The following is a 70,141-nucleotide window of genomic DNA, read 5'->3' on the forward strand; positions in this document are numbered from 1 at the left end:
AGGTTGACACAGGATGTCCCACTTTGCTAGCTGATACTTTCTTTTATGCTCGTCACTTTGCCAAAAATAAATCTAGAGCGAAAATAATCCAACTTTTTTCGAACTCTTTTTGGAATTTCAAAGAAGGACATCATGTACATGAGCAAGCTGCTAAGAACAGAATTAATGAGTGTTAAACAACCTCCGGTTGAAAGGTTTTTACCTTTCCAACTACTGAGACGTTTTTCAAATCGTTCTTGGATTTCATCCAATCGCTATTAGACAATTTCCTATAGTGAATCGAAATACCTAAGTATCGGATTGGGAAAGATTCTAGTTTACAACCAAACAATTCCGTGTACAGGTTTTCGTAGTTCTTCGCTTCTCCAAAGCAGAAGATTTCACTCTTATAGAAATTAATTTTGAGGCCCGATAGCTGCTCAAAAGCACCAAAAATAGTCTTCATATTATGAGCTTGCTCCAGGTTATGGTCCATAAAAATGATTGTATAATCAGTAGCATATTGTAGTATTGATAGCCCATTATCTACCAAATGGGACACCACACCACTCAACAAATCTTCTGCTTTTGCTCTCTTGAACTCATAGCCCAATCAACGAAGTTGACCTTGCTGGAATCAAGCCAGAGGAGCAAAAGCTTCACCACCATAGCACCATCTTCAAGCACTCTGTTCGCTGCATCCAGCCAACCATATTTTTCTCTCACACCAAACCAACACCAGTCAGCAGCCACCAACCAGACAGCAATACTTTTCTCTCACAAAAAATCAGCACCAGCCACCAGCCACAGCAAAGCGAACAGAGTGAAGGACGACGCCAACGACGATGAAGAGATTTCAATCACCAAGCGGCAGAGCCACCATGGGACAAACTATTCTAACCCAAGACTAGATCCGACCCTAGGACTAGAAACTATACAGGCCACAAGCTGATCTGGCCTCCCCTCCCTCTCCAACGCCTATGAGGCCGCTGGAGCGCTGAAGAGGGAGGGGGAAGCGATCAAATCGACGCCGGAGCCAAGAAATCGCTTCCCGCCTCACTAAGTACTGTAGCAAGGGAAAGAAGAAGAGTCCCTATATGTACTCTTCCTCAAAGAAAAAAAAAAGCAACAGTACTTACAAGTAGTACTCTCTCCGTTCCAAATTATAAGACATTCTAACAATCTTGGAGAGTCAAAGTTTTCTATGTTTGACCAAATTTATATAATAGAATAATAACATTTATTATATAAATTAAGTACCATTAGATTCTTTATTAGTTATATTTTCATAGTACATAAATTTGATATCATAAATTTTTATATTTCTCTCTATAATCTTGGTCAAATTTGAGATTGCTTTGACTCTCCAAGATTCTTGGGATGTCTTATAATTTGAAACGGAGGAAGTAATATTTAGTACTTAACAATATACTCCCTCCGTTCCAAATTATAAGTCATTCCAAGAATTTTGGGGAGTCAAACCATCTCAAAGTTTGACCAAAATTATAGAGAGAAATATAAAGATTTATGACATCAAATAGGTGCACTATGAAAATATAGTTAACAAAGAATCTAATGATACTTAATTGGTATCATAAATGTTATTATCTTGTCATATAAATTTGGTCAAATTTGAAAAATTTTGACTCTCCAAAATTTTTGAAATGACTTATAATTTAGAACGGAGGGAGTCTGTAACATAACGTGTATGTAAGTATGTACTCTCTCCATTCACATATGATAGTCTTATTTTAAAATTCAAAAGTTTTAAGATTAATAGTCTTATTAGAGCTCGCCTCGGGCCCAACATCCATAAATTGCGTAGAAGTAAATTGGTGCCTTGGGAATGACACAATGTTTCAACTTCGTGTGTCTATGGATAAAAACCTGCTGCATGCAGGAGAGGTATTAAAGACCGTTCGTTTTCACAAGGTTTATAAGCATTAAAGATCATTTCTTTTCATTAGGTAAATAATGACGGGATAATAAGTGCGCCTATGCTAGATTTTTTTGGACCGCGGTACATTTGCTATTTGGATTCTCTAGGCCGACAGATATCAAAGATTTGTTTGATTGTTGGTCTAAAAGGGGGAGTACTGAATACAATTCAAGTTTATTGATTGCGGCATCAACATTATGTTGGTCTCTGTGGATAACAAGAAATGAAATAGTGTTTGATAAATGACAGCCTAAATATTTTTTGCAGGTACTATTTCGGAGAACGCCAGTGGGCGCAGCTACAGCAGCTTGAAGAGCGAAGACAAGAGGATGCTTGTCGTCTCCTCAAGATTTCGAGTCTTCAGTTGTTCTCGTCGTCTAGATGGTCTTCCTCTCTTAGAATTTTGTCGGCTTGATTTACTTTCTAAAAAAATGAATTTTAGTGTGTTTGTTTGTTTGATTGGTGCTACGACTTGTGGTCGTGTAGTCTATGGCGCTTGTGCCATGACGAGAACTCGAATCTTGTAATAAGTTGGCCTGATTTCGTCTCTTGAGACGAATGAAGCCGGATACACACTCTATCCTTTATTAAAAAAAAATAGAATTGATAAGCAACATTTTTTTGTCTTAGTCATTGTTCCCATACTAAATACTTCTATCACGCGTGAATGGAGGAAGTAATACCTACGAACACTACAGCGGTTGAACTAACAATTAATTACTACGTACGTACTCGCTGCAATCCACTGCAAGTAGCTAGTTGTTGCCACAAGCATACGCAATATACTAGTAGTACGTTGTTGCTACAATTTCTTGCTAGCAGCAATACTAGTTCGCCCAAGCAGAATGCATGCAGATGCCTTCATCGATTTTCATTGCAACTAACAAAATGGTGGGGATCGAACATATCCTCCTGATTCCAAAGATGTGTTGTTGCCACGAATGCAAAGAACAGGGTGCATGATTGATCATCGATCACTCCACATTAACCCAGCTTGTGTGTTTGCCTGAAAATTCTTGTTCTGACTTCTGAAGATACCAAAGTTGATACACCGCTACTTCTGGCTAGTCCACCAATGCATCAGTCGCTATCATCAGTCGAGGTTCATACAGGACCTATTACTTATCGAAAACCATCCGAAAAATATCCTGTGCAGCGTGCAGAAGACAAAATTCTGAAGATCACTGAGCTATCTGGGCTTGCAACACATTCATACGAGGCTTGGTCAGAACCTGTAGGCACAAACCAGCAGTCAGGAGCAGAGACACTCGCAACAACAAGAAGCAAGGCAAAAATTTGCTCGCGCAGATTCTGACATGGACATGCAAGTCCACGGCAGGCTAACACTAACAGAAAATCAAGCAGAAGATCACGAGGTTTTCTATCGCAAGGGAGCAGAGGTTTCATCTTGTCGCGGCAATACAGTGTCAGATTCGGACGCAAACAAACGCAGAAATGCAGATCAGGCCGATGTGCAGAACTCAGCTTCAGGTGAAGGTGACGAAGATAATATGCACCATGAGAATGAGAATGTTGATGCCCCAATCCAACTGTTTCTGTGGTTTTCCATTTTTCTTTTTGTTGCCTAGTTATAGCCTCTGACACAATAAAAACATACTCGTCGAGTGTTGTTAAAAAAATTTGTATGTGTTCTTGCTGTACATACTCGTCGAGTGTTGTTAAAAAATAACTTGTATGTGTTCTTCTTGCTGTACATAAGAAAGATGCATGGTATCTGCAGCTGATAGGGCATAAAGCGCAAAGGTAATTATGCCTTGTAATGGCCAATGGCAATCCTGTCAGTTTCACAATCTTATTTACTGACAAAGTGTTCTATGCATCTTTCAGTCTGAAATTAACGACAGAGTCTCCTAGATGAAGAACTACTGAGTCCGTGCGACTGACTGTTCATGGCTCTAGTCTAATGTGATTGGAACTTGGCATGCGAACAGCAATAATGTAGGTACTAATTTATCAAGGTGATGCTTGCTAACACAAACCGTTGAGATGGCCGAGTTGGTCTAAGGCGCCAGATTAAGGTTCTGGTCCGAAAGGGCGTGGGTTCAAATCCCACTCTCAACAATATTATTTTTCTTTTTTTGCCTGCTTAAAACTCTAAATAACTTACCTGTCTCATGTCTCTAAACCAGTGGATGATAATGATGTATATAGCCTATTTATTTGCACGGCTCGTTCGCAGATAAGGCATACATATAAATTGTATGCGTGAACTGTAAACAAAACAAATCATCATGACTGGCCTCCGACGTTTTCTTCAAAATTCTATGCGTGAACTGTAAACGAAAACAAATCATCATACTGGCCTCCAGCATTTTCTTCTAAATTGTATGCGTCAACTGTAAACAAAAACAAATCATCATACTGGCCTCCAGCATTTTATGCACGAACTGTAAACAAAAACAAATCATCATGACTGGCCCCCTCCAGCATTTTCTTCTAAGCAAAGCGTATGCCCATCAGGCGATCACACAGCCAATACATCATGGGAAACACGATAGTGAATGTTTCATTGCGACCACGAGAAAATTAATCGTATTTTTTTAGTGCATACCTTGCCTACACAGCGTTCCAGCATCCTCTCAAAGGGAATTTACTTCAAATAAATCAAAAGATAATACATGTTTTCCAAACTGAGTGCGACACCAAGCCAACAAATCTCCCATGCTGAAGAGAGAAGTGCTACTATAATAAAGATAGCTTGTCCTGACAATGAAGGGACCGATTCGTTACATGTAGAGACCATCTGGGACGCCTTCCTTTTTCTTGTACATCACCTTCTCCTTCGCTTTCTTGAAATCCGCATGGGTCACCTAAGTACCAGAAAACAACACATCAGCAATGCCAAATGATACTGCCAGCCAGACACATTACATAAAGCAAACACTAGAATGCAATGAGCATCACACAGCTATCTATGCTCTGAGGGAGGAAGCCAAACAGCAGCTACTGTTAACAGATAACTACTAGTACTTTACAAATTCAGTCAGTTCACAAAGTTACACTAAACAAAGTCAGAAAACAGTATATTGGTTTCAGTACATGTTCAGATATTTCCACCAGCAAGAAGCAACAGCACAACATAAGACTGTCAAATTGAAACCACGTAACAAACAGTATATGCAAAATTTATGATCAGGTTGCACAAGGCAGAAGGCACCTAGCAAAACTAGGAAGATCCAAAATACTCAAGAAGAAAGCCAAAAGGCACTTTACATTCAAATTACAGCCAGCGCACAGTTTGACACAAGAACTGCGTTCCAGACTCAGTATTTGTTCATATATTGCCACTTACAACAGCTCAAATTTTAAGATCTGTTCCAAGCCACATTGATTTGTAGTTGAATGTGTGGATCTATAGGATTTAGGACACTAGATCTTTCCACCATAGGAAATAGATAAAGAGCAGTGCTACCAGTAGTAAGGAAACAGCAGCAACTAAGTTAAATCCACCCAAGTAGCATTAGCAAATGATAGGTTGAATTTTCTGGTAATTCGTATTCATCCAAAATGTTTAATCTGACTAAAGTAGTGATAAATCCTGAGTCTTACCTTCATTCTACGTTCTCGCAATGCTAGCAACCCAGCTTCCGTACAAATAGCCTTGATATCAGCCCCCGAGAACTCATCCTTCGTCATCACAAATTCTTCCAAGTTCACATCATCGGCTAACGTCATTTTTGAGGTGTGTATCTGCACAATTTAGAACCTCCCTAAGCACTAGCTGGATTCTCATTCCAGTAATGTAAAGTTTAACATTTACAAATGGCACAGTACCTGGAAGATGCGACGTCTAGTTTTAATATCTGGCAAAGGAAATTCAATCTTCCGGTCTATGCGACCTGGCCGAAGCAAAGCTGGATCAAGACTTTCAATGCGGTTTGTTGCTAGGATAACTTTAACATCTCCACGCGAGTCAAAACCATCTAGCTGATTCAGCAGCTCCAACATAGTTCTTTGAATCTCACGTTCTCCTCCTGAATGAGCATCATATCTCTTTGTTCCAACTGCATCAATCTCATCAATAAAGACTATTGAGGGAGAAAGCTCATCAGCCACCCTAAAAAGTTCTCTGACTAGCTTGGGACCGTCACCAAGGTACTTTTGGATAAGCTCACTTCCAACGACACGCAAGAAAGTTGCAGATGTTGAGTTAGCGACAGCCTGCAGAGGCGGTTTCAAGTAATCACCACCCGAATATATATGCTTTTGAAAAGTAGAAAGTAGAAAAACAGGGCACAAATTGGAGAATCGGGCAGATATCATGGAGGATTCAAGCCTGCAACTGCTATTGATAACTACTATGCTCGCAAGCCAGAACACTGACCTTGGCAAGTAGAGTTTTTCCGGTTCCAGGCTCTCCATACAATATGACTCCCTTGGGGGGCCTGATCCCAATGTCTTCATACAGCTCAGGATGGGTCAATGGAAGCTCAACTGCCTCTTTAATTTCTTGAATCTGAGCATCTAACCCACCAATGTCGGCATAAGACTCCAGAGGAGCTTTCTCTACTTTCATCACAGATACCATGGGATCAACTTCATCTTGCAATATACCAACCACGGACAGAACCTGAAGAAGCAAATATTTGAGTGAGTGGACTGACTGAACATACTTAGCAGTTGTACAGGATCCACTCCACTAATGCATACACAGCAAAACAATTATTATCTATGGAGGCACCCATTGGGCACAACTGTGTATAAGGAAAGAGTCCAGGACAGGGCAATTGAGTGCCTACAACACGCTACATGTATAATGGTTGAACATGAAGGCAGCGCAGGCTCGACGACATCGCATACAGTATATGAATCCTAAGACAACCGCCACGCAGAAATGCACAATGGAATGGGCAGTGGGATATGTGAATCTGAACAATCAGAAATGGGCCCTTAGTTGGCCATACTCGATTGGAAAAATAACCCTAACCTTTATTCATCAGGTAGGCAGGTATAATAGTACTAGGCAAAACGCTAAAAACAACAAGGTTACAATACATTAGCCACCAATCCACAGTGCTAATAAATGCCAGCTCCATGGTTAGCTTAATCAAATCTATGTGAAAACCTTGATTATAATAAAATCTATGTGAAAACCTTGATTAATTAACTGGCCCATAGAACCTAGCCAGAAATTCCGCAGCAATTGTACAGCAATCCCGAACCCTAACAAGCAACCCTTCATTGAATCGCCTTCAAATAAAATTCCCAGTGACCAGGGAGCAGGTAGTAGTAGATCGGGGCTATACAGATCGAGGTGGAGGAGGAGGAGGAGGTGTTGGTGGTTAGCGGATAGCGAGTGGTGGTAGATCCGGCGGTCCGCCCTAGAAACGAAACGAAACGAACCTTGTTGTGCATGAGTATGGAGCATCCCGGCTCGAGCTGGTCCTTGTCGACGAAGGAGAGGATGCCGACGTAGTACTCGGGTCCGACGGAGGAGGATACGATGGCGTGGCTCTCGTCGATGATTTCCTCGAGGGATCCGACGCTCATGGGCGTGCCGCGGAGGTCGTCGACCTTGGATCGGTCCTCCTCGGCCTTGTCCTCCTGCGGGCGGAGTCGCTCCTGCGCGGCGACGAACTCCTCCTCCATGAGGAGGTAGTCCTTGACCCGCTCGAGCTTGAGGAGGCGGAGGCGGCACTTGGAGAGCGGCGCGACGTTGGGGAGGCGCGCGGCGGCCTCGGCGCCCTTCTGCTTGCGCTGCTTGCGGCCGACGCGGGAGGGGGCGGCGGGCGGCTCGAACTTCTTATCCTTCTTGTCGGCGCCGTCCCCGGGCTTGCGGTCGCCGGCTCCTCCCTGCTTGCCCATGCCTCCAGGAGTGCCCTGCCCCATGGTCGGCGCTTGCTGCTAGGGGATTTGCTTGCTGGGGATGGCTGGCTGGGGATCTCGTGCGCCTGCCTAGGAGAGGAGGGGAGGGGCACCGCGGCCGGCGAGATGGAGACGGAGATGCGATGCCGCTGCGCTGCGGCCCCCTTTTCTTGTTTTCCTCCTCCACCTTCAACTTCCCCTGCAAGATGAAAACAGACACTCAGTTTGTTATGATGGGCCTCAGAAAAATCAGCCCAACTAGTGTACTGTTGCAAAAATGGGCCGTCTACTGGATGTCACGTCACATTTCCGCCCGCCGGCCGTATGGGCTAGAAAAATTATTCTTTTTTGTTTTTTTTTTGAATAAAAGGCGTCATCATCAATTCATCATTTCAGTTCTTCCTCTTTCTTTGAATATTTATCTTCTTTCTTTGAATACACACACTAGTATGATGCATGCGCGTTGCTTTTAATAGATTGTGTTCATACATTTTATGTACAGGTCGTGCCGTGATTGTACGAGATATTGATTGTCTGTGTTTCGATTGGGATTTCAATTAATTTGTCTGGATTCCGATTAGAATCCAGATTGATTTGTCAAAACTCCAATTAAAATTTCAATTGACGGACTAAGGAATGTTGCTTGCTTTATACAAATATATATAAAGTAGAGATATGTATCACGTTTCATCCGTCCTTTTCTTTATGAATGAATGAAAGAAAGTGTTAATAGCTTATAAAAGGCAGCGAGCGATTGCTTCTTGATTTTGTTTGGTTTCTGTTGCTATCACAAAAATTCGCAGAGTCCTTTCCTCTTCTTCTTACGGAAAGAGATTAGACTGTGTACACGTATACAATCATTTTGTTCTGCTAGCTTGTCAATCAACCAGCCTAGCACCAGCCACCGGCCACAGCGAGTCGAACAGTGGAAATATATTTTCTCTGGACTTGGAGATGCATGGACAATGGTCCTGTTTGGTTTGTGCTACGCTAGAAACTGTAGCAACTTTGGCCATTAATTAGAGGTATTAAATAAAGACAGTTTGCAAAACTAATTCCACAACCCCCTGCGCTACTTTGTGAGACAAAACTAATGAGACATTTGACCGCGCGATTAGATGATTACCAATCGTCGATTAATTACTGTCATTAGATTCGTTGCGAAAAGTTACACCCATCTACAAAAAAAAATTTGCAAATAAATTTTGTTTAGTACTCCATACATAGATATTAGCACAAATCACTGTTGATTAGCACAACAAACCAAACAAGGCCAATATTGAGTTGCATGGACTATACAATATATGGTGGCATGCATATCGATCATATATATATCATCAGCATACCAGATCTGGAACAGTCGTCAGTCCAGTACATGCATGCATGATGCAGACGATATAGGTGGCTAGCTAGTATGGTAGTTGCGCGGCGGCGGCGGAGGAGATCCTGAAGCCGGAGATGGTGGCGGAGAAGGCGAGCGCCGCAAAGGCGGCGAAGGCGAGGCTGATGGCGGCTAGCATGGCGTCCGTGAAGATGTTGATGACGGCGGATCTGATGCGGATGGTGATGGGGAGCGCAGCCGACGCCGCTGTGATGAGCAGATACGCCACCGCCTGGTCGCCGGCGAAATGGAGAAGAAGAATACTGCTGCCTCCTCCTGATCCCGCGGTGGCGGCGCGCATCCGGATCCGGCGGAAGCTGCGTATCGCCTGCGCGGCGGAGTAGAGGCAGGCCACGAGGGAGGCCCCCAGAAGGTACCTGTACTCTTGGTAGCGGGCGAACTCCATCCAGTCGCCGTGGCGGCAGGACGCGACGAGCGCCACGGCCACCAACGTCAGCAGCGCGGCAGCCGCGCGCAGCGCCACCACGATGCCGTCCAGCGCCCGGCGTTCCTCCCGCCAGTAACTAGTCGTGGTGCACGACATGTCGTCGTTGTATGATTGTTGTTGGTACCCCGCAGCCGCAGCCGCAGCCGCGGTGGTCTTGCTGTGGTGGTGGATTACCGGCACCGGCGGCGGGGGAGGCTTGCAATTGTTGGCGGCGGCCATGATGCCTTAGCGGAGAAGCAAGCAAGCAAGAAGGGATATGATGCTGGGTGCTGCTCTACTTTGCCCTCCCCTGGGGAAGTGTTGCTTTGCTTTTGTTGCTTTGCACGGAGGTGAAGTGGTGTGCTGCGGGCGGGGTCGGTCAAAAAGCCAGGGTAAGGCACTAAGGCTTGGTGGTGGTGAATGGTGGGTGAGGGCACGAAGCTGGGCTGGGCTGGGCTCCCATGGAATCGAATCGACCAATCCAGTGGGTGGGGTGGGGGGGGGGGTGGCTGAGGGCCAAACCGCGTTCCAAACACACAAGGGGACAGCGGCGCGGCGGTGTTGTCGAAAAAGGGTGGAACAAAGGGGCAGCGGTGTCAGCTAGGGGTGGTAAAGGTCTAATATTTTGAACTAGAAAATCTAAGAATCAGATTTTAAAAGGATCGAGTTTTAAACATATGTATTTTTGAACTAAAAATTTTAAGAGCTTTATTAGACTGTGAAGAGACCATTAGGGCCATGGCCCATTACCACCCCTATGTCAGCCAGGTCAGCCGAGCCGATCCTTCTTCTTCTGCTGCCCCTTTGTATCAGCTGCCTTTTCACACGATGATGACCGTTGAGCCAGTGGCACATATCGTAATACAGAGGAAAACCCAGGGGCAAGGGCTCTTGGCGGCGGCGCATCGTCTCCTTCCCCTTTCCTCTCTGCTTGCCGCCGCCCCCCCCCCCCCCCCCCCAATGGAGGAGGAGATCGAAATCGATTGCCCCCATCCCTCCTACTACTAATCCCCTCCCTCCCCACCTTGTTACGCTCCGCCGCCCTCCCCATCCTCGCCTCCCTCGTCGGCGCCAACCACACCTCCGCCCGCCGCCAGAACCAGATCCAGATCCACCTACATCATCATGCTCATGCGGCCCCTCCTCAAGCGCGCGCTCCTCCTCGCCGTCGCCGCCCTCGCGCTCCGCCTCCTCTACGGAGCCTTCCTCGCCGTCTCCACCGCCACCGATGCCTGGCAGCTCTACCCGGCCGCCGCCGCCACCGCCCGGAGGACCTACGTCCAGGCCGACGTCCCGGCCCCGGAGGCCTGGCGCACCCGCCGCTGGCGCAGGGCCGTCGACTACCACGCAGCCCTGCTCGCCGACCACCTCGCCCAGGGTATCCTCGCGCCGGCTTCCCGCGCCGTCTGCCTCGGCGGCGCGCACCAGGCGCTCGCCATGCGGGAGCTCGGGGTCGCCGCCGCCGTCGCCGTCGCTGTCCACAACAACTCATCTCCGTCGCCGCTCGTCGTCGCCGGCCACCACCGCCGCCTGCCCTTCAACTCAGGCTCCGTCGACTTCCTCTTCGCCGGCCGCGCTCTCGACTCCACCAACCGCCCCGCCGACCTCGCCGCCGAGGCCGCAAGGATCTTAAAGCCCAAGGCCCATCTCGTCCTCCTCACGGCCAGCGCCGCCGACGCATACAGCCTCCACTCGCTCCAGGCGCTCCTGCCGTCCCTCCGCCTGCTCCGATCTCGCGAGATCACCGCCCAGGACGACGCACCTTCCACCCTCCGGGAACTAGTCTTCCAGAAGAAGAAGACTCTTCATCCCGCCTACTACTCTACTGACTCCACACCCACTTCATCATCATCACCTAACAACTGCTCTATTGGGGTTGGGGGTCACAAGCTCCACCTCCTCACGCACGCCGAGCCACTCATCCAGGAGGAGCCCCTCAAGCCATGGATCACGCTCAAGAGAAACATCAACAACATCAAGTACCTCCCGGCGCTCGCCGATATCAGCTTCAAGCGCCGCTACCTGTATATTGATGTCGGCGCCCGCAGCTATGGCTCCAGTATCGGCAGCTGGTTCCGCAAGCACTACCCTAAGCAGAACCACACCTTCCAGGTGTACGCCATTGAGGCCGACCCCGCGTTCCACTCCGAGTATGCCACCAAGAAGGGTGTCACCTTGCTTCCATATGCAGCCTGGGTCAAGAATGAGACGCTCAATTTCGAGATCAATGGTGACCCTGGAAAGGAGGATGAGGCCAAGGCCAATGGCCATGGCATGGGCCGCATCCGCCCTGCAGCTGGGAACAACATGTCTGGTGAGGTCAGGAGTGTCCCAGCGTTTGATTTTGCCCAGTGGCTGAAGCAGACGGTAACGGAGCAGGACTATGTGGTGATGAAGATGGATGTGGAGGGTACAGAGTTCCATCTGATCCCAAGGCTGTTCGATACAGGTGCCATCTGCTTGGTCGACGAACTGTTCCTCGAGTGCCACTACAACCGGTGGCAGAAGTGCTGCCCTGGTGAGCGGTCACCCAAGTATGACAACACGTATGAGGAGTGCCTGGACCTTTTCAGTTCACTGCGGGAGAGCGGTGTTCTTGTGCATCAGTGGTGGTAAAGCCTTGATTGCTGATATGGCATATTGCTTTCCGAACTATTTTGATGCAGATAGATGAGTTACTAAAGTTTTCTTTACTAGGTAATTTATTTCCACACTGTATTCATTCTTCCTGTAAACATGGCAATTCACAAATTGAATTGTTTTATGCTGGTAGGATCTGTAGTTAAGAGGAATCAGGTCAAGGGAAAGAAATGTACTTAGGGGTGGTTGCATTCCCATCGAAAGCTGCTGTTGATTCATAGTATCACCATTGTTGAGCAATGAATTGATTGTTGACATTTTACTCTTGGAGTTCCACTTTGTACTATAATTTTTTTTTGGGACACACTTAGGGGTACTATAATTTCGATAGTATCACCATCGAAATTGAATGTGTGCACCAGTTTGGTTGCCATGACATCGAGTTTGGTTAGGAAAATCAGGTTGTAGTAGGTAATGCATATATTTTCACTGATTCAGTTAGGTTGCGCGCCGCGGGGGGGGGGGGCACTTCGTTCCTTTTGTTCTTCTTTACCTTTTTTTTTTAGCAAGTTTTGTTTTTCTTTACCTGCTTCTGGCTGTAAGAACTCATGGTATTTCCGGTTCATGGAATGGAAATGGGGCTCGCCTCGTTTCGAAAAAAATGGTGTGTTTACATGAGTATTTCCTTGGAAATGGAAGAACTGGTTCTGTGGGCCATGTTTGGTTTCACCCTCAAATTCTTTTTACAAAAAGACAAAAGTATGCATGGAGTACTAAACAGAGTTTATTTGTAAAAATTTTTTATAGATAGGTGTAATTTTTTTAGACGAATCTAATGAGTCAAGTTCTATCATGATTGGCTACAGTAATGCTACAGTAACCATCTCAAATCATCCTCCGATTATGCGGTCAAAGACCTTATTAGCTACAGCTCATGCTACAGTACTGTCGTGGTGCTGCAAACCACAACCGGGTGCGCGGAAGTCACCCGCCTAAGCCCCGAGGGTGTGTACTCGGGGGTTAGCTAGTCCTAGTTCGATCTCGCTCAAGAACACGATAAACACAGCTGGTTTAGAGTGGTTCGGGCCGCCGGAGCGTAATACCCTACGTCCACTGTGTGTTGTATTGCTTGCGCTCTCCAGCTGAGTCTCGAGAGAGTCTGAGGATCTGTGTGTATATGTGTTTTAGCGGGCGTGCTCTCCTTTTTATATGTCCAAGGGGAGCACGTACACTGAGCGGGGCCCCGACATGTGGATCCGGCGATATATTATAAACTACACGTTTGGCCTTCAATGCCTCAGATCCGGAGATCTTGTCGTCGGCTTTCGTGCGTATCTTCTGACCAGGGATGGTCTTGAGCTGTCATGTCGGAGTAGAGTCTAGCCTCTGCAGCCGCGCGTCGAGGTCATGATGAAGCGCCGAACTACTGACTCAGTCACTGTAGCAGCGTGCACTGTTGCTCCAGTCAGTAGCTGGTCATCATGACTCGTCGCCCATGCGCGCGGCGCTGAGTCTTTAATGCTTGCCTTGGTAACTGACGAGCCGTCTCGGTAACTGGCGATCCACAGTGTGGACTGACAAAAGCTGCCCCGTGCCCAGCGGCAGCAGAGCACGCCTCAACCACTCGCACTTAATGCGGGTGGGTGAGGGAGCTTCCAGCGGAAGGCTTGCGTCCGCTGTAACACCTCCGGTGTTTAGCACTGTTTAAACATGCCATTAACATCAAATGACACAGTAAACCCTGTTTTGGTGATCACGTAAAAGCCGAAATTCCGTTAAATAAACCAAAAAGTCAACTCTCACACGTCGCTCAAATGAACTTTTACCCAAAACGAAAGTTTCAGAGTTTGACAAGATAAACAACTTTCGTATTCAAAGTTTTTCAAGTCATAACATGAAAATTGGAGTTAACCCTGAAAGACAAGTGGGATCATTAAGCTTGAATTCGAATTTTTAAACATTCAAACCATCGCTCAAATGAATTTTTGCCTGAAAGGAAAGTTGTAGGAAATTTAATTTTGAACAACTTTTGTGTTCAAAAATTTTCGAGTTTCAATTGCAAATCTTGAGTTTTGACTGAGTCAAACCGCTGACTTTCTTTTCTCTCTCTCCACTCCCTTTCTCTCTCTTTTCTTTCTCTCCCTCGCTGACCCTCCCCTCTCTGCTCTGCGCGCGAGCGCAAGCACTTGAGCGCGCCGCGCGAGCGCTCGCTGCGCCGCTGCCGCGAGCTCGCTGCCCTGCTGCCTCGCTGCTGCCTCGCGGTGCCGCGCCACTGACGCCCCACCCCACTTGAGCGCGCACGCCGTCCTCGCTGCGCCCTGCCCGTTGACGCACACGCCGCGACAAGCGCACGGCGACGCGCCGCCTCGCCGCCATGGCGCCCAAACGGGCCGGCCGTGCCCTGCCGAGCCGCTGACCGCGGCCGGCCATCAATGCCGCGCGCGCACACGCCACCGCTCGCCTCAGCGACCGCCCCGCGCTGCTGCCACGGCCCTGCTCGCGCACGCCACGCGGCCGTCCGCCTCTGCCGTTGCCGCACGACCACGCGCACAGTCGTCGGCGTCTCTTCTCCCTGCGCCCGCCCCTGCTGCTCTCCCTATCCCATTTCACAGGCGCACCCATCCCTGCCCCTCCCCTTTCCTCCCACGCTGCCCCAAGCCCGTGCCCAGAGCAGAGCGCTCCCCTGCGCCCTGCCCAGAAACCGGCCGCGGCCGCCCTTGCCGCCGCGAACACCTCACCGTGGAGCCCCTGCTCCCGGCCCTCCTCCACCCGCGCACACGCTCTAGCTAGCTTCCACACCTTCCCCGGCAGCTCAACGAACCACCCATTGCTGCCCGGCGCCCCCCCTCGGCACAGAACACGGCCGTCGCCGCTCGACGCGCCATGGCCGCCGCCCCTCCGCGGAGGCCTATGCTCCGGCCGCTCCCTCCCCAATAGAAAGGCTCCATCCGCTTCCACATGTCCCAGTGAACCTCCCCGGCCGGACCTCGCCGCCCCTCCCTCGCCGGAGCGCCGCCGCCGCCACAGCCGCCCGCCGCCTGCCCCTGCTCACCGTGGCCGGTGCGCCACGGACCGCCCCAGCGCACACCGAGACCACCTACGTGTTCCTCTTGAACCCCTGGTTCTAATCCCCCACTTCCCCTTCGCCGCCGGCGAGCGACCTCGCCGGATTTCGGCCCCCAAGGTCCGCCCCTCCCCTGTTAACTCCGGCAGGGACCTATTTGCAATTCCCCAAAACCTCCCAGGGGCATATATGCGAGAGTTGGTTTGGTTTTTCTTTTTTTTTCAAAACAGCGAACTTGTAATATATATATAAATTCGTAGAAAAATCTGAAAAATGTAAACTCAACTCTTCTGAGTTCCTTGTGGCTAGATCTACAACTTTCGTTTCATTCACTTTTTCATTTGCTCAGTAGTTTTTACTTCATTTAAAATACAAAGAAAATGTGCTTTATATTAGATCTCAAGTTACAAGCATGAGATATTAGCCATTTTTGGTCAGTGGGTTACATGTTAGATGTTTGGCCTTGTGTAAAAGTTTCATGAACAGTTGACTTTCCTAGCTGTCATTTTAATTAAATCTTGATGTATGCCTAAGATAGATAGTTTTATTTATTCAAGTTGTAATGATGTGTTTCATGGGTTAAAACTTTTACAGTACTTGTATGTTAGTTCCCAGAGTCTAAATAAAAAGTTTGAGAAATTTTAGTTAAGTCAATCTGAAACAAATGATTTTTGGTAAGGATAGATACTTTAAATCATTAAAAATAGTTCTGTACATGAAAAATTCTAATAATTTTTCTAGGGGTTAACTTTGAGTATATAACTATGCTGGTAAAAGATGAGGCTCTGGAACTTGCAATAACAGTATGTAGATTTTAATTTTGATCCATGTAGTTACGCATTGTACTATTTTTCATGCCCTGTACAAAGCTTGTTTAATTGTGAAAAATTTATGGCAAGCTCATCTTTAGGTAAACAACACTCAGTTAAAATTTCATTACCAGTACTTGCATAGTTTAATCTGTAAAATTCATTTTTGTTTCTAGTAGTAGCTGTTTATTTTATTTTTCATGGTTAATAGGCTGCATGAAATGGGCTGAAACTTTCACAGTAGGCAAGTTACTCAGATATGTACCTTGCATAAAAATTTCAAACCCAGAATCTTTGTGTAACTTTAATTATGATAAGGACATGCTTAACCTAGTAATAAATGAGAAAAATCATTCTTTTGCTGCATAGGGAGAAAAGGTAAAATCCACCCTAGTTACTTTGTGACGCCAGTTATAACGATTATTACTCTATAAATGATTGCCCAAAATGATGTAATAGAATATTTGCAAATCATCTTAAGTTGTGTTGGATTACAACTCTTTAGTGAAGAATTGAATAAATCGTATCACTAAAGTAACTCACGCATATGCATTTCATATAGATTCGACTACTCTCCCAGACGGTACGTACGAGCTGGTGCCAGAGTCCGAGAGTGAGCAGCGTGAAGCTCAAGTGAATCTAACTGAAGCCACTGAAGACCTGAACCAAGGTTCAGAAGAGCCCAAGGCTAGCTCCGCTCAGGAAGGCAAGCCCCCGGAGCATGTCCTACCTATTCTAAATTTATGCAACTATTCATATTCCTGTTTATTTGTGCATTTAAGTTGCAGGAATTGTTTGGAACCTTAGTTGCATGATCCTAGATACCTATGTTTGAACACTAGTATGTGTAGATCGCTAGTTGGCTATGCTAATGGTTCGGTAGAAGTCGAGTGATTTCCTGTCACTCGCGAGCTCATAGGAGTTGAATGACTGCTACACACTGCAATATAAGGTTTACGGGCGGGGTTGTTGTACTCGTGATACCCCGTCTGTTTAGCAAAAATGGATAAGGCCGCGGTGTGTGGTAGTGGTGGTTAAGCGTTTGAACGTACTAACCACATGCCGAGAATATGGTAATCGGTAAGCTTAAGTACCTGATGGAACCGGCCGTGGAACATACTCCCCACTGTCTGGTCTATGGTCACGCACAGGTGCAGGGCACCCTAGGGTGGTGGGCCTGTTCCATGCCCGGGGAAAAAGGGGAAAAGTAGCGTGGGTGATTGCATTCCCCATGCGTGTGTTTAGGTCTGCCTGGCCAGGTTAACAAATTCGATTCGAATCGTCCGTCTCTCACGGATATTGAGACTGCTTAACCCTTTTGCCACATAGAGTAAGAAGTGGAACAATGATGCTGAGAAATATGATTGAATGATGAAAAATAATTGTTTTTCACCATGTATGCTTTAGGGTAGATGCTAATGTAGAATGGTTAATCAAACTAGAACTTGAAGGCTAAAATCGGAAAATAAGGACTTACTCTTAATTGCTTTTCGGCAAAGACAAACCCCTCAAGCCAAAAGCCTTGCATGTCTAGTTAGAGGGCTATTTATATCCTAGTCGGGTAAGCCTCGCTGAGTATTAGCATACTCAGCCTTGCTTGTGGCTCAATTTTGTTTCAGGTGATACTTTTGAGGACATGATTGCTAGTTTGACTTGGCCGTGTACTCTGCCTCCTGGTTGGTCGGTAGAGTGGGATACGACTCCGGCCAACGATGGCAATGCCGAGTGATGTCATGTACGGGCTTCATCATGACATCATGTATCGTCGTTTAGAACTCGTTTTATTTTCGCTGCAGTGAACTCTAAACTACTTTCATCTCGAACTTTAGTTACATTTCGGAGTTCGAACTGGTTTGTAATAATTAAGTTAAGACTCGGTAATGTAATGTATTTGTGAATTATTGTACTCTCTGGACTCACCTTCGTGTGGGTTACATGTAAGCTTTGGGTTCGATTGACGCTCAGGTGGATTCTTCGGGACTTTACCCGACAGCACTGCCGAATTACTCCGTTTGAAGTGCAGGTTAGCCGGGGTTATCTTTAAGATGATGGTTAGCGCACTTGAGCCGGATTAATTAGGGCGGTACTGCCACAGCTGGTATCAGAGCCGAACAAAGCACACACCCGAGAGTGCGACTAGATTTTAAAAGTTTTACTTAAAACTTAGCCACATAATCGCGTTTGGTAAATACATTGGTTCGTTAAGGATTGTGTATAGTACGTAAAGCCCTAGGGAATATTATGGGAGTTTTTAGGTGGCTATCTAACTTATGGTTTATTTATAACTGACTTCCAGCACATTTCTTCTGTACTTTAAATTTAGTATTTTACATTATGTAACGACGCACCTACGCTAAGGTAAGACGGTAAGAATCCTCAGTCAACTGAGAGAGTTTGACCTTCTCGTCGGTGATACGAGCCGAACGCTACCCTCAAGCAGTGACTTACTTGAGGTGCTGCCAATATACCAACTATTAGTTGGCTATATTGGGAGTAAAGTATACTCAGTCAGCTGTGGGAGTCTGACCTTCCCGTCGGTGATGCGAACCGAACGCTGTGCTCAAGCAGTGGCCTACTTGAGCTGCTGCCAATATACCGACCATCGGTCGATTATATTGGGAGTAAAAAGAAACCGTGAATACGTCACCTCGGTAGCGTATGAGCGCTGTCCATGCAGTGTTGGACGCATGGATGCCGCTTCTATAGTGAGCGGTAATGTATGGGGACGCTTTCATGTGTGCTGGCATGAAAGGTTCAATGAATATATCTGTCAATTTTCTGCAGGTACACTAACCGCGATTACGTAAGTTAAGCACGGTTAGAACTCGGCTAGAAATATAGATATAGGGAGAGACGTAAATTGTGTCATGCCACCAGTGCTAACCCCGTAAGTCCAAAATTATTTGGCAATTGTTTTTCTTGGGAGGACGAATAGGTCGTGCATGCATCATACTCTTATAATTGAAAGCCACTGAAAATAGATGTGGGTTAGTCAGCAAGGTTAAGATTTGCACGTGAGCACGGTTCATCTTCTCTAAATTAAGGTCTATCTAGAAATCGGTCATTTCTGCTATACCCTGGAAGATGGATTTAATTGACATGGTTGATGACTCCATATGTAGAAGTGCCAGTGGATGATTTTGCCCCAAAACTTGTCTACTATCTTCTGTGTAAAATTGAGAATTTTTCGACTTGTATACATTGGGGTACACTAGAAACTTTGACACCCTGTTTTGCTGTCAGCTTTGAACACCTGTGTTGCACGAATTTTTAGGTCTTCCTAGAGATGTTTTCTGTAGATGTGTTCAACACAAAACTTGTGCCCAATTTACTCACCAAGCTTTTGTAAAAATTTGGTGATTTTAGGCTTAGTGGTTTGTTCTCAGCACTCAGTTTACTAGCTCTCTGGTCACTGAAAATTCTGGGCTGACAGCAAAGCAAACTATAAGGATAGGACCTTCTTAGGCTCTAATCTAGCTCTTGAGTTGACTAGAAAAGTTGTGCCTAAGAACCTAAGGAATGTTCTTGTAAATTTTGATAATTTTTAGAGCTATGTGCTTCCCGTTATACTCGTTTTCGTGCACTACCCAAAATCTGTTTTAGCCATCACTCACTTGTGCATATCTATTTGTACAGATGGCTGCCCCTGCTCTCCTAGTGTTTGATGAGGATGGGCGTGCACACTCCGAGTGCACACACTGGCAGGGTTTTCCCTCCATTCTTTGGGAAGTGATGCGTGATGCCGGATATCCCAGTCCCCCGCGCTATGTGGGCGAGGAGTTCCATGAGATGGGAGTTGCGCGCTGTCGAGTGCGCATGACTCATGCTCCCCACCCTTTTCCCACTCACTGGGCTTCCTTGGAGCTGGAGGTAGTTGGACACCATCTGGTTGACAATTGGGAAGTTGCAGCCATGACAGCACTCAACAAGTTTTGTGAGAAGAATTATGCAGCTGTCACACTAGCTCCTATTGGCCTCTTCCCAGCAGAGCAGCCCAATGACCCTAACTGGCTTAGTCGGGTCGGACACACTGTGTACCTTCAGCAAAACAGAGCTGCAGAGACTATCTCCATGACAGTGAAGTGCATGAATGCACTCTACCGCTTGCAGACTTTACAGGCTAAGGCCATGACCCAGATCATTGCTTCAGCACGGACCAGCCATGAGATAGTGATTGCTAAGAATGAGCAGATCAGGGATCTTGATGCCCATGTTGGCCAACTTGAGGGTCTCATTGAGGAGCGTGATGTTCTCTTGGACAATAGGGATGCTGACTTTGCACTTCTGGAGCAGCAGTTCACTGCCCAACAGGTTCAGCTGAATGCTGCCTTTGACCACATTGAGATGTTAGAGGCTCAGCAGGCCCAGCCCGAGGCCATGGAGGAGGAGCCCCAGGAGGTTCAGGGTATCTCAGGACTTGACACTATGTCTGGAGTGCCCCTGCCACCACTTCTGTGAGCTCACTCACCAGTGAGGAGCGAGTCTTCAGTCAACAACCTGAACGACTTTTAGATGATGTCTTAAGTAGTCTTTCGCGCATACTCCTCTATAGGGTAGCCTAACTTTGGATGGAGATGTAATAGGCTAATTGAGAGTTGAGTACCTCGCTTTTGTAAAAGAGTACCACTCATATGTAAAAGTACCTTAATCGCTTAGGCTTTGGCTAAGAACTTGATGGATGGTTGTAATGGTTTCATTGCAGTTGAATCGATCGCTGCAGAAACTGGTCTAAATATTTATTCATGTTTCTTTGCATTTCTGGGCTGTATGTTGAATACCAAAGTTGTTCTGAATTTCATGATCTAGCTGCTCACAAAATTTCAGCATCATTAGACTTGTGTGCCAAAAGTTATGGCCAGAACAGTGTACTTCGGCCTGCGGAAAAGCAGACTGGACAGAATGGCAGAAATTGCATTTTTCGCCCACCTTAACTATCGATTTAGCTTTGGAGTTGAATACCAAAGTTGTAGTTTGATAATTTATCTATCTGCTGCAAAATTTTGGGCGCATTTCAATGAACAGAGTGCAAGTTATGGATTTTCTTGTAACGAACAGCGTTGCTGTCCCTATTGTTATCATACTCGTTCCCGTTCTACTTTTCCGCGCTTACCCTTTGTACTTGGGGGAAGTCATATGTCACCTTACTAATGAGAGAATTTTCCGTTCCAGATGGTGGGAGCGACACGTGGCAACCCTGAGGATTTCGGGGACGTGAATGGTAGCAGTTCGCAGCGACCGCCACCAACGCCACCCAACTTTGCGGAATATCTGGCCGCCCAAACCGAGTTACTCCGTCAACTCGTCCAGGGACAACAACAACAGCAACAACAGAGGGGTGGACCCAATGTTCAGCAACCTCAAGCTGCTGGTTACCCGGAATTCTTGGCGACTCAGCCCCCTCTGTTCAACAAGACAGAAGAGCCACTGGATGCGGATGCTTGGATTCGCACAATTGAGTCCAAGTTTTCACTACTTCTGGCACCATGCTCAGAGCAAAACAAGGCTCGCTTTGCCGCGCAACAGCTTCGCGGTTCGGCACGTCTTTGGTGGGATAACTACCTCGGCATGCTCCCAGCTGATCAAGTTGTCACTTGGGATGAATTCAAGGCTGCATTCAGGGGTCACCATATTCCGGAAGGACTCATGGATAGGAAGCTGAATGAGTTCCTGGCTCTTACTCAAGGGACACGTACAGTTCTCCAATATGCCCAAGCTTTCAACAATCTCTGTCAGTACGCGGGCTGTCATGCTGACACAGATGTTAAGAAGCGTGATCGTTTTCGTAGAGGCTTAAACACCAAGCTCAAGGAACGACTAAACCCCATTAGGGTAGACACATACAACGAGCTGGTTAATCTCGCACTCACTCAAGAAGACTGTATCATGGCTCACCGTGCTGAGAAAAAGAGGAAAGCGCCAGCTGGACCCTCTAGTGCGCAGCCACAGAGGTATCGCGTAGTGCAGAATGTTGCACCCCAGATTCCTCAGAAAGCCCCTCAGCCAGGGCGTTGGGTTATCAGGCCTCCACTGCTGCAGAGCGTTGCACGTTTCCCTGTTCCTCAGTTAACTGGCCCAAGGCCAACTGCTCCACCGCCAGCCCGTCCAAGTGAGGGAAATCGTTGCTTCAATTGTGGGAGCTCAACTCATTTCGCCCATGAGTGCCCGCAACCCAAGCGACAAAACTAGGGCCAAGGCTTTAATCAGAACAACAAGAACAAGGGCAGAAGGCAAACTGTTCAGGTCAAGCAAGGCCGTATCAATTTCACCACTCCTGCAGAACTTCCTGAGGGCGCACCAGTGATGACGGGTACATTTTCTATCCACAACAAGCCTGCAGTTATATTATTTGATTCTGGTGCATCGCATAGTTTCATTGGTGCAAAATTTGGTGCAAAAGTGGGTTTGGATTTTATTCACACGAAAGGGTCATACATGATATCAACCCCAGGGGGTAAAATTGCTTCGAATCAAATAATACGGCTTGTGCCAATCAAGTTGGGTAGCCTAATCATCAACACCGACCTTATACTCCTACCACTTGAGGGTATAGATATCATATTGGGGATGAACTGGATGACTCAGCATGGGGTTATAATAGATATTTCCACCAGAGCTGTTGAACTAAATTCACCAAAATACGGAGCCACTACTCTCTACCTACACTTCCGAGAGTGTGTCAATTCTTGTGCATTTGCCATGAGCACATCCAACCTAGAAGAAATTCCTGTGGTATGCGAGTACACCGATGTGTTCCCGGATGACTTGCCAGGAATGCCACCAGATAGAGAGATTGAGTTTATTATTGAACTACAACCAGGCACTGCCCCTATCTCAAAGAGACCATATAGAATGCCACCTAAGGAGTTGGCCGAGTTAAAAGTTCAACTTCAAGCGCTTCTGGACAAAGGCTTCATTCGCCCCAGTGCATCACCTTGGGGTTGTCCAGCCCTCTTTGTAAAGAAAAAGGATGATAGTTTGAGGTTGTGTGTGGACTACCGACCTCTCAATGCGGTGACAATCAAAAACAAATATCCCCTTCCCCGCATTGATGTTCTCTTCGACCAACTGGCTGGAGCTAGAATTTTCTCAAAGATTGATCTTCGCTCCGGCTATCATTAGATCAAGATTCGTCCATGTGATATTCCTAAAACCGCCTTCTCCACGCGATATGGACTATATGAATATTTAGTCATGTCTTTTGGTCTCACAAATGCACATGCCTACTTCATGTATCTCATGAACTCGGTATTCATGCCTGAGCTCGACAAGTTCGTCGTGGTTTTCATTGATGACATCCTTATTTATTCCAAGAATGAGGAAGACCATGCTAAGCACCTGCGCATTGTTCTCCAACGTCTTCGGGACCATCAACTCTATGCTAAATTTTCCAAGTGTGAATTCTGGCTAGATAGTGTGAAATTTTTGGGCCACACTATTTCCAGCGAAGGCATAGCTATGGATCCTAGTAAAGTGCAAGAGGTGATGGACTGGAAACCTCCTACCTCCGTTCATCAGATTCGCAGTTTTCTTGGTTTAGCCGGATATTATCGCCGATTCATTCCGGATTTCTCCAGAATTGCTAAGCCAATGACTGAACTATTGAAGAAAGGAGTAAAGTTTGTATGGGATGAAAAATGTGAAAAGGCTTTCCACACCCTAAGGGAGCAGTTGACTACAGCACTTGTCTTAGCTCAACCTGATAATATCAAGTCCTTTGACGTGTATTGTGACGCGTCGGGTACTGGTCTTGGTTGTGTGCTCATGCAAGACAATAAGGTTATTGCTTATGCGTCACGAGCTCTTCGACCTCATGAATAGAATTATCCTACTCACGACCTTGAATTAGCAGCTGTCATTCATGCTCTAAAGATATGGAGGCATTATCTTATGGGTACTCATTGCAATATCTACACCGATCACAAAAGTCTCAAATATATCTTCACTCAAGCTGACCTAAATATGAGACAAAGACGGTGGCTAGAATTAATCAAGGATTATGATCTTGAGGTGCACTATCACCCAGGCAAGGCTAATGTTGTAGCAGATGCACTAAGTCGCAAAGCTCATTGCCATTGCCTATCCGTGGAATCCTATTCGGAAACCCTCTGTCATGAGATGAGGAAGCTCCAGTTGGAAATGATTCCCCAAGGCACATTAAATCACATCTCAGTTGAACCAACTCTTCATGATCAAATCATTTTGGCCCAGTTACATGATAAAGGTGTGGGGATCATTAAACAAAAACTCTCTCAAGGAGAAAGGAAGTATAAGTGTTTTCGTCAGGACCATAACGGAGTCCTATGGTTTGAAAGTCGTTTAGTTGTTCCGAAAAATCATGATCTTCGGAAGCAAATTCTCGACGAGGCACATCTTTCCAAATTTTCTATTCACCCGGGCAGTACCAAGATGTATCAAGATCTTAGGCAAAATTTCTGGTGGACTAGGATGAAAAGGGAAATTGCTAAATATGTCTCGGAATGCGACACCTGCCAGAGAGTCAAAGCCAGCCACTTGAGAGTAGCCGGTTTGCTTCAACCTCCGCCTATCCCATCATGGAAATGGGAAGACATAAGTATGGACTTCATTGTTGGATTACCCAACACATCCCAGAAGCATGATTCCATTTGGGTTATCGTGGATAGACTAACCAAGATGGCACATTTCATTCCAGTACATACTACTTACACTGCCAAGAAGTATGCTGAGATCTATCTCGATCGCATTGTTTGCTTGCATGGGGTACCCAAGACAATCATTTCTGATCGTGGGGCACAGTTCGTTGCACGTTTTTGGGAACAGTTGCAAGTATCTCTTGGGACAAAATTAATTCGAAGCTCAGCTTATCACCCACAAACTGATGGACAAACTGAGCGGGTAAACCAAATCCTGGAGGACATGTTAAGAGCTTGTGTCATCCATTATGACAAGAGTTGGGACAAATGTCTAGCTCTAGCGGAGTTCTCATACAACAATAGTTACCAAGAGAGTTTGAAAATGGCACCATTTGAGGCCTTATATGGTCGACGGTGTCGTACCCCTTTAAGCTAGTCGCAAGTCGGAGAACGAGTGGTATTTGGGCCCGATCTCGTAACAGAGACAGAAGAGAAGGTGAGGGTAATACAAGAGAATTTAAAGGCCGCCCAGTCTAGGCAGAAGAGTTATTTTGATAAAAGAAGTGACCCTTTGCAATTCGAAGTGGGTAATCATGTCTATCTTCGAGTTTCGCCAACCAAAGGTGTGCAGAGATTCAGCGTGAAGGGCAAATTAGCTCTCCGATATGTTGGCCCTTATGAGATCACTGAGATTTGTGGACCCGTAGCCTATAGACTACGACTTCCTCCTCGACTTGCAGCGGTACATGATGTTTTCCATGTCTCTCAACTCAAGAAATGTGTTCGAGTTCCCACCGAGATCATTGAACAAACAGAAATATTGGTAGAACAAGATCTCTCTTATGTCGAATACCCTATCAAGGTTCTTGATCAAAAGGAAAGGGTCACTCGAAGAAAAGCAGTTAAAATGTACAAGATTCAATGGAGTCACCATACCGAAGAGGTAGCTACCTGGGAAACAGAAAGCTACCTAAATCAAAATTTCCCCGGCCTTCTGAATTCAACTGGAGGTACACCTCTTTCATGCACTTAGCTTGCTTATCTGAATCTCGGGACGAGATTCTTTTAAGGGGGGTAGGCTGTAACACCTCCGGTGTTTAGCACTGTTTAAACATGCCATTAACATCAAATGACATAGTAAACCCTGTTTTGGTGATCACGTAAAAGCCGAAATTCCGTTAAATAAACCAAAAAGTCAACTCTCACACGTCGCTCAAATGAACTTTTACCCAAAACGAAAGTTGTAGAGTTTGACAAGATAAACAACTTTTGTATTCAAAGTTTTTCAAGTTATAACATGAAAATTGGAGTTAACCCAGAAAGACAAGTGGGATCATTAAGCTTGAATTCGAATTTTTAAACTTTCAAACCATCGCTCAAATGAATTTTTGCCTGAAAGGAAAGTTGTAGGAAATTTAATTTCGAACAACTTTCGTGTTCAAAATTTTTCGAGTTTCAATTGCAAATCTTGAGTTTTGACTGAGTCAAACCACTGACTTTGTTTTCTCTCTCTCCACTCCCTTTCTCTCTCTTTTCTCTCTCTCCCTCGCTGACCCTCCCCTCTCTGCTCTGCGCGCGCGCGCAGGCACTTGAGCGCGCCGCGCGAGTGCTCGCTGCGCCGCTGCCGCGAGCTCGCTGCCCTGCTGCCTCGCTGCTGCCTCGCGGTGCCGCGCCGCTGACGCCCCACCCCACTTGAGCGCGCACGCCGTCCTCGCTGCGCCCTGCCCGTTGACGCACACGCCGCGCCAAGCGCACGGCGACGCGCCGCCTCACCGCCGTGGCGCCCAAACGGGTCGGCCGTGCCCTGCCGAGCCACTGACCGCGGCCGGCCATCAATGCCGCGCGCGCACACGCCACCGCTCGCCTCAGCAACCGCCCCGCGCTGCTGCCACGGCCCTGCTCGCGCACGCCACGCGGCCGTCCGCCTCTGCCGTTGCCGCACGACCACGCGCACAGTCGTTGGCGTCTCTTCTCCCTGCGCCCGCCCCTGCTGCTCTCCCTATCCCATTTCACAGGCGCACCCATCCCTGCCCCCTCCCCTTTCCTCCCACACTGCCCCAAGCCCGTGCCCAGAGACGAGCGCTCCCCTGCGCCCTGCCCAGAAACCGGCCGCGGCCGCCCTTGCCGCCGCGAACACCTCACCGTGGAGCCCCTGCTCCCGGCCCTCCTCCACCCGAGCACACGCTCTAGCTAGCTTCCACACCTTCCCCGGCAGCTCAACGAACCACCCATTGCTGCTCGGCGCCCCCCCTCGGCACAGAACGCGGCCGTCGCCACTCGACGCGCCATGGCCGCCGCCCCTCCGCGGAGGCCTATGCTCCGGCCGCTCCCTCCCCAATAGAAAGGCTCCATCCGCTTCCACATGTCCCAGTGAACCTCCCCGGCCGGACCTCGCTGCCCCTCCCTCGCCGGAGCGCCGCCGCCGCCACAGCCACCCGCCGCCTGCCCCTGCTCACCGTGGCCGGTGCGCCACGGACCGCCCCAGCGCACACCGAGACCACCTACATGTTCCTCTTGAACCCCTGGTTCTAATCCCCCACTTCCCCTTCGCCGCCGGCGAGCGACCTCGCCGGATTTCGGCCGCCAAGGTCCGCCCCTCCCCTGTTAACTCCGGCAGGGACCTATTTGCAATTCCCCAAAACCTCCCAGGGGCATATATGCGAGAGTCGGTTTTGTTTTTCTTTTTTTCAAAACAGCGAACTTGTAAAATCTATATAAATTCGTAGAAAAATCGGAAAAATGTAAACTCAACAGTTCTGAGTTTTTACTTCATTTAAAATACAAAGAAAATTTGCTTTATATTAGATCTCAAGTTACAAGCATGAGATATTAGCCATTTTTTGTCAGTGGGTTACATGTTAGATGTTTGGCCTTGTGTAAAAGTTTCATGAACAGTTGACTTTCCTAGCTGTCATTTTAATTAAATCTTGATGTATGCCTAAGATAGATAGTTTTATTTATTCAAGTTGTAATGATGTGTTTCATGGGTTAAAACTTTTACAGTACTTGTATGTTAGTTCCCAGAGTCTAAATAAAAAGTTTGAGAAATTTTAGTTAAGTCAATCTGGAACAAATGATTTTTGGTAAGGATAGATACTTTAAATCATTAAAAATAGTTCTGTACATGAAAAATTCTAATAATTTTTCTAGGGGTTAACTTTGAGTATATAACCATGCTGTAAAAGATGAGGCTCTGGAACTTGCAATAACAGTCTGTAGATTTTAATTTTGATCCATGTAGTTACGCATTGTACTATTTTTCATGCCCTGTACAAAGCTTGTTTAATTGTGAAAAATTTATGGCAAGCTCATATTTAGGTAAACAACACTAAGTTAAAATTTCATTACCAGTACTTGCATAGTTTAGTCTGTAAAATTCATTTTTGTTTCTAGTAGTAGCTGTTTATTTTATTTTTCATGGTTAATAGGCTGCATGAAATGGGCTGAAACTTTCACAGTAGGCAAGTTACTCAGATATGTACCTTGCATAAAAATTTCAAACCCAGAATCTTTGTGTAACTTTAATTATAATAAGGACATGCTTAACCTAGTAATAAATGAGAAAAATCATTCTTTTGCTGCATAGGGAGAAAAGGTAAAATCCACCCTAGTTACTTTGTGACGCCAGTTATAACGATTATTACTCTATAAATGATTGCCCAAAATGATGTAATAGAATATTTGCAAATCATCTTAAGTTGTGTTGGATTACAACTCTTTAGTGAAGAATTGAATAAATCGTATCACTAAAGTAACTCACGCATATGCATTTCATATAGATTCGACTACTCTCCCAGACGGTACGTACGAGCTGGTGCCGGAGTCCGAGAGTGAGCAGCGTGAAGCTCAAGTGAATCTAACTGAAGCCACTGAAGACCTGAACCAAGGTTCAGAAGAGCCCAAGGCTAGCTCCGCTTAGGAAGGCAAGCCCCCGGAGCATGTCCTACCTATTCTAAATTTATGCAACTATTCATATTCCTGTTTATTTGTGCATTTAAGTTGCAGGAATTGTTTGGAACCTTAGTTGCATGATCCTAGATACCTATGTTTGAACACTAGTATGTGTAGATCGCTAGTTGGCTATGCTAATGGTTCGGTAGAAGTCGAGTGATTTCCTGTCACTCGCGAGCTCATAGGAGTTGAATGACTGCTACACACTGCAATATAAGGTTTACGGGTGGGGTTGTTGTACTCGTGATACCCCGTCTGTTTAGCAAAAATGGATAAGGCCGTGGTGTGTGATAGTGGTGGTTAAGCGTTTGAACGTACTAACCACATGCCGAGAATATGGTAATCGGTAAGCTTAAGTACCTGATGGAACCGGCCGTGGAACATACTCCCCACTGTCTGGTCTATGGTCACGCACAGGTGCAGGGCACCCTAGGGTGGTGGGCCTGTTCCATGCCCGGGGAAAAAGGGGAAAAGTCGCGTGGGTGATTGCATTCCCCATGCGTGTGTTTAGGTCTGCCTGGCCAGGTTAACAAATTCGATTCGAATCGTCCGTCTCTCACGGATATTGAGACTGCTTAACCCTTTTGCCACATAGAGTAAGAAGTGGAACAATGATGCTGAGAAATATGATTGAATGATGAAAAATAATTGTTTTTCACCATGTATGCTTTAGGGTAGATGCTAATGTAGAATGGTTAATCAAACTAGAACTTGAAGGCTAAAATCGGAAAATAAGGACTTACTCTTAATTGCTTTTCGGCAAAGACAAACCCCTCAAGCCAAAAGCCTTGCATGTCTAGTTAGAGGGCTATTTATATCCTAGTCGGGTAAGCCTCGCTGAGTATTAGCATACTCTGCCTTGCTTGTGGCTCAATTTTGTTTCAGGTGATAGTTTTGAGGACATGATTGCTAGTTTGACTTGGCCGTGTACTCTGCCTCCTGGTTGGTCTGTAGAGTGGGATACGACTCCGGCCAACGATGGCAATGCCGAGTGATGTCATGTACGGGCTTCATCATGACATCATGTATCGTCGTTTAGAACTCGTTTTATTTCCGCTGCAGTGAACTCTGAACTACTTTCATCTCGAACTTTAGTTACCTTTCAGAGTTCGAACTGGTTTGTAATAATTAAGTTAAGACTCGGTAATGTAATGTATTTGTGAATTGTTGTACTCTCTGGACTCACCTTCGTGTGGGTTACATGTAAGCTTTGGGTTCGATTGACGCTCAGGTGGATTCTTCGGGACTTTACCCGACAGCACTGCCGAATTACTCCGTTTGAAGTGCGGGTTAGCCGGGATTATCTTTAAGATGATGGTTAGCGCACTTGAGCCGGATTAATTAGGGCGGTACTGCCACACCCGCGTCTTAATGCGGGTGGGTGAGGGAGCTTCCAGCGGAAGGCTTGCGCCCGCGCCCGCGTCTGCGTGACACGTGGCGGCTCCGGACCCCTCCCGAGCAGCTAGCTGAGCCGAGAGCTCACGGGGGTCCGGGTAGGCACGTGGAGGTTCCGGATCCATCTGCGGGAGTCCGGATGGCACGTGGAGGTCCCGGACCCATCTGCGGGAGTCCGGATGGCACATGGAGGTCCCGGACCCACCTGCGGGGGTCCGGGTCCACGGCCACAGGTACTGAGCATTTCCACCTCTGGGACACGTGGTGACACCGGACCCGTCCCCGAGCGGGAAGCGGGTCCGGGACCGTTGGTCCGGTGAGATGGAGTCGGACCCAGGGGTCCAGCTGCTCAGCTCCTTAGGGCGTACTTACAGATAACTGCGCGAGTCTTGACACAGTAGGAGTGGATACCCCAGCTGCAGGGTACCGATAAATACCATGATTGTGGAGGTTGTTTTGTAATTAGAATTCATTTAATATCTCTAAATAGTAGTCAAAGGGCACCAAACAAGGCCGTGATAGTCGAGAGATCCCGCCAAACCGGCACAGAGACACTGTACTCACTATTCTGGCATTTGCATGGCTTGTACTGTTATTATTCTGGCTTGGAGCAGTCCCTGTTATGGCCTGGCCTCTATTTTGCATAAACTGTTCTCACTATCTACCCGTCTCAGCCGTCTGCTTGCGGCAATGGATGCGATAAGATTGTGCATTGTTAGACTATGTATACTAGTTTGTTGGTGCAGATCCGACGTGATCAAGGCTGCCTGCTCCATTGCCTGGCCTTTTCTCTGTCGTGTCTCCTCCCTTGCCAAAGATGACGAGTTCCAACTTCCAACCATAAGGCTTCCCTTGTTGTTCAGCAAAGGAATACCTCGTGTTGGAACCACAATGTCGTGGGGCACAGTGGCAAACACCAGACAGCACCAACCATCAATTTTGCTTGGTTGCAGACTCATAAACAAGCTGTTCCCTCCTTATGAAACTTATTCTTCTCTGTCATAAGTTCCATGCCACGTCACTATTTTTTTTTGACTAATTGGCATATAATTTAATATAATTTAATGAGTTCCATGAAAAGTAGCTTAAGCTGCCAATTAATCCATCGACAAATCCTATAAAACTAATGCCGAAAAATGGATTTATAGGCTATTCTCGGTGCAGAATTTCATTGCATGATTTCATAAAGTACTATGTCATCTAAGTGAGGCTTTAACCTGTATGCCCTCCAACCTCCAAAAAATTAACTCGCACCTGTATGCCCTGCTGCCAAGTTTTCTTTACCCCTACGCACTTTTAGACGGAATGGACTGTAACGGTGGCTAACGGAGTTGGAAAAAGATAATTTTGTCCTTAACTCCCACCTCTATCCCTTTCCTCTTGCCCTCCCCTGCACATGACAGCCAGTGTGGCGGCGAGCCGCGGGCCCTCCCCTGCATCCCCCACCGGCGAGCCGCGGCCCGCACAGCCCCCACCCCTGCATCCCTGCCGGCGAGCCGAGGGTCCCATGGCCGTGGGTCCCGCAGCCCCGCAGCCGGCCGTGGCGAACTCTTGACCGTCTCTGGCCGCCCTAAACTCCTGGCCGCTCCCCATGGGTCCTGCAGCAGTCGTCGCGAGGCGCTCCAGGGTTCGCCATGGCGGCGAAGAAGCAGGGCGCGTCAATGGTGGCGCCGCCGTCCCCGCAAGGTTCTCCGGGGTTCGCGGTAGTGCCTCAGAGGGCCGCGCACGCGGCGGCGGCGGCGCCGGCGTCCCCGCACGGCCATCTCAGGTTTTGGGTGGCGCCTCAGCAGAGCGCGCTAGCGCCGTCGCCATTGGCCCTCGGTCTTCAGGCGCTAGAGGTCCGATTGGGATGGGAGAAAAGAGATGGATGGGTAAGGGGCAATATGGACATTTTCGATCTTGGATCCCACTTGTCAGAGCTTCTCCACCGTTAACTACTAACAGAACGTGGACGGATGAGCACTGTGGTAAAAGAAAACTTGACAGTAGGGTATACAGGAGCGAGTCAATTTTTTAGGGGTACGGAGGTTGACAGCACTTTACATAAGGGCAGACAGGTTAAAGTCTCCATCTAAGTACATTTGAGTTCGTGAATGAACAAGGTCCCTCAGTCCAATCCCAATGGGTGGTTTGATTTTGCTATTTCTAAAAGTGCCACATTAATAAAACTCAAATGAAACCGTAGATGAAACTCATTCCGCAATGTATTATTTCATGTTTGCTATTTCAAAGGCTCTCGCAACATTTAATTCTAAAACTCATCAAGAGTTGGCAATCCTGCATATATGGTTTCATATAAATAAAATTCATTTCATCTTTTCTCATTAGTCCAGGGAGACATATCCTGTGCAATCAAGCTTATGGTGCAATCACCGTGCAATCCAACTAAAAAAAGTCTCACAAAATTCTGAAAAAAATCTTGAATGTGCATCTCAACCTACTTCATCTATATATAAAATTTCAGGGTCAAAATCGTCCTCCTCTGTAAGTTACAAAAAAGACAAATTTAGGTTGCATTTGAACTATTACTTTTGTCAGAAAATTTGTCTTTTTTTAACTTCTAGAAGAGGACGAATTTGACCCTGAAATTTTATATATAGATGAAGTAGGTTGAGATGCACATTCAAGATTTTTTTCAGAATTTTTTGAGACTTTTTTTAATTAGATTGCACGGTGATTGCACCATAAACTTGATTGCACAGAATATGTCCCCTTAGTCCAGTACCACACCGTCTAAAACAGTAACATGACACATTATTTAATGTGCACGGAACTCTTATGAAACCTCCACAAGGAATGATTTCAATGTAAAGTTTTATCTTATGATTTTATAGACTAGCCATAGTATTTAATTGTGAAGCATGTAATTGGCCCTAATTACATAAAATGAAACTCAATACCCCAATGCAAGTTTTAATAAGTTTCATAATCTTAAAAACAATGTATACATAGCGGGATGAAACTCATTCCCTTTATTTCTTCCTAATTACCTTGTCATATCATCACAAATGCTAACATGTCACTGTATTTAATACGCATAAATCCTATGTAAAACTTGCATTGAGGTTAGCTTAACTAAAACATTACGAAAGGAATTTAGATTTTTGCATAGCTACAGTCAATGAAATAAAATATCATGCGGCTTGCGGCCATTGCTCGAGGCAGGGCAGCAGGTTTTGTGTAGGTGAACAACTCGAGTGCTCGACTGTTCGCTCTTGCAGTCCGCCCTCCGCAATCTCATCTTCTTCCCCTCCATCGTCACTCTGTAGCTCCTGACTCCCGACTCCATCTCCGGCTATTCTTCTCCGCCCGTCCGCCGCCCGACTCGCTGTTCCTGTCCACCCGGACTTCGGATTGGCAGAAGGCATAGCTCACTAGCTCTACCTTTCTCGGATGGATGGAAATGCAATCTCTCGTTCTAGGAGATTGGGGTTTCCTTCTTCTGCATTCCCCATCTCTTCTTTATTTGCCTGCCCTCGAGTGACCAAACTGAATCCTTTGTCGCAAAATGGTCCATTTCTGCTTGATACGCAGAGGAATTGCTTAGAACAATAATCGCCTGTCCATCCGAGAGCTTATTTCCTAGCTACAGTCACTCTGTCTATTGAATGCATTGTTATTATTCTGCACACAAATGCATCAATTTTGTTACTAGCATAGACAGGATCCTTGTGCGCTCTTGCCGTAGTTTTCTATTCAATCGCCCTGTTGATTTTTACCTTAATGTAGGATATCTCGTGCTTCTAGAGTCTAGATAGGGCAAAACATTAAGAGCATAAAAGATATTCGTGCTTGGATTGTTGTTTGGTGCTGTAGGCAGCAATATCTTGCATAACTATAACAACACATGTCCAAAAAAACCCCTATAACAACGCATTTACTTATGGAATGGTGCTTGTGCCACCATGATCTTTGTTTCTGAAAACAAAAGGGAATTCCTTTTCTCACGTGCAGTGCCATCAGTAAACCAAGACGCTTTGCCTTGTGGAGATTCTTAGTAACTGTCTTTAGAATTCCATTTTGGTATGTAATGAACTTTTTGTCTATAGCAGGCACTTCAGTTTGTGACCATGCGGTTCAATTAATATTGCTGACAAGATGATCAAGGGATCCATAGGCAACCATAACCACCCCATCGGTGTAGTTCGTAAGTTTCCGTTGTGCCAGCATTGTTAATATCTTTCAAACATTGCTGACAGATATAGGACAGAACTCACAATTCATACTTTTCTCACAGCATTCGAGGCCTTTCATAATGGATCATGGCATGGAGTTAATTCTATAAGGATACAGAATGGCGGTCTCTTTGTGAAATTTGTCTGCTGTGGATCCTCTGTCGAGCATAATATTGATGGGGACTATCTGCGGTTACATTCCAGAAAAGCAACTTGCTTAGATTGCTCGCATGTTCTCAGGCCAGGTGCTGATGTCTGTGTAAAGCAAGCAAGTTCCAGAGGAGAAACAAAATCTTCTGTATGGCACTTAACTATTTATTTGTATAATTTTAGAAATTCACTTTATTACATCTTTCACATGTATGGCATCATCTCACAGATGCTTTGTTTTCTTGTGCGCACAGGTACCATTGTATCGTGATGCAAGACTCATCAAAATCATGAAAAAGCATCACACAGACCAGTGCCTCTGCTTGTTTGCTGTTATTTTCTACAAAGACCAGTGCCCTGGCAGCAAAGGAAAAGTGATACCTGGTACAATAGCCGAGGTGGTGACAATAGGTGATGTTTTCATCTTGCAAAAGCTCCAGTCTGGGGAGTTCCAGGATCGCAGCGTCCATTGGAGTTCTGCAAAGGATTGCCTCCATCATAATAGAAGCAAGCTGTTAAGTGCAAGATTCTCCACAGAAGTTACACACCTGATAGTTTTGTCTATCCTGAGGGGAATGGAATTCAACATCAAGGTGGTAGAAGGCAAGATCATTTATCAAATTACCAAAAGAGATCAAGTGCGGTGTAGTGCTGATTCCATGAGCATACCTCCAGGTTTTAGCAAGAACATGGATATAATATCATACATGCCACGTGATGAAGCTTTACGCCCAAGGATCAGAATGGTTCCAGTCATTCAGGTTAATAAACACAACCTTACAGAATACGGGTGTACCACAGAGATGGATGAATTGGATAGTGGACAAGATGTTGAAGTCTTATACGAGTGTGTGGACTTGAGACGCTCAAAGCGTATGAAAACTCAGCCAGACCGCTTTACTAGTTATGATGCGCCTAATTTCAATCGAACCTACAAGAAGAAAGAGGACAATACATCATCTACCATGAATGAAAATTCAGAGAGTGATTTGAGTTGGGATTCGCCAGTTCAGGAAGAATCAGGTAATGAAGAGGTGCTAGGAAATTCTGGGGTGAAGCAAACAGCTTTCAGCCCTTTCACGATCAAGCAAGACCCAAGGTCCATGGAGGGCCAGCGCAAGAACCCGATGAAAAGATCGCAGTGCTCTTTTCCTGTAAAGGAAAAATCAACCTCTGTGGAAATAGAAAAGAACGCAACAGAGCAAAGATGCTCAGATTCTCACATTCCACATACACCTGCAAAGAACAAGGAGAAGTACAGTCGTCCACCTTTATCGTTTCGACTGAAGCCCTTTACTTCATCTCACAGTCTAGGTGGCAATAGTGAACCAGCATTCTGCCAAAAGAGGGGTAGGAAAAGAAAGAGACACATGCGTGAAAGAGAATACAACGAAATGATAGAGCAATGCATTGGAAATATCCAGTGTGAAATTGAGAGAGATTCTGACTTTAAGCTAGATGTCCAGATAATGAATTGTAGCGGAAATGCTTACCGAAAAGAGGATTTTACATGGCCGTCTTCCACTGATAATCAAGAGGAGAAGGATGAGTTTGAGGAACTGTGGAAAGAAATGGACTATGCATTGGCGTCACTAGAACTTCTTGAGAAAAAGCAGGTTTGTGAAGCATGATTTTCTTTTGTAGTTGTTTTCTGAAAAGACCTTAGAGTTTGCGAACATACAAATGCTTGCTTTACTCTCTGTCTATGAATATCTTTGTTCTACTGTCCATAATTTGAGGTATATATACAGTAAGGGATTCAAACTTTTCGGTACACAATATGAGTTAATCCTCCTATTAGTAAGTTGGTGGGTATTGTTCGAACTGCAAAGTACAAAATTAAAGTATTTCAGAGAGCATAGTGATAACAACATTAAAGGGATGCAACATATCTAACTAGTCTACGTGTAAAGCTTTGGGTGTTATTTTTTTTCTCCTAATAATGCTTTAAAATGATTAAATTAGTAATAGTAAATCTCTATATTTTGCTTGATATGTCCTTGGCATGTACTGTTACTTACCCAACTGGATTATAAAATGAACTAATTTAATTCTCTTGCACACATTTACGCATTACAAGCTAAACTTTTAATATGTTCTACTATAGAAATATTTTGTTGGTTTTGATCATTTCGACCGGTTTCTAGCAAAATGAGTTTTTGGAGGTCCGCAAGGATTCAATGAACTCTATCATAGTTCCATGATAATCATACTTGCCATAAATTACTTAATGTCCTTTAGAGGAAAATATGATACCTTTTGTTTTGTGGTTATAGTGTTATACAATAACAAATTTGGACTTCCAGATGCCAGATTCAGAAGCCACTGATGACAGCGATACTGATTTAGGAAAAAGAGGAGAACACTGTCATCATGACTGCATACTGGATGAACAACTTGGTCTAACCTGCAGATTGTGCCCCGTTGTGTGCACTGAGGCTAAGGATATCTTTCCACCAATGGTAGCTTCGAAACAGAGATCAAACTATCATTTTCCCCTTTATTTTACTGGAGACCCATTATCGACTGGATTCATATTTTCGTTCTTTGCAGTTCACTGGTAAGGACCATGAGAGGCCTGGACGGAGTGAATTTTGTCAACATGATCATGTGCTTGACCCTTCTTTTCTTGAGATCTGTGCACCAGAATTCTCCAAATTTAAGGGATCTGGGAATGTGTGGGCTTCGATCACTGATCTTGAACCAAAACTACATGCTCATCAAAGAAAAGCATTTGAATTTATATGGAAAAACTTGGCAGGATCATTACATCTTGAAGAAATGGATGATCCGACAGAGAGTCGAGGTGGCTGTGTGGTTGCACATACTCCAGGAGCGGGTAAAACACTGTTGCTGATTTCATTTCTTGTCAGTTACTTGAAAGTTCACCCAAGAAGCCGACCATTGGTCCTTACTCCAAAAGCTGCAATCCATACGTGGAGGAGAGAGTTTGAGAAATGGGGCATTTCGCTTCCTTTACATGTGCTCCACTACTCTAACAAAAGGGGCAAAGCAATGGGGACTCTTAGTTCAAAAATGCAGGCATTTTTGAAGAACTTCCGCCAGCCATCCTGGAAAATGATGCGGATGATGGATAGTCTGGACAAACTGTGCAAGTGGCATGAGGATCCAAGCATTCTTCTCATGACATATCATTCTTTCTTAGCGCTTACAAAAGAAAACTCAAAAGTGCAGCATCGGGCATTCATGGCGAAAGTTCTTATGAACAACCCTGGGCTACTGATCCTTGATGAAGGGCACAACCCAAGAAGCAACAAATCGAAGTTGAGAAAGCTACTGATGAAGGTGAAGACTGAATTTAGAATTCTCTTGTCCGGTACAGTCTTCCAGAATAACTTTGAAGAATATTTCAACACCTTAACATTGGCCAGACCTCGTTTTGTCAATGATGTTATGATGGAGCTAGTTCCAGAAGCGGAAAGGGAAGCACAGAAAAGGACTAGTAAACATCAAGAAGCACTTGCAAGGCGTATTTTTGTGGAGAAAGTGGGGCAAAAGATCGAGTCTAGTAGCATAGATGACAGAGTGGATGGCATCTCTGTGTTAAACAAGCTTACTCGTGGATTCATCGATTCATTTGAAGGGACAGAACAGAACAATCTTCCAGGGATTCGTGTGTATACCCTTTTCATGAAACCCACCGACATCCAGGAAGAGGTGCTGGCAAAAGTAACAATGCCCATACCAGGCAATGCTCGTTACCCACTGGAGGTTGAGCTGCTCATCACAATTGCTTCTATCCATCCTTGGCTTATAAAAACAACCAAGTGTGCTAGCACTTACTTTACCCTAGAAGAAGTAGCTAGAGTTGACAAGTACAAGCGGAGTTTTGCTGTTGGGTGCAAGTCAAAGTTTGTAATCGATCTTGTGCACAAGTCCTCATTCAGAGGGGAGAGAGTGCTGATATTTTGTCACAATGTGTCCCCGATAAACTTTCTTGTGAAGCTGATTGAGATTGTGTTTGGATGGCGTCTTGGGGAGGAAGTCCTGGTGTTGCAAGGTGATCAAGAGCTCCCTGTGCGCTCGGATGTCATGGATAAATTCAACAGCGACAGAAAGGGAAAGAGGAAGGTGCTGCTTGCTTCAACAACAGCCTGTGCTGAGGGTATCAGTCTGATAGGTGCATCGAGACTGGTGATGCTGGATTCAGAGTGGAACCATTCAAAGACAATGCAGGCAATAGCAAGGGCATTCCGGCCTGGGCAGGAGAGAATGGTATATGTCTACCTTCTTGTGGCGTCTGGGACATGGGAGGAAGATAAGTACAAGAGCAACAGGAGGAAAGCTTGGATTGCAAAAATGGTCTTCTTTGGGCGTTATGTTGAGTACCCCTTGCAAAACCATGTGACTGAAATCGATGATGAAGTTCTGAAGGAGCTTGCTGATGAAGATGAGACCAAAGCTTTCCATATGATAGTGAAGCAGGACTGATGGGCGTTCCTTTTGTTAATATAATGTTGAGATGTTATATTTTTATGTTATTATTAGCTTGTTTGTTCTTGTATAATATAAACTAATCCTATCTGATTATATCTTTGCTGATGAGAAAGTTGCTATATATTTCTGCTGGCTTTGCTGATGGGCGTTTCTTTGCAGTTTGCGTCCTATGCAGTATCGAATGTAAAAATCAATTTGTTTTGTGAATGATGAAAACTGAAAAGGGTGTGGTTATGGGCTAGCAGCTGTTTCCCGAGCCCAGCAACGGCCCAGGTGTATCCTCCGCGTCCGCGGCGGCTGCCTCTCCTCTCCTCCAACCTCTCCTCTCCCTCCAGGCTCCGAATAGGGAGGGTTTTATATGTATACCATTACAAAAGATGGTCCCGACGTCCATACCACTAAAAAGTTTGGTAACACTTCTATATCATCGCGTTTTTTTTTGTTTTGACGTTTGTACCATTTTGGACGGAAGGAGTACTAACGGAGGGTAATGGAGCTGCGAAAAGACCATTATACCGTTAGATGCTAAAATTGTTTAAACTCTCTCCTCTCAATGACGAGCGAGCCCCACTTGTCATCTTCTTCTTCCTTACGGTTCTTTTCCTCTGTCTCCCTGACTCGCGCGCAGCGGAGGACCTCGGCGGTGCTGCGCTCGGCGGCCCGTGGGGATGCGTGCGGGGGCGCGGCGCGGCCACGGCCTGCGGCGGCGCTGCGCGTGGCGGCAGGACAGCACCGAGCTCGCCGCCTCGGCGCCGGCGATGGCCCCACCGAGGCGGAGCTTCGCGCGGCGCCATGGCCCTCTCCCTGGCTCGCGCGTGCGGCGGCGGCAGCTCGCCCCCGCTAGGGGAGGCCTGCCCGCGGCGAGGCCCGCGCCGGCGGCAGCCCGGCCGAGGCGGCGCTCGCGCCGGCGGAGGCCTGCCCGAGGCGGCGCTCCCGCGCGCAGCCGCCCTCGCCGTGTGTGCCCTGGCCGCGCGGCCACCCCGCCCCGACCGACCTCGCCGCACCGCCCTCGCCACGGCCGCCCTGGGCATCCTCGTCGCGATGACCTGCCCGGTGGCGTCCAGCGCCCGTGGCCGCGACTCGTCCGCCACGGCGCCCTGCCCTCCACTGTTGGCGGTGCCCTGCACTCCGGCGGATGGGCGTCTCGACGCTGTCGAGGACGACGACGAACAGGGGGTCCGCGAGCTCCGCGCTGGAGATAGACACGCCAGCATGCTTGGCCTCGACGAGCGCCATCGGGATTGCTGGCCGGTGACGCATTGATCTGCCTGCCTCGCCGCGGCCCCGCCCCGGCACGCGGCGGCCCCGACGCAGCCACCACGGCGCGCGGCGGCCGGTGTCCGAGGGTGAGCGAGGGAGGGGGCGAGCAAGAGAGTGCGCGAGGGGGGGGGGAGCGACGGATGGTGCTGGCGGCAGCGGCTCGTGAGGATGGGCAGGCCGGGAAGATCGGGCACAGCGGGGAGGAGTCTGACGGCAACGGGGAGGAGATGGAGGGCGACAGGGAGGAGATTGGGAGGGCAAAATGGTCAATTTACTAAATTAGACCCACATGTCAGATCTCTAAATCTGTTAATTCCTAACGGATGGTGGATGGAATGGTACAGACTCGAAACGAAAAAACTCGATGATACAGAGGTGTCACCAAACTTTTTAGTGGTATAGACGTCGGGGCTATTTTTATGATGGTATACATATAAAACCCTTCCGAACAAGCTCCAACACACTCCACCTCGCTCCAAGGAAGGCGGCGGCGCATCCCAAAGGGAAGGGAAGAAGGGAACGGCCAAACCTAGCCGCCACGCCAAGCACCGAAGCACCTCGCCGATCCCTTCCTTCCCCCCCTCCACTTCGCCGAGCTCAAGGTAAGCATCGCATCCGTCCATTCCAACCCTCTCACTCCATTGCTTGCTACGTATCCTCGTCTCTTCTCCGCCGTTTTCCTGTTGGCCGTCCGCGATGAGGTGCTTACGCTTCCTGAGCAGGGGATTCCTCTCCATGCTCCCTTCCAAGAGGTCCGCGGGCTCTGACGGCGCCCAGTCCAAGAGGCCCAAGCTGGGGGACAATGGGGCCAGTAACGGCACTCGGAATGGGGTGCCGCCGGCGATCGACGAGGACCTGCACAGCAGGCAGCTCGCCGTCTACGGCAGGGAGACAATGCGCCGCCTCTTCGCCTCCGACGTCCTCGTCTCTGGACTCAATGGCCTCGGTGCTGAGATTGGTTCGTCTTCCATTTTTTCTTCACAAAATTGAATGCCTCGCTCCAGATTATTGAATGTCCTTCCGTTTTGCAGCAAAGAATCTAGCTCTTGCTGGCGTCAGATCTGTCACTGTACATGATGTCAAAGATGTGGACATGTGGGACCTCTCTGCCAATTTCTTTTTGTCCGACCAAGATATTGGAAACAACAGGGCCCTTGCTTGTGTATCCAAGTTGCAGGAGCTCAACAATGCTGTCCTGGTATCTGCTCTAACACAGGAATTGACAAAAGAGCACTTATCTAAGTTCCAGGTTTGTCTCCACTCCTCAGCACCATCTGCCATCAAATTGTTGATGATTTCACACAACTCTTGTTTATCTGATATGGTTGCCTAACACACAACTTGATTCGTATCGTACCTCAGGCTGTTGTTTTCACCGATATAAGCTTAGACAAGGCTTATGAATTTGATGACTATTGCCACAGCCACCACCCTCCAATCGCCTTCATCAAAGCTCAAGTTTCTGGACTTTTCGGTAGTGTCTTTTGTGATTTTGGACCTGAGTTTACCGTACTTGATGTTGATGGTGAAGATCCACATACTGGTATAATTGCATCTATCAGCAATGACAGCCCTGCAATGGTATCCTGTGTTGATGATGAGCGTCTTGAGTTTCAGGACGGTGATCTTGTTGTTTTCTCTGAGGTCCAGGGCATGGAAGAACTGAATGATGGTAAACCAAGAAAGGTCAAAAATGCTAGGCCATTTTCATTTACCATTGAGGAGGATACAGGTAGCTATGGTGTTTATTCAAAAGGTGGAATTGTTACACAAGTGAAGGAACCAAAGGTTCTACGTTTCAAGTCACTAAGAGATGCTATGAAAGATCCTGGCGATTTCCTTCTGAGTGACTTCTCAAAGTTTGAACGTTCACCTGTAATTCACCTAGCATTTCAAGCTCTGGATAGTTTTAGGAAAGAACATGGGCGATATCCTACCGCTGGTTGTGAGCAGGATGCTCAAAGCTTTCTCAAGTTTGTTGCTGATATTAATGAAGCATCAATTGATTCTAAGCAGGAAAAAATTGATGACAAGTTGCTCCGGCATTTCGCAAGTGGTTCTCGAGCTGTTTTGAACCCAATGGCCGCAATGTTTGGTGGTATCGTTGGTCAGGAAGTTGTGAAAGCATGTTCAGGGAAATTCCATCCGCTTTACCAGGTTTGTATTATGAATAAAGTACCTTCATTGTCATATTGATTCCCTTTATCTGATGGAACTCCACTTTATTCAGTTCTTCTACTTTGATTCTGTTGAATCTCTCCCGACATACCAGTTGGATCCCCAAGACTTGAAGCCATCAAACAGCCGCTATGATGCTCAGATCTCTGTATTTGGTTCCAAGCTTCAGAAGAAGCTGCAAGATGCAAATATTTTCATTGTGGGTTCTGGTGCCCTTGGATGTGAATTCTTGAAGAACCTTGCCTTAATGGGTGTCTCTTGCAGCTCCAAGTCGAAGCTAACTATAACAGATGATGATGTCATCGAGAAAAGCAATTTGAGCCGCCAATTTCTATTCCGTGACTGGAACATTGGACAGGCAAAGTCAACTGTGGCTGCCGCTGCTGCCAGAGCTATCAACCCCAGCCTCCAAATTGGCGCGCTTCAGAACCGTGCCTGTCCAGATACTGAAAGTGTGTTCCATGACACATTCTGGGACGGACTGGATGTTGTCATCAATGCACTTGATAATGTTAATGCTAGGATGTATATGGACATGAGGTGCCTGTACTTCCAGAAGCCACTACTGGAGTCAGGGACGTTGGGTGCAAAGTGCAATACTCAAATGGTCATTCCTCACCTTACTGAAAATTATGGAGCTTCAAGAGACCCACCAGAGAAGCAGGCACCCATGTGCACAGTTCATTCTTTTCCACACAATATTGATCATTGCTTGACATGGGCTCGTTCAGAGTTTGAGGGTTTGCTAGAGAAAACACCAAATGAAGTAAATTCTTTTCTGTCTAATCCTACTCAATATTCTGCTGCCATGAGGAAGGCAGGTGATGCCCAGGCAAGAGAACTACTTGAACGTGTCTCTGAATGTCTTGGCAAGGAGCGATGCATTACATTTGAGGACTGCATAACTTGGGCCCGACTTAGGTATGCTCAAATGTTCTGCTTGCCATCGCTATAATCTTTTCTGTATGAAATCTATTACTAGTTTCTGCATGTCTAATGGAATTCCACATCTTCCTCCTGCACACATAAAAAGATATGGGTCCAATTAACCATAAATATGCTATGCCCTTGTACTGTTATATGTATTAACCAACGTACCTTTGTAGTCCAGGACTGTTAACATTTGATAAGTAATATGCTTTGACTTGTGATCTGATTTCATTTTTATGGAGGTACATCTTCAGGATTTTTCTTTTTTGTAAGATTAACCAACTTCCTTTTGTTTTTTGGCAGGTTTGAGGATTATTTCTCAAACCGTGTGAAGCAGCTCACATTCACTTTTCCCGAAGATGCTTCTACTAGCACAGGCACTCCTTTCTGGTCTGCCCCAAAGCGCTTTCCTCGGCCTCTGCAATTTTCAGCCACTGACTCATCTCACATTCACCTCATTATGTCTGCTTCAATACTGAGAGCGGAGTCATTTGGAATTGCTATACCTGACTGGGCAAAGAACACAAGTAAGCTGGCTGATGCAGTCAATAAGGTCGCAGTTCCTGAATTTGAGCCAAAGAAAGGGGTGAATATTGTGACAGATGAGAAGGCTACTAACCTTTCTAGTGCCTCAGTTGATGATGTTGCTGTTATCGATGACCTTCTGTCCAAGTTAGAAGAATGTGCAAAGAATCTGCCTCCAGGGTTCCAAATGAAACCTATCCAATTTGAGAAGGTATTCCAACATCTTTATGCAAGTCTAAGGTTCAAAGATCTTTTTGCTTTTTGTCTCTGCAAATGCTGCTGCCATTCTCTGTTGTTTATAGTCCATTTTCTTCGTGATGTAGCTAATATTCTTTACTCTTATTGTTAAACAAATGATACCTCAGTTCCACTTATCAGCACCATAAGTACTCATAAGTCTAATATACAAATGATATTAGTTCCATATGTAGTTAGTACAATCTCCTACTTCCTAGTGTTGCAAATCATAATTTCATTTATCTCGTGGCAACGGTGTGTGTTGGTTGTCCTGGATTCCGATATGCTTCTTGCTTTTCTTTCATGGCACATTTGTTTATTTTTCGTGGTCAGATGTTATGTACTGTATGTCTGTATCCTTGAACTAAAATATGTTGAAAAAGCCGATACACCTGGTGCTACATGTGAATTATACTGAGCTGCCACCCCTGATGATATCATGATGAGAGAGCTTGTCTTACATTCACTTTGCTTTTTTCCAGGATGATGACACTAATTTTCACATGGATTTAATATCTGGGTTTGCGAACATGCGTGCAAGGAACTACAGCATTCCTGAGGTTGACAAGTTGAAGGCCAAGTTCATCGCTGGAAGAATCATCCCTGCCATTGCAACTTCAACAGCCATGGCCACAGGTCTTGTGTGCCTTGAGCTATACAAGGTTATTGCTGGGGAGCACCCTATTGAGGACTACCGCAACACATTTGCCAACCTAGCGCTGCCTCTGTTCTCGATGGCCGAGCCTGTTCCTGCCAAGGTGATGAAGCACCAAGACCTTAGCTGGACGGTATGGGATCGGTGGTCGATCAAGGGCGACCTGACTGTTGCGGAGCTCCTGCAATGGTTCAGCGACAAGGGCCTCAGTGCTTACAGCATGTCCTGTGGCACGTCTCTGCTGTACAATAGCATGTTCCCGAGGCACAAGGAAAGACTGCAGAAGAAGGTTGTTGATGTGGCGAGGGAAGTCGCTAAGGTGGAGGTCCCTGAGTACAGGAGGCACATAGATATTGTGGTGGCCTGCGAGGACAATGATGGGAACGACATTGATATCCCTCTCGTATCCGTCCATTTCCGGTAGTCTGCTTCTGGGGCCAGATTGTAGAAAGATGGCTTCGTTGTTTTTGTTGTGAGACCTGGCACTGAAGACGCTCCTAGCTTGCCATGTTGGCACTGATAGCTCTATCTATTATCCGGCCTCTTATCAATATACTGTAGTAGTATTCATTAGTATTGTGTAGTGTGCTGCTCTTGTAGCTCCTGCGCATGCCACATCTAATTGGATGGTTACAGTTAATCGGCAGGAAACTTGAATCTGTTTGTTTCTTTATATGTGTCTCCTTCTGGTCGATTCAAAGTAGCGTGAATTCTGCCTGCCTGTACATGGGTATGTATTAGTAATTTCGCAATTAGTAGCATACGGTACATAGCCTAACGCGTTTGGGGATATGAAGCTGTAGCTATTTGCTGGTTTTGCTTTGCTTCTTAGATTTAATTAATGATTGCAACCAATCATCACCCATCCAGCATGACAGATTAGCACAGCACAGGGCATGTGCAGCAGAATCTTAGCTTGTAATCTCACTGTCACTACTTCATTATCTGGCCAAGTAAGTAGTACTCAAGAGTCACAGATGTACTATTATGTACTACTTGTTACCAATGACATCTGTACCAATAAGAAACGTATAAAGTGAGATTTTGGATCCACTAGAACTACTCCCTCCGTCCTAAAAGGTAGGTCACTCTAGAATTTTTTCAACAGATTATGGAGATAAAAAAGACTCTTTTATTCATAATTATTAAGTATTGAGACTAACTAAATATGTGCTAATTAAAATAAAATGTCCTTTCTCATGCACCTCCTCCGCACGCACGTCTCCTACTTCATGCACATTTTTTTATTGGGAAAGATAAAAAATAATGCACAATTAAAACAATATGATCTACTCTCAACTTAAAATGTCTTACATCTGAGTACAAAATTTAAACTTTGGAATGTCCTATATTATTTTAGGACGGAGGGAGTAGAAGCGAGACCAAATGTCATAGTCAACGTTCCATCTTCTTGCTTGCTGTGGTCGAGTCTCTCTTCAGAGAGGAGACTCATCCCCAGGGACAGGCAGGCTGCTGGCTCACTATTCTCTTCTCTTTCACGCGTTTCCCTCGCCGCAGATCTCACATCCTCATCATTGGCGCCGTCGCCCGCCACCGAACACCCCAATTCCTCGCTCGCTTCCCCTAGTCCATCCCCATGCCACCACCCTCCTCTTGTTGCCCTTCCCTGCGTGCGAATGGAGCGGATTCTCCTGCCGCTGGCCTCTCTTTCCTGCCTGCTGCTGCTCGCTCGCGCTAGTGCAGGTCGGTGCCCTCAGATTTTCGCAGGTTCCCCTCCTCTTTTTTTTTTCTCTGCTCAAGTTGCTGGCCTCATGTATTTCCACCGACGGTGATTCTCCTCTTGGATTGGGCGTACAGCGATTGGAGTTCACGGAGGCGGAATCGGTGCCGACCAATGTCATCTTGGGTGAGCGAGCGATGACAATTTACAATTTCGCCTTTTTTTTTCTTTTTCTTTGGCAGCGATGGCTTTTTCTATTTCTAGCTGCTCGCTGGTGATTCCTAACCTCGACAGTTAGACATGAAATTGGAAACGAGTATTCTTTTGCCTGCTGATTACTACTTGACATGAATTATTATTTGAGCTTAGTAGCTCATCAAATGTTGCCTTGTCGATCACTATTCACTAATCAATTGTTCGAAAAAAAACTATTCACTAATCAAATAGGCGTCTTCAAATTTGCCTAGAAAGCAGTCTCCCTCTGAGCGGTCTGGCATGTGCCTGATCGGAGCTTGGCCCACCAATTACATGCTAATATAATACGGAGCATTGGCTGTTGCACACAGAAGAGACTGGCAGGCAATATACATTGATTTTTTCAGTTCCTCTGTAGCAAATGCTGTTTTACATTCTTCTCTCCTATTATTTTTTTTCCAAATTTGTCAAATTTTATGCCAAATGGCATTCAGCGCCAACATTTGGCATTCAAAGTTTTGGGACCAATTAGTGTTTTCACTCGAATCACATGCAACAGATTGTTTTTTGTATTGCTTCCTGTGATAGAAACTTCATAAATGGGCATGCTAGAAGATTACTGCAGATTGGTGATGGATACAAGTATGCTGCATTTCTCCAAGCGCATAGACATGCTCATCATATTCACACAAAGCACAATCAACCTAGAAGAAGATCGCAAACACCAACACCAGTGCCTGCTCCGTCACCCTCACCGCTCAGTGCTCCACCTAAAGCCTCGCCGTCACCATCTGCTTCCGCACCTGCAATATTTCCTTCAGGATTTCATCCATTGGCAGCCCCTCCACGTCCACTTAGCCCTTTGCCTCCCACCCCTCCAGCTCACTCGCCGCATAAGCATTCTTGGAGAAACTACAGTTTCGTAACTGCAGGGAGCGCGGTTTTTCTTGTCATGGCAGCAGCTTCTGTTATTTATTACCGAGCTAAGAAAGTGGGCACTGTGAGGCCGTGGGCCACAGGATTAAGTGGGCAACTGCACTGCAACGAGCATTTGTAACAGGTAAAATTCCTTCAGTTTTGTGTGCATTCGTTATGCTTGTCTACTTCAGTAGTTCAGTTTTCCGACTTGCACCATGTACAATTATGTTCCAGGTGTACCTGCATTGAAACGATCTGAGCTACAAGCAGCCTGTGAGGACTTCAGCAATATTGTTGGTTCTACGCCTAGCTGCATGCTGTACAAGGGAGCATTATCGAGTGGAGTTGAAATAGCAGTTGTGTTGAGCTCAATAACATCCATCAAGGAATGGTCAAAAGAGTCTGAATCCCACTACAGGGAGAAGGTAGCATGATAGTTCCCTCCTCCATGTAAGTCGAAAATATGTTGTGTTTTGCATAACACACACACTCACACTTATTAATATTGTGCTTCAGATTACAAGTCTATCAAAAGTAAGCCACAAGAATTTCATGAATCTGCTTGGGTACTGAGGAAGATAATCCCTTTACCAGAGCAATGGTCTTTGAATACGCTCCAAATGGAACACTTTTTGAGCATCTGCATGGTAAGTGACTTGCAAAAGCATCAACTTAGTATGACCTGCTCCCATACCACAGAAGATGTATCATATCGGTGTTTGGTTGCGTTGCAGTCAGAGAAGCTGAGTGCCTTGACTGGACGGCGCGGCTTAGGATATCGATGGGGATAGCCTACTGTCTAGAGCACATGCACCAGCTGAACCCACGTGTTGTTCCAAGGAACTTTGACTCGAGTACGATATACCTGACTGATGATTTTGCTGCGAAGGTCTCGGACCTTGATTTCTGGAGTGACGCCAAGGGGGGATGGAATCCTAGTTCAGCCACCGATGACTCCACAATCTCGGACGTAGATGGGATGGTGCATAGGTATGGTACAATATTGCTGGAGATATTAACGGGAAAAGTTCCCTACTGTGAGGAAGAAGGGTCAGTGGAGCAGTGGGCCTCTGGCTACTTGGATGGCAGTATGTCCGTTGCAGAGGTGATAGACTCAAGCCTGGGGTGGTTCCCCGAAGAAGCTGCGCGTGCATTGTGCGAGGTTGCGAGGTCGTGCATGGACCCAGATCCGAAGAAGAGACCACAGATGGCACAAGTGGCTGCCCGGATGAAGGAGATCACCGCATTGGAGCCTGAGGGGGCTACTCCGAAGGTGTCTCCTCTGTGGTGGGCGGAGCTGGAGATCATGTCTTCCGAAGGCAGCTGAATGAGCTGCTGATGCCTGCCTGATGGGATTGGGAATGGTTGGTTTGTGTGGCTGCGCCAGAGTACTGGTATTTGTTTGGTATGTGATTTTTTTCTTTTCTTTTTTGATTTTGATTTGCCTCTAGCTGAAATGGTTAGATGGCTCCGATAGCACTCCTCGGGTCCTGGGTTCGACTTCTGGTGGGAGCAAATTTCAGATTCAGATTAAAAATATCCGATCTAGTTTTTTTTTCTTGATTTGCATGGGAGCAAAAAAATCTTTTGTTGCGACAGTAATTAAAGAAGGGAAAGATAGCTGATTGGTTTGGTTTGATTGATTGGGTGCTTAATTTGGAGTAGTTATATTGGCTTGCTTGGAGCTTGGTTGGTGCTGCCTGACTTGCTCCCCCAAACCAAAATCCCAAATTAATTAATTTCCATAAAATTAGTAAAGGAAGGAAATCAATGATGAAACGGAGCGGGACAAAAAATAAATACAAACTTTGTGGCTGCTGGGATTCGAGCTCAGGTCTCCACGGCCACAACATGGAATTCTCACCACTAAACTACAACCACTTTGTTGACAAATTTAGCGTTTGATCTTATAAAACTCCAATCCGCAGTTTTTCCCCAAGAAATGAATTATTACCACACAAAATAAATATGGCTATCCCCACTTACTATTTCATTGATCGAAAGATCTCCAAGACGGAGCCGCTATAATGACACTTACAAAGATTATTTCGGCAAGCCGAGGGAGAACAATGTGAGGTCGGCTAAGCTGAAAAGAGAGAAAATATAAGAGAGGTTACATGGACACATCACAAATTCTAATACAGCTCAAGGGTACACCAAAAGTTTTCTACCAATCGTCCATGGGAGTTGCAACCAAACAACTTGCTTGCCAGGTTCACAAGAGCCAAAATGCATCCACCCACCCCTCGCAGCTACGCCGCCCTGTGAGCCACCCTCCTACGATTTGGGAGGGCTCGCCCAACAGAATGGGGGCTAAGGCTGGGGGAGACAACTTGACCAAAATATCGCCGGAAACGACGACCTCCCTTCGAGCTGACAATGACACCAAGTAAGGCACATCCGGGCGCCGCCCACCGTCATCCAACGCCCTTTGAGGGGAGGAAACCCCAAAGGAGGGAGGGCCGGCAAAGGGCGAACTTCTCCACCCGGCAATTGGTTTGGAGTCTCCATCAACAAGGAGAGCGCCGACGAAATAGAGGTGCCAGCAGCGGACACTTGCGGAACTAGATGATAGATGTTACTTCATGATAAAAGTGGGCCGGGGGAGAGTGTGCAAATGTTTCAATAATAACTAGTCGATTCCAAATTGTCAAAAAAAAAAACTAATCAATTGCAAATGTACAAATCTGGATCCTCCTCTAGATAATTTGACCAAAGATTCCACGCACCTAGACACATAAGAACTTCATTAACTATGAAGCGAGATATCCTTGAAGACCAAGGCCGTGTTTGGATGGTGAGGGTAAAAGGAGTAACTTTTACCTCAAACATCCAAACAGGGGGACTCCCAATTCCAATTACCCCATTTTAGATGTCAAATTAGGATAAATACCTTGATCCCACGAAAAAGTATGGCAATTATTGTCTGGCCCTCCCTTGACAACTCTCGCATTAAATGCTATCTCCTACTATATTTATCCCTAATCCAAACACCTTTATAGGATAAAACTGTTATTAGAGAAAAATGATTGAACTAAAACATTTTTCTTAGGTCAAATTTACCCCAAAACATCGAAACACGGTCAAAACCCACCAGCGATTAGCGACAGGCAACACGAAGAGCCGGGAGGTCGCCGGGGCGCTGGCAGTCACTGCTCCCTCGTCAACGGCCCGCAATCCTGGCACACGCCGCGGCTTGCTAAGACGCAGGGCGTGCCACCTGACCTATACTCGATCAGGAAGGTGCGAACGTGCTTGCGACGATTTGCCTACAAGCACAGACACGTGTAAACATTAGTCCGAGCCGTGGTCGGCTCCCCGGGACGACTCTTGCATCGGTTTTAAAGAGCCGATCGAGTCCCGGTATCAGATTGGATCTGCATATCCAGATGGTAATGAATAAAGCAAATAACTGTAAAGCTGCTTCAATTGAATCTAGCTAATCTAATCCACGACGGTAAAAGCTTCACTGCTAGATCGGAACATCCTACACGTAATTGGGCCTAATGAGCGTAATAAATAACTAAACCTTAACCAGAATAGAGGCCTAAGAACAAGCGAAAGCCGATTCCCGAATCAATTCCCTGTTAAGACTAAGGCAAAGCATCTAATACGTCACCGGATCATCCAACCCGTTTGCAAGGCCTAACCTAGCAGATATTACCCCGATTCTTAAATATAAGAACAAACCATAACAGATTAGATCTACTAGAAGGAAAATAAGTAGGGTGTCATCTCTACGCGACTAATTCCATACAACAAGAATTAGTATAAGATTAAAACATGATCGCGCAGAGATGACATGATGTTCGTAGATGAGCAATAAAAGCACGATGAATCTACTAAAGATCATACTACGAAAATTAGGATAACTAGCACTACTCGCCATAAAAAACGCTTCAGTATGAGTAATACCAAGGTAAAAGCAAGAACAACGCTGCCCTGATCGCAAGAAGCGATCAGGACAGCATGGCGCTTACTTGGATGAAGCCCTAGAATTAGGGGTGGCGGTGCGCCGAGAGTTGTTGTTTGCAAACGTGATGACGTTCTCCTTTTAACAAATATCATAGGGTACATATTTATAGTCCGGAGACTTGGAAAACAATCTAAACTTACGTGTCCGTATCGGACTCTATCTCTAACTTAATCTAAACTAAATCTAAGGATACATGGCCCATATGGCCCAAATGCTCACGCAGGAGCCGATTCGTAAGCCTCCTTCAATTTCTTCATTAAGCCCAACTCACTCGCGGCCCATTAATTAACCCTGTTAATTTATGGTGACAACACATGCTCCCCTGGTTTTGGCAATGATAATTCCAAAACACTCCATCGCTTCACCTTCCCGTTGATGCTTCATTAAAACGCACAACAACCGCCATGGAAGACACAACGTCTCTGCAACTGGCTCCTCGTAGAATGTGAAACTGCCGATCCGTCTTCCACCTTTTTTTACTATTTAATCTCCCCCTGAATCGAATCCTTTCACCACAAACCCATCTTCTTCCCTAAGCCAAATAGCGCAGAAAACCCCAAACCTTCAGTAGCCATGGCGATCTCTTCCTCATCCGGCTCCAACTTCATCGACTACCCTTCTTCCCCCTCTTCTTCAAGCTCCTCCGCCTCCTCCCTCGACCCTATTTCTGAGAGCCGGGAGCCGACGCCGGAGTACGACCCGACAGCGGCGTACGAGGCGCTCGCTCCTCTGCACTGGGATGCAGAGGAGTTCGACTTCGGAATCGCCTCCGAAGACGACGAGCCCAAAACCGATGGCGAAGACCTCCGCTCCTGTTCCAGGAGGAGCCGGAGAGCAGCAGTGATGATGGCTTCTCCTGGGATGGAGCCGATTCCTCCTCGGAAGAGGAGATCGGCTCCTCCTCCAGCGGCGACGACCCGACGGATTGGAACAAATTCCTGTTCCTCGGGTCCTCCGAAGAGAACAGTGAACAAGAACACAGCAACGGCAGTGGTCGGAGCAGCGACGCCGAGACCGGCGGCAGCAGCAGCGCCGACGACGTTGACGACGACAGCGACGGCGACGACAACAACGATGGCGGAGACGACGGAGACGCACCGGCGCGAAGCCCCAAGCGCCGTAGGTACTAGGTACCTACGAGCAGTAGATGTAGGTAGTACTGTAGGATCAGTATTGTAAAGCCGAAGGATTCATCCATTGTCAAATCGGCTCTTTTGCTTGTAAAATTCCACTTCAATGAAATCCCTTATTTTCTAATCCGCTCGCTCGAATCTTACCCCAAAAGCCGATGGCACCGCATCTGGCTTAATTAATATCCAAGAGCCGACAAAATTCAAAATTGGAAGTAATCCGCACAAGAACAGAACACCACTTCCACTCTGAATCCAACTCGAAATAGACACTCCAAATCCGAGCGTAATTCGAGAATCCCGCTCCATAAGTTCGAGCAAGCAAAGCATATAGAATTCGAAACAGAGCCCGCAAAACGACCAAACCCTAAGTCAGCAGATCTGAACCATGGCGGACTCTGCAGCTCAAACAACGAATTCTTCAATCGACGATGCAGCAATCTGTGGCCTGAAGGTAATATTCAGCCTGCCCTTTTAACTTTCTTCAGTTCATTAAGCCTCCAACAAATTAAACTCTGAAATATGACACCATATGTAAATTTCTGAATCCCTGAACTCCAGGTGTCAGACATCCTTCTGCCGCATCCTTACAATCCCAAATCCTTTTGTCTTGGCCCACGAACTTATGAAAATCCCACAGATCTGATCTCCTGTGAAGCGAATAGAATCCCTTTCGTGAGTCAAACCATCAATTTAAATTCCTAGGCCGACTGCTTAAGAGCCTAGCCTAATCCACCTGAAAGCTGGATTACATGGTATAGCAGAGTAGCAAAAACCTATATGCCCTTGTGGCAAGAACTGAACATAGCTGATGCACTCAGTCTGTCATTATCTCCCTTAGATAAAGATGAAAACCTTCTGAAGACCATCGGCTATTTTTGGTCCGATGCTCTGAACTGCTTCCTCTTTGGTCATGGACCCATGACCCCTACTCTACTGGATGTTACCATAATATCTGGCCTTGATATTGGATCCTCTGATCCTGCAGCTCACAGAATGGTAGAAGTCCCCTTCAAACTTTCATCTAAAACAGACTGCACAAACTGGAGCACTTACATGAACCAGCACAAGAAAACGAAAGGTCCAGTAAGTAAACAGGAACACACAGCCTTTCTAAATCTTTGGTTAGAACATTTCATCTTCTGTGGTCCCTCCTTAGCCCCAACCAAGAATTATCTTCCTTTGGTTTACCATCTAGCCCATGGCAACTGCACCAGCCTAGGCAAGCTTCTCCTCGGAGAAACATACAGATGTCTCCATTTGATGACAACTAGCTTGCTCAGCCAAAGGAAACTCAGAACTGGAGGCCCTTGGTGGTTCATTCAATTATGGGCACAACTCTACTTCCAGCATCAAATTCCAAACTTTCAAAGCTTAGCCAAGAATTCATTCCCTAACGAGAATGGCAAACCAATTAGATGCACCAGCTATGGCCAAGCCCTATTCAGCCTCCCTGGCAGTAAATTGAACTCAACAGATGCAGCAGAATGGTTTAGAGTTTTCTACAAAGGCCTAGAGAATCCCCTCTTCTTTCCATTCACTGAATCTGAAGCCTTTGAAAATCCATCTACCTTCAGGCTGGATAGCTTTGACGATGACAACAGCACTCGGCATCTATATTCTCTAATGATCCGACCTGGCTTCCTTCCTGTCGGCATAAGCACTTCCAATAGAATCATCAAACCAGGTTATGAAACCTACCAACCAGCCATAGCAGCTCGGCAATTCGGCCTAGGACAAGTCCCTCCCCACTTCCATATTCACCACTTGGTGGAGAGTAGAACCGATTTACCTGACGGTCTTACCAGTTCACCAGCCGATCTGTCCTTTACTCCGTCAATCGGCTTTAGCACTTGGTGGGAAATGTGGAAAACTCATGTATTCAGAAGAGCTTTAGGCCCTCTACTGCAGCAAATTGATCCTGAATATGCAATCCCCGAGGAAGAGGTACTGAATCCGTGCTCTTATTCTTTCTAAGCCTTCTCCCATTTCTCTTGGCTAACCTTGCTCACCTTGCTTGCAGCAACAAGATGGTCCAGAACCCATGACAAATAACGGGGAGCCATTCCACTTTCTCCCAACCGCCCCTGATGTTCTCTTTTGCAAGGGATCACCGCCAATGAAGAAAGTAATAATGACTGTTCGGCCGGACTCACCCCAGTCGGCCTCTAAGCGGAGACAAACCTCTGGAGGTGCTGCCCCCCCCCGAGTCCCATCTAAGAAGAGGAAGATCTTCACGAGATGGGTCATCAAGAAGATAGCACCACCTTCCCCAAGTCCATCAGACTCCAACACCAACCAGGTAATTCATCTCTCTGAAATTTCCTGAATGTTTCCCTTTTTTTTAATATATGCACATATACTCTGGTTGATTGTAACCCTTTCTCCAGGAGGCAGCTGAAGACATCCTTAGCACTGGAAGCCCATCACAACAAGGAACCGCTGTTCATGAAGTCAATACTGGAACAACTAAAATCCCTGAACAGCAAGAAGCAACCATCGTCCAAGCAGAAATTCGCAGCGAAGAAACCGCAACAGATGACGTGATGATGGAAGCCCGACCCGGAACTCCCGATGCTTCGATAGAGGCGCGTGACGAACAAGCTGACATAGCCGATGCTACTGTCGGACCGACCATCGCTTCTTCCTCACAACAGGTAACATCACATGAGCCGATCTTAAATCAGCCGATAACTCTGTTGATATTCCTTGCTCCCAAAACTAACTCTGATATTTCCACAGGGCTTCAATATTTCAGATTTGCTCTCCTTTGACCCGGCATCAATGGGGCTGATTGCCCCTGGAGCGAAGGTACCACCACCACAACAGCCAATTGACCTCGCGGATCAGCTTCAACACATCAAAAATCTGCTATCTGCTCCAATCATTACCCTGGTCGATGACTCCAGCGAAATACATAAAGTCCTCAAGCAGATAGAATCCCAACTCCCAGAGTCACTTCGAGTCAAACTCTGGCCAGCCAGCCATCTTCCCTTCTTTCGAGCAGAAGTGAAAGCAGCACAACAGAGGATAGAACTCAGGCATTCTCAAATTCCTCTGAAAGCCGACATCGCTGAAAGGTGCAAAATGCTAAACCAGAAGAAAGCAACTCTGGATGCCAAAGCCGATATCTCAGCGAGTACAAGGAGACTCATCCTCCTAGAGAAAGAACTGGCAGAACTTGAAGAAAAAGTTCGCACTACACAGAGACTGATCCAAGAGGAGAAAGCCTCGATCGCGAACTCCATGCAAGAAGCCCAAGAAATAACCGAGCAAATACGTGCAGAGTTTGCAGAAATCAACACCTTGAGTCAACATATAGTAACAGGCGATGACAAAGACGACGAAGCAGTCATAGCAAGAGCCGACGCCATACGCGCAGAAGCCATCCATGCCATAGAAGGATTCCTGAACTAGTAGAATAATTCAGAAAACATTTAATGTTGCCTGTTAAACTGAAACTCGTATCTATTAAAAACATCTTAAGTTGATGGTTACACATCGGCCGCCTTGCTTCTCATATAATTTTTACTTGCTGGCCAACTCAACGTATTGGCCTTTCTCACTTTTACCCCCTTTTTTTTACTGGCCAACTCAACGTGTTGGCCTATCTCATTTTTTTGCTGGCTAACTCAACGTGTTGGCCTTTTATAATGCAGCCAGATGGATCTCATCGGCTCTTGTTAGTCGCCTTCCCACATGCTCGGAAAATATTTCTTGAGGTGCTGGCCATTGACGGCTACAGGAAACTTGGCACCATCTAATTCTTCAAGCATGTACGCATTTCCAGGCAGGACCTGATCAACCTTGTACGGTCCATGCCAAGTAGGAGACCACTTACCATACTTCCTATCTTTAGTTACCAATGGTAGCACTGCCTCCCAAACTAGGTCTCCAACCTGGAATTCTTTCGGCTTGACCTTTTTGTTGTATGCACGAGCAGCTTTAGCCTTGTTTTCCTTGATCTTCTCGAGTGACCAAAGTCTTAGCTCTGTAAGATCCTCCACATTATCGCTCATCAAAGCTGCATACTCTTCAGCCGATAGATCATTCTGAAACTCAACATGCTTTGATCCGGCCGTGATGTCCCATGGCAACACAGCGTTTGACCGTAGACCAGAGGTATGGTGACGTCTTGATGGATCCGTGAGACGAAATACGATATGCCCACAAAGCCTCTGACAACACCTCATGCCAGCGCCTAGGATGTTCATCAATCTTCCTTTTGATCAGCTTGATAAGGCTCTGGTTAGATGCTTCAGCCTAGAGCTGGACAAAAAACTCGTGGCTCGATAACTCGCTCGAACTCGCTCGTTAGTGGCTCGGCTCGGCTCGTCTCGTTTGAATTTTGTTGCGAGCTGAGCCGTTGTTCTAGCTCGGTAACCAAACGAGCCAGCTCGAGCCAGCTCGGGAGCTGGCTCACGAGCCAGGCGAGCCAAAGCAGCAGCCCAAGCGGCAGGCGCCTAGCCACCAGCCCACCACAACAACAGCCCATAGAAAAGCCCACAAAGGAACCCTAAGTAAAACTGTACACCGCCCGGCCGCCCTTAAAGATGGCAACGGGTCGGGTTCGGATCGGGTGGAGTCTCCGTGCACCCAAAACCGAAACCCGAAATCGAAACCCGAACCCGAAACCGATTCGGGTGGAAATCCATCACCAAAACCAAACCCGCGGATACCCGAAACCCGAATGGATACCCGAAACCCGTGGATAAATATACACATATTCACATGTATAAATAAGAGGCAACAAATAATAAATATTTTCATGAGTCAACTTTCAATAAATTTAATAGTCTAAGTAAACAAGTTATCATTAACATATTATAAAACATGAGTTTTAATTCCAAATGATTTATTTCGAATATCCATTGGATATCCACGGGTGGAAACCAAAACCCGAAACCGAACCCGAAACCAAACCCAAACCCGAACTTGAAAACCGTGGGCGAAAAACCAACCCCAAACCCGAAACCCGAAAAACCGAAACCCGCGGATACCCGCACCGAACCCGATCCGCTGCCATCTCTAGCCACCCTCATCCGGCAGTCCAGCACTACCACGAGAGACCCCATCGTCCTCACGCCGCCACCCCAAACTCCTCCAGCCTGCCGTGTCCGTCCTCTACTCCGCCGGCCTTCGCTCCGCCCCCATCCTCGACGCTCACGTGCCCCACGGCTGCGCCCTCCGCCCCCACGGTGGCTCCGGCCGCCGCTGCAGCTCTGCCCTCTGCCACGCGCCGCTGCGGCTCCGCTCTCCACCCTCCGCCCGCATGGAGGGAGTTGTTGTAGAGGAGGGAGCTCGCCGGTGCAGATCTGAGCAGGGGGCGGCGGGCCTCTGCTCCTGGCGGCGGGAGAAGGCAGGGGCGGCTCGAGCGGCGAGGAGAAGGCAGGGGCGGCCCGCCTCCGTCCTGCATGGCTCCGTCGTCCATGGGAGGTGAGAAGGAAGAGGTCGGGGGGAGTCCGTCGGGGAGGAGGTCGGGGAGCCCGAGCGCGCCTGTATTTTTTTTTGTGCTGTGGCTCGTGAGCTAAACAAGTTGGCTCGAGCTCGTAAACGAGCCGAGCCGAGCCGAGCCGGCACTCTAGCTTGGTATGTTAACGAGCCGAGCCGAGCCAGCTCGTTTGCTTACCGAGCCAGCTCGAGCTGCACCGAGCCGAGCCGAGCTGGCTCGATATCCAGCCCTACTTCAGCCTGTCCATTAGCCTGGGCATAATATGGGGATGATCTGATCAGCTTGAACCCTGTGTCATCGGCAAACTTTCTAAATTCCTCCAATATAAAGACCAATCCTCCATCGATCGTAATGATCTGAGGAATCCCAAACCTATGAACGATATGCTCTTTAACAAAACTGATCACATCTTTCGATGCCACCGACCTCATGGGTACCGCCTCAACCCATTTTGTGAAATAATCTGTGACAGCTAACACCCATTGGTGACCTTTGCTAGATGACGGGTTAATCTGGCCAATCATATCCATGGCCCAACCCCTGAACGGCCATGGCTTAATGATATGATTCATTACTGATGCCGGCACCATCTGAATCTTGCCGAATCTGTAACACCCGGTTTATAAAAGGACATAAACCGAGCAATCATATACGTGCCAGGATCAAGTCACACGTATATACAACAGAATGAACAATATATCACAGCACATATCACATAAAAGTTATAATAAAGCGAGTACAAATGTTATTTATTACATTAATGACAAAAATGTCTGATACAGCGGAAGCGTAAAGTACAAGTACGAAACTCAGAAGCTGGGCGCCACAGGGACGTCGACTGGGAGACGAACGCCTAGAAGTCCTCGTAGTCCTGGTAGCGCTGAGTGAACTCCCTCGCGTCGGCAGGAACTGAGCAGCAGTAGAGTATCCCCAAGAGGAAAAAGAGTAGAGTAGGCAAGAGTGAGTACACAACTTGTACTCAACAAGTATAACACAAACTATGAGGCTCTAAGGTTGGCTGACTTAACTGCATTAGCTTTTAAGTCTTGGCAAAATTTTATTAAAGCTATTTACTATAAGTTGATGAATTACCATAAACCCAGTTACATAGTAATTAATCAGAATTAATCATGTTACTACTGAGAACCAAACCGAACCAAGCCACCAGGGGAAACCTGCCTCGTCAAAGGAAGATAACCCCACTAATCAAAAGGAGGATCTGGGCCACTCATGACCGTGAGCACGGCTAGTATACCAGTTTTACACTCTGCAGAGGTTGCACATCTTTACCCACAAGTCGTGAGCTACGCTAGTTGTTCATCACACTTCCTTAGGTGAGATGACTAGCAAACTCACTACGAGGCCGTTACAAAGGACACGTTGGTAAGGTGTAACCGCTAAGGAATTAGGCTCCGCAATGATGGGGCCCACCTCGAGGGGTACGCAGACCAAGCCTCGTAGCGCAGGGACCATTGAAGCTCACTACCCCTCTTGTCCCGTTGGTAAGTTACTCCCGAACCAAAATGACCTAATTAGTAAGCCAAAACCGTCCCATTCCAGTCTTGTGGTTGCGCGGTTGTCCCAGGTTGTCGCTCTAATGACGTATGGTCCTTATGGAGAGTAGCTAGCACATAACACAGTGCGAGCCCCCTAAACCAAGTTTCTAGAAAAACCAATTTTAAATGAGACGTGAGCCACTCAAACGGGCCACTCCCAGAATTAAGTTGCATATACCATTAATCAAATTAATTAAAAAGGACCGAGTGTGTTGTAGCGCGGCACCTAGCACAACTAACCAAAATGCAACTCAAGGGATATATATATATAATGGATATAAAGGGGTTAGGAAAGTCCTTATAGGCATACAGTATTAAAATGCAGGATGTAAAATGTATTTAAAGTGATAGGTGTTGTTCATGTTATACTTGCCTTCCTCAAACTATTCCTGCTACTCAAACTGCTCTGAAGATGGTGTCTGCTCCGGGTACTGGTACTCCTCCGAAGGATCAACGTCTACTCACGATCGCAACGCCAAAACCAGTCCACAAATACACATACATGCAAACAGGAGCAAAAACTAAGAAATAGTACAACAATACATAAAAACAGCAAGAAAACTAAGCTAGAACTATTCTACGCGTTACAACGATCACGTGGCCATAAAGAACGCCTAAAACGGAGCTAGAACGCGAAAACTAGGCATAAAACAAGGTCCAGGGGCTTAATTATAAGAAAAACATAGTTTCTGGGGTTTTTCTGCAAAAACCGAGGGCCTAAACATAATTAAACCTTAGATCTGGGGTCTAACTCGCAAAAACACCAAGGCTGGACAGCGGGTTCAATTTTAAAGAAACCCAGGGTCTAAAACGTAAAAGCAGGGGCGGTTTTGGAATTATTTTTCAACAGACCTGGACTGCGGGTTTATATTGGGAAAAGTGGGGGTCTCTTTAGGAAAACCGCCGGCCGAAGGGGTATCTACGGATCCGATCCGTTGGATCACGATCCGGTGACTCAGTACGAACCGGTACGCAGATCTAATCGCGGCCGTTCACTCCCGATCGGGTGACTCAGATCACAAAGCACGGGTCCGGCAGCGTTGGGTCACCAGAGGTGGCTTCCCACGGCGGCGTCGCGCTGGAGCTCGCCGGTGTTGGCGAAATCCGGCACTCCGGGGGTGCTTTCGGGCGGAGCTTGGCCTGGGAGGGAGTATGTGCGGCAGCGAACACATCTGGGCGCTCGGTAGGGCAAGAGCAGAGCCCGGGCATGCAGTGCAACGGCGAGGATGGCACTGGATCGCCGGTGTTGGGCGCAGACGGTGGTCCAGGGCTGTGTTGGCTCCGTTCTTTGGCCAGGGAGCATGGGTAGTGTGCGGTGACCATCAATTTGGGCTCTAGGGAGGGCATGAGAGCTCCGGCGAGGTGTGTGATGGAGCAGGGTGGCGTTACTCGCCGTGGTCCGACGGTGTGGCTTGCTAGCGTGCCTAAAGTGGAAGGGTCAGAGGCCGGCGAGGGTCCTTACCTCCTCGCGAAGCTCCTGCGATGCTTGACGTCGGCACAGAAGGCTTGCAGCGGCGGATCCTCGGCGGCGTGGCGGCTCGGTGATGCTCCGGCAAGAAATCCCCGTGCGTGGCCCAGGGTAGAGGGAAGCAGACGTGGCCGGCAATGCTCCTGACCCTGAGGCGGAGCTCCCGTGGCGGCTCACGGTAGAAGAGGCACGGCGGAGCGGCCGGACCACGGCGGCGGGGTGCTCTGCTCCGAGCGCCGAGGTTGCGGGTGCCGAGGCTAGGGTTTGTGGCGGCTGTGTAGGCGAGGATAGGGGCGCAGGGGTCATGGGGGCGTTTAAAGAAGGGATGCCGGGGATCTCGGTGTGCCTGGGCGTGATCCCGGCGAGGATTGCGGGCGGGGCGGTGCTGCGCGAGCGGAGGGTGCGGGAGGAGGGGGAAGGGGCCAACAGGAGGGCCCGAGTGCTCAGCGAGAGAGGCGGGGTACTGGCGAGCGGTCGAGCGCGAGCGTGCCTGGGCGCTGGCGCGTGGGCCTGGCGTGGCATCAAGAGAAGGCGCGTGCGGGTGCGGGCGCTGCCGCTTTTGTTGGAGGGTGGGCCCGAGGGAAGGAGGTGGGTGGAGCGTGTGCTGCTGGCGGGTGGGCCTGCGCGTGCGCGGCGCAGTGCGGGGGAGATGATCTGGCGTGCGGGGCCCAGGTGGCCGTGGTGGGCGCGTCGCGCGGGCTGCGGTGAGCGGGGAGCGCTGGGCCATTGCGGAGGAGGAAGCGAGCGTGCACTGCGGGAGTGGGCGCTGACGTGCGGCCTAGAGCAGCGAGGACGACGCGCGCGCGTGATGCGGGCCGTGGACTGGGCTTTGCGGGAAAAGAGAAAGGGGAGGCGGGCTGGGCTCATCTAAAAGAAACGGGCCATGAGGAGAGGGAGAACTGGGCCGGGTTTTGGGATTGGGCTGAGATGCTGGGTTTTGCTATGGGTTTTCCTTTTCTATTTCCTATTTCCTATTTCAAACACTACTCAAACCTAATTGAATTCAAATTCAAATTTGAATTCAACCCTAGCAGTCAAACAAATAAAAGAGATGCCCCAGCATGAATGCACAAACATTTTAACCCTATGATAAATTTTAATTACTTGAGGATCAAAATTATATTAAATGCAAGTCTAAACACAATAAACCTTAGAAATTTAATTAAAGCCAATTAAATTTATTATTAAATAGGAAAATTAAATTAGGGTGTTACAGAATCTTTGACATGCCTGACATCTCTTGTAATATTTAAAGCAATTCTCAAGCATGGTAGGCCAGTAATATCCCGATTGTCTAATCAGCCATTTCATCTTATGAGCCGATTGATGAGTACCGCAGGCTCCTTCATGAACCTCATGCAAGAGCCAACTCGACTCCGAAGGCCCCAAACATTTAAGCAGCAGTCCTTCCAAAGTCCTGTAGAACATATTGTCCCCTATCAGAACATACTTCATAGCTTTGAGTCTTATCCTTCTGGGTGCCCCCCGAGCCGAATCCTTCAAATAATTGAAGATATCGGCTCTCCAGTCTCCAGGTTCTAGAAACTGAACCTCTACATCGACCCCATCAGCTGTTTCCTTGTATCTGGAAGCCATATGTGCCAAGTCATTGGCTTCACTATTCAAAGTCCTTCGTATACAGTGGAAATTAATGTATCTGAATTGTGACATCAACTCACGGCACTGCATCCATATCGGAAAAAAAGCCTCGCTCTCACATTTATATTCTTCCGTGAGCTGAGAAATCAGCAGTTTCGAATCTCCAAATATTTCCACTGCTTCTGCACCAGCTTCCAGAAGTAATTCCATCCCTTTGCGAACGGCCTCATACTCTGCTAAATTATTGGTGCATGGAGTAGTCATCCTGATGGAAAAAGAATAAGTCGCCCCACGAGGCGATACCAAAAGAATTCCTACACCGCACCCATCATCACAAGCCAATCCATCGAAAAACATGGCCCAGGCACGTACAAAAAGTGCAGACACGTCAGTGTTGACCCTGTCTGCAATGAGATCGGCCAGTGCCTGCCCCTTGACTGCCTTTGCAGGTTGATATCGGATATCGAATTCTGACAATGCAAACATCCATTTTCCCAGTCGGCCTTTTAGAATAGGAGCTGACAACATATGCTTGATGACATCCGATTTACATATGACGATCGTTTCCGCCGAGAGCAAAATATGTCGAAGCTTTGTACATGTAAAGAATAAACAAAGGCAAAGCTTTTCAATCTCAGGATACCTGGTCTCGGCGTCCAACATGCGTCTGCTGAGGTCGAAGACAACCCTCTCCTGATCGTCATGTTTCTGAATCAGAACCGAGGCGATGGAAGTGTCACCCACGGACAGGTACACGTAGAAAGGCCTGTCCTGTTGTGGAGGAACCAAAACTAGAGGCTTCGACAAGTATTCTTTGATTTCGTCGAAAGCTTGCTACTGCTCTGCCCCCCAGTGAAACTCATCCTCGGACTTGATCTTCACCAGACCCATGAACGGCTCAATACGCCCAGACAGATTGGAGATAAATCGTCTGACAAAGTTGATTTTGCCGATGAGCTTCTGTGACTCCTTCGTAGTAGGCAGCTTCATTGCCTTTACCGCCTCCTGACTCTTTAAGCCGATGAGCTTCTGTGACTCCTTCGTAGTAGGCAGCTTCATTGCCTTTGCCGATCATGTACCAAGAATCCTAAGAACTGACCGGCTGATACGCCAAATGCACATTTCTTTGGGTTCATTTTGAGCCCAAACTTCCGAGTCCGTTCCAAAACTTTACGCAAATCTTCCAGATGCCCCCAGCCGATGTGGACTTGACCACGACATCATCACTGTAGATTTCTACCAGCTTGCCGATGAGATCATGAAAAATATAATTCATGGCGCGTTGATACGTTGCATCGGTATTTTTCAATCCAAAGGTCATAACCAAGTATTCGAACAAGCCGACCGCACCTGGTACTCTGAACGCGGTCTTGCTTATATCCTCTAGGGCCATGAAGATCTGGTTGTAGCCGGCGTTACCATCCATAAAGCTCAGCATTTTGTAACCGACAGCGGCGTTGATCAATGTTTCTGCCACGGGCATCGGATATTCGTCCTTTGGCGTCGCTCTGTTGAGGTCTCTGAAATCCACGCAAACTCTCCATCGGCCATCCTTCTTCTGTACAGGGACCACACTGGAGATCCATTCTGCATACCTACATGGCCTGATGAACCATGCGTCCAACATCTTTTGCACCTCTTTCTTGACCTCCTCCAGGACGTCAGCCTTCATCTGCCTTGCTCGTTGTTGAAATGGCCGAAATCCTTTCTTAAGCGGGAGTCGATGTTCGATGATGCTTCTATCCAGACCAGGCATTTCAGTATAATCCCACGCGAAACAATCCTGGTATTCCCTCAACAGTGCTATCATCGGCTCACGCAGGCTCGGGTCTAGCTTCTTGCTGATAAATGTTGGTCGCGGCTTATCCCTGGGACCAATATCAACTTCCTCCAAATCGTCAGCTGATGTAAACCCGTATCCCAACTTGCCGTTGCCTGTAAAATCAACTGTGGACGCAGGCGACTCGTCATCATCTGCCACGTCGACAGCAAACACGGGAAGATGACAAAAGAAAATTTTCAGCCGACCACACGGGCCGGCCGTCTCTATATTACCCCTCGAAACTGAATGCTCATTAACTAACCAACTGCCAGAGCAGGCTAAGGTCTATCCACAATGTAACAGTTTCGACTCTAAACTAGAATTGTCTATTTTTTGGGGCCGGTCGCCGGGACCGGCCTCTCTAAACCTACTAGGCCCCGTAGTGTGCCAGGATGTATTTATTCTGTGAGGCCAGTGGATAAGACCAGCCTTAATCCGTTTTTTGTCGCTTCGATCCGATCACAGTCTTCCAGCGCGATCCCTGAAATCGGTTCTTGCCCTTCAGCGTCCCAGGCATTCATGTCTGCGAGTGAAACCTCGCTGGAGTCATCTGCACGGACCACCTCCACTTCATCGCCATCCCATTGGACCAAACATTGGTGCATCGTGGAAGGAACACAACAATTGGCGTGAATCCAATCCCTCCCAAGCAGCACTGTGTACGTACTCTTACTGTTGATGATGAAGAACGAGGTTGGGACGGTCTTGCGGCCAACTGTCAACTCCACATTGAGGACGCCCTGTGCCTCCGACGGCTGGCTGTTGAAATCATTAAGCATCATGTTGGTCTTGATAAGATCAGCAGCAGAACGACCCAATCGGCGCAGTACTGAGTACGACATTAGATTGACCGCGGCGCTAGTGTCGACCAACATCCTGGTCATAGGCTTGCCGTCGATGAAGCCCTTGAGATATAATCCGTTCAGGTGCTTGTAGCTTTTCTCCTTGGGCTTCTCGAAGATGATCGGGTGTGGGCCAAGATCCAGCTGCGCGACGGCCAATTCCTCCGGTTGGGGTGCCCGAAACTCCGACGGGAGCACGAACACCATATTCACATCGACCGATGGCTTTTCATCAGCTCTTGGCTGCTTGGGGCGCCACTCCCTCCTTGGAGGGCGCCTTTCCACCCTTCGTGGGTGTCTGACTTGTTTCGCGAGATCCGGACGCGCTTTCCTCAGCACGTCGAGGTACCTTGCTTCTGCCTCCTCGAGATTGCGTAAGCGCTGCACCCTGCGCTTCTGTGAGCGGCTGAGCCCATTAGGACACCATCGTGGACAATGGTACTTATCTTCCCCTTCTAGCTCAAGATCATCCCTGGATGGCCGCTCAATATGGTCGCCGTGATGTGCTTTGGGCCCCAAGCGCTGGAACACCGACGTCTCGCCTGGCTGGCGTCCCCGAGGCCTGCACTCCATGCAATCATCAATAGTAGGCAATCGGCTTATGCCGAAATTCCAACAATACCTGAAGAATGGGCAATGCAAGTGGTCGCGTATAGCCTGGCGCCTCCCCAGCGTCCTCCCTGTGCGGTGCTCATACTCCTCCTCTTCTGATTCATATCGGCGGCGCAACTTGTACTAATACTGGTATTTTTCCAGAAGCCAATTGGAAGCTGGGAGTTGATTGCGGACGTGACGCACTTGTTCTTCAGTAACATGTCGCTGCTCCGGCTCGTCTTCATCCTGGGGCCATTTGCCAAAAGTGGCCTCTTTCCTCTGCTCGTCACGGTGGCGCATGGGTCCCGCCATGTTAATCTGGAACGCCAAATTCTAGCTCTTAGGTCCAAAATCTGACAGCTCCACTATGTTAGCTTGTGGGAATGGTTGACTGTCCACCTTCATCGTGTGTTGGTCCAGAATTAATCGGCCTTGCTCGATCGCCGATTGGATCTGCCGACGCAGCTCCTTGCAATCATTCGTGGCATGGGTGAACGAGTGGTGCCACTTGCAGTACAGCCTCCCCTACAGCTCTTGTGCCATTGGCAGCTTGTGATTCTATGGGAGCTTCAAATGCTTTTCCTTGAGCTGTAAGTCGAATAGCTGCTCTGCCTTGGCCACGTCAAAGTCAAAGCCCTTCACAAGCCCCTTCTGTTTGACCCACTTGCACGGGACGTTGTTTGCCCCCCGGGTCCATTCTGCCGCTGCTTCTTGTTGCCCGCCAGAATCATCGGAATCATCTGCTTGGGCCATGTTTACATGGCGCTTGAATTTTTCCTGGTACAGCTTCGGATGATAGTGTTCATATGCCGTGAGCTGCTGCACCATGTGCGCAAGAGAAGTGAATTCCAACTGAAAAGCCATATCCTTGATCGGCTTAGCGAGCCCCAAAACTGCCAAATCGACTGCCTCTTTCTCTATGATGCGCGATGAGTAGCATCGATTCTTAACTTCTCTGAAGTGCTGCACGTACTCCGACACACTTTCCCCTCGCTTCTGCTTGACTTGGGCGAGGTCAGTAATCCCGGCTTCAGCAGCCTCTGAATGATACTGGGTGTGGAACTGATCTTCCAGCTACCTCCAAGTCCGGATCGAATATGGAGGCAGTGACGTATACCACCCAAAGGCTGAACCCGTGAGAGACTGGGAAAAGAAACGGACCCTCAGAGGATCTGATACTGAGATCATCCCGAGCTGCGTTAGGTATCGGCTCACATGCTCGATAGAGCTGGCCCCTTCTGACCCGCTGAACTTGGTGAACTCCGGGAGCCGATACTTGGGTGGCAACGGGATCAAGTCGTAATCACTTGGATACGGCTTAGAATAGCCGATCGCCTTTCTCTTGGGCAGGATGCCCAACTGGTCCCTTAATATTGCACCGACCTGCTCCACACTCAGAACTCCTGGGGCCGAGGGCTCAGCACTCGGCCCGGTAGCATACTTCGCTAGCCATGCCTGTTTCTCTGCATCTGCTCCTGAAGCTCCTGTACCCGCCAGATGTCCCGCGCGCGTTGGAATGATGCTGTCAGGTATGTACACGCACGTGTAGCCGTGCGGGATCTCCTTAGGCGGCTCGTTCAGGAACTGGCCTTCTCCAAGGTCACCGACGATCTTGTAGACGACGTAGATCGCGAACCTTGCGGTCCTGGGGCCGTGAGCGAGTACGATACTGGTGGCCTAGAATGAAGTGAGGCCTCCCCCCTGTGACTTCCTAGGATTGGTCCTGATGGGGAGTACTGGTTCTTGATCACCTCCTGGACGACACGATGTGCCACACGCTCGAGCTCGTTCACCAGGCTTTCTGAGTGCCGATGAAGCGTGTGAGCCACCATGTAGTTCATCTCCTAGCGCATGGCTCTGGTGCGCTCCTCTGATGGTACAGATAGGTCAACATTGTCGAGAGCGCCTTCGGGTGAGAACCCCTTCCACCTGATGCCGTGGTTGCGGGTCCTCTCGAAAGAGCCGATGAGATCGGCTTCGAACTGAGCTTTGACCTCATCATATTTTTGCTTGTGTTCTGGAGTCAGCTCTTCATACATGACAGGTTTGGTGACCGGCGGAATCGGTGCTTGGTCCTGAGGTCCTGTCATCTCTGCGGTGGGCGTTGTTGCTGATGAGGGTCCCACCGGGCCTGCCATAATGTGTTGCCGGTCAAAACCCACCGGCGAGTAGCGACAGGCAACACGAATCGCCGGGAGGTCACCGCGGCGCTGGCAGGCACTGCTCCCTCGTCAACGGCCCGCAATCCTGGCACACGCCGCGGCTTGCTAAGACGTAGGGCGTGCCACCTGACCTATATCCGATCAGGAAGGTGCGAACGTGCTTGCGACGATTTGCCTATAAGCACAGACACGTGTAAACATTAGTCCGAGCCGTTGTCGGCTCCCCGGGACGACTCTTGCATCGGCTTTAAAGAGCCGATCGAGTCCCGGTGTCAGATTGGATCTGCATATCCAGATGGTAATGAATAAAGCAAATAACTATAAAGCTGCTTCAATTGAATCTAGCTAATCTAATCCACGACGGTAAAAGCTTCACTACTAGATCGGAACATCCTACACGTAATTAGGCCTAATGAGCGTAATAAATAACTAAACCTTAACCAGAATAGAGGCCTATGAACAAGCGAAAGCCGATTCCCAGATCAATTCCCTGTTAAGACTAAGGCAAAGCATCTAATACGTCACCGGATCATCCAACCCGTTTGCAAGGCCTAACCTAGCAGATATTACGCCGATTCTTAAATATAAGAACAAACCATAACAGATTAGATCTAATAGATGGAAAAGAAGCAGGGTGTCATCTCTACGCGACTAATTCCATACAACAAGAATTAGTTTAAGATTAAAATATGATCGTGCAGAGATGACATGATGTTCGTAGATGATAAACAATAAAAGCACGATGAATCTACTAAAGATCATGCTACGAAAATCAGGATAACTAGCACTACTCGCTATAAAAAATGCTTCAGTATGAGTAATACCAAGGTAAAAGCAAGAACAACGCTGCCCTGATCGCAAGAAGCGATCAGGGCAGCATGGCGCTTACTTGGATGAAATCCTAGAATTAGGGGTGGCGGTGCGCCGAGAGTTGTTGTTTGCAAACGTGATGACATTCTCCTTTTTACAAATATCATAGGGTACATATTTATAGTCCGGAGACTTGGAAAACAATCTAAACTTACGTGTCCATATCGGACTCTATCTCTAACTTAATCTGAACTAAATCTAAGGATACATGGCCCAAATGCTCACGCAGGAGCCGATTCGTAAGCCTCCTTCAATTTCTTCATTAAGCCCAACTCACTCGCGGCCCATTAATTAACCCTGTTAATTTATGGCGATAATAATAATACAAACTGAAAGACCATCTACGAACTATAACCTATTATTAGGACTGAACGGTAAATCTATAAAACCTATATAGTTGGTCCCCACTAGAGATTTCTCTCAACATGCAAATTGTCCACCTCAACAATGCACTATCACATGCAATTAAAACCCACTATGTTTTTCGCCGATTTTCTGTGAATGTTGCCATGCAATTGTGGCATCCCCGCCTAAATTAATCCGGCTTAAGTGCGCTAACCATCACCGAAACGGCAACCAGGGTTAACACGCACTTAAAACGGAGTAATCCGGCAGTGCTGTCGGGTAAAATCCCGATTAAACCACTTGAAACAGGATCGACAAAGCAGTCCAGAGATTGCAACATTCCACAAATTTTACAGAATAGAGTATGAAACTGAATTATTGTTACAAACTGAGTTTGAATTTATAAAAGTACAATAGAGTTCAAGTTTGACGGAAAAAAACGAACGATAGTCTAGCGTCGAAACAAGACGTCATGATGAAGCCCGTACATGACGTCAGCCACATCCTCAGATGTACCACCTGAAAAACAAAGCCACAAGCAAGGCTGAGTATACTAATACTCAGCAAGGCTTACCCGACTAAGGGTATATTTAGCCATTTATCTAGACATGCAAGGCTTTTGGCTTGAGGGGTTTGTTTGCCGAAAAGCAGTAAAGAGTAGATCCTTAATTTCATATTTTAGCTTTCAGGTTCTAGTTCAATTAACCATTCTAGGTGAGCATCTATCCAATAGCATACATGGTGGAAACAATTATCTTTCATCATCCAACTAACCTTATTCATCATCATCATCTTTCACTTCTTACTCTATGTGGCAAAAGGGTTAAGCAGTCCCAATATCCGTGAGAGGCGGATGATTCAAATCGAATTTGTTAACCTGGCCAGGCAGACCTAACACACATGCATGGGGATCGACGTCTCGCTTCGCCCACGCGACTTTTCCCCTTTCTTTCCGGGTTGTGGATCAGGGTCACCCACCTTGACTACAAGAATCCACGCC

The 70,141-nt window shown here is 47.2% G+C and overlaps 5 protein-coding genes, 1 non-coding gene and 1 pseudogene across 9 annotated transcripts; 5 read left to right on the forward strand and 2 right to left on the reverse strand.

Moving 5' to 3' along the window:
- The first annotated feature begins 3,919 nt into the window (after nt 1-3,919).
- On the forward strand, nt 3,920-4,000 carry TRNAL-AAG. The gene has a single exon. It is a non-coding gene; the product is annotated as a tRNA-Leu (tRNA).
- Nucleotides 4,001-4,419: 419 nt separating this feature from the next.
- On the reverse strand, nt 4,420-7,931 carry LOC120694927 (26S proteasome regulatory subunit 4 homolog). Its single transcript, XM_039978252.1, has 5 exons — nt 7,283-7,931; nt 6,264-6,509; nt 5,714-6,100; nt 5,489-5,629; nt 4,420-4,749 (listed from the first exon to the last, which is right to left on the reverse strand). Exons 1-5 carry the CDS (start codon nt 7,766-7,768, stop codon nt 4,666-4,668), a joined length of 1,344 nt encoding a protein of 447 aa, XP_039834186.1. The 5' UTR covers nt 7,769-7,931; the 3' UTR covers nt 4,420-4,665.
- A 995-nt stretch (nt 7,932-8,926) lies between these two features.
- On the reverse strand, nt 8,927-9,957 carry LOC120694928 (CASP-like protein 4B1). The gene has a single exon (XM_039978253.1). The coding sequence runs from the start codon at nt 9,790-9,792 to the stop codon at nt 9,154-9,156; it is 639 nt and encodes a 212-aa protein (XP_039834187.1). The 5' UTR covers nt 9,793-9,957; the 3' UTR covers nt 8,927-9,153.
- A 427-nt stretch (nt 9,958-10,384) lies between these two features.
- LOC120694926 lies at nt 10,385-12,454 on the forward strand. The gene has a single exon (XM_039978251.1). It carries the CDS (start codon nt 10,678-10,680, stop codon nt 12,166-12,168), a length of 1,491 nt encoding a protein of 496 aa, XP_039834185.1. The 5' UTR covers nt 10,385-10,677; the 3' UTR covers nt 12,169-12,454.
- Nucleotides 12,455-33,133: 20,679 nt separating this feature from the next.
- LOC120694929 (SNF2 domain-containing protein CLASSY 1-like) lies at nt 33,134-38,888 on the forward strand. Of its 3 annotated transcripts, none has more exons than XM_039978255.1 (6): nt 33,134-33,327; nt 34,013-34,110; nt 34,201-34,436; nt 34,543-35,904; nt 36,565-36,750; nt 36,842-38,888. In XM_039978255.1, the coding sequence occupies exons 2-6, from the start codon at nt 34,062-34,064 to the stop codon at nt 38,738-38,740; spliced, it is 3,732 nt and encodes a 1,243-aa protein (XP_039834189.1). In that variant the 5' UTR covers nt 33,134-33,327; nt 34,013-34,061; the 3' UTR covers nt 38,741-38,888. The 3 variants fall into 3 exon arrangements, with proteins under 3 accessions (XP_039834189.1, XP_039834188.1, XP_039834190.1); XM_039978254.1 differs by having other exon boundaries at nt 34,016-34,110; XM_039978256.1 differs by having other exon boundaries at nt 34,016-34,110; nt 36,595-36,750.
- Nucleotides 38,889-40,465: 1,577 nt separating this feature from the next.
- LOC120694931 (ubiquitin-activating enzyme E1 3-like) lies at nt 40,466-45,206 on the forward strand. 2 transcript variants are annotated; one of them, XM_039978258.1, is made up of 7 exons: nt 40,466-40,608; nt 40,729-40,964; nt 41,038-41,255; nt 41,369-42,163; nt 42,237-43,105; nt 43,418-43,850; nt 44,359-45,206. In XM_039978258.1, the coding sequence occupies exons 2-7, from the start codon at nt 40,742-40,744 to the stop codon at nt 44,953-44,955; spliced, it is 3,135 nt and encodes a 1,044-aa protein (XP_039834192.1). In that variant the 5' UTR covers nt 40,466-40,608; nt 40,729-40,741; the 3' UTR covers nt 44,956-45,206. The 2 variants fall into 2 exon arrangements, with proteins under 2 accessions (XP_039834192.1, XP_039834191.1); XM_039978257.1 differs by lacking the exon at nt 40,466-40,608 and having other exon boundaries at nt 40,688-40,964.
- Nucleotides 45,207-45,925: 719 nt separating this feature from the next.
- On the forward strand, nt 45,926-48,964 carry LOC120694932 (annotated as a pseudogene).
- Nucleotides 48,965-70,141: the final 21,177 nt, after the last annotated feature.

This window comes from Panicum virgatum, chromosome 2K, assembly GCF_016808335.1.
Source record: "Panicum virgatum strain AP13 chromosome 2K, P.virgatum_v5, whole genome shotgun sequence".
In the NCBI taxonomy this organism is placed as follows: Eukaryota; Viridiplantae; Streptophyta; class Magnoliopsida; order Poales; family Poaceae; genus Panicum; species Panicum virgatum.

What these genes read in the sequence shown, in the direction of transcription:
- LOC120694927 (XM_039978252.1), bottom strand. Translation starts at nt 7,768, where the DNA reads ATGGGGCAGGGCACTCCTGGAGGCATGGGCAAGCAGGGAGGAGCCGGC. An exon ending in CCATACTCATGCACAACAAG is followed by an intron (nt 6,510 to 7,282) that starts GTTCGTTTCGTT and finishes TTGCTTCTTCAG; the next exon opens with GTTCTGTCCGTGGTTGGTAT. An exon ending in GAAAAACTCTACTTGCCAAG is followed by an intron (nt 6,101 to 6,263) that starts GTCAGTGTTCTG and finishes CCGCCTCTGCAG; the next exon opens with GCTGTCGCTAACTCAACATC.
- LOC120694928 (XM_039978253.1), bottom strand. Translation starts at nt 9,792, where the DNA reads ATGGCCGCCGCCAACAATTGCAAGCCTCCCCCGCCGCCGGTGCCGGTA.
- LOC120694926 (XM_039978251.1), top strand. Translation starts at nt 10,678, where the DNA reads ATGCTCATGCGGCCCCTCCTCAAGCGCGCGCTCCTCCTCGCCGTCGCC.
- LOC120694929 (XM_039978255.1), top strand. Translation starts at nt 34,062, where the DNA reads ATGATCAAGGGATCCATAGGCAACCATAACCACCCCATCGGTGTAGTT. An exon ending in GAGGAGAAACAAAATCTTCT is followed by an intron (nt 34,437 to 34,542) that starts GTATGGCACTTA and finishes TTGTGCGCACAG; the next exon opens with GTACCATTGTATCGTGATGC. An exon ending in AGGATATCTTTCCACCAATG is followed by an intron (nt 36,751 to 36,841) that starts GTAGCTTCGAAA and finishes CGTTCTTTGCAG; the next exon opens with TTCACTGGTAAGGACCATGA.
- LOC120694931 (XM_039978257.1), top strand. Translation starts at nt 40,703, where the DNA reads ATGAGGTGCTTACGCTTCCTGAGCAGGGGATTCCTCTCCATGCTCCCT. An exon ending in AGCACTTATCTAAGTTCCAG is followed by an intron (nt 41,256 to 41,368) that starts GTTTGTCTCCAC and finishes ATCGTACCTCAG; the next exon opens with GCTGTTGTTTTCACCGATAT. An exon ending in ATAACTTGGGCCCGACTTAG is followed by an intron (nt 43,106 to 43,417) that starts GTATGCTCAAAT and finishes GTTTTTTGGCAG; the next exon opens with GTTTGAGGATTATTTCTCAA.